Source organism: Lipophrys pholis (genome assembly GCF_963383615.2).
Source record: "Lipophrys pholis genome assembly, chromosome: 17".
NCBI classification, from domain to species: domain Eukaryota; kingdom Metazoa; phylum Chordata; class Actinopteri; order Blenniiformes; family Blenniidae; genus Lipophrys; species Lipophrys pholis.
In genome coordinates, this window is record NC_137643.1 from 11601982 (window position 1) to 11668533 (window position 66552).

The following is a 66552-nucleotide window of genomic DNA, read 5'->3' on the forward strand; positions in this document are numbered from 1 at the left end:
ACAGTTTTGCCTGTAGTACAAATAGATTGTTTTTGTTTTGCCCTGGACAGGGCAGATGAGCAGTTTTACGGGTAGAATTAAACACTTTTGACGCCCATCCTGTTCTTAAGCGTCATTGCAAAACGGTTGCAATAATTTCCCAAATGTATACACACATACGTTGGATCAAAGTTATGGAATCTATAAAGACAATTATTCAGATGTCAAGATTAGTGATTTTACTCACGCAAACAGGTTTTTGTGTAAATATTCCAATGAAAACTAAAAACAGACTGAAATAATCGTAGGGTGGAAAATACAATGATTTGAAAAGATTTTATAACTGTAATTTGGCTTCTTGCACACAAGCTTATATTGCTATAACAATGGTAATTTGACTTTACTTTTAACTGTATTTCTAAGAACTTTCAAGTTGCTTGCTACCATGATAAGAGATCCTGATTAGTCTGTGCACTGTTTAGGTCTTTGTTTTCTACTTATCTTTCGAACATTTTGTATGAATGCAGACGTCCACTCCTGCTACTGCACAACAAACCCACCTGAGGGTATAAAATCATCTTGACCTTAATTGGAAAATATATGCTCTGCATGTAAAGTTAATGGGAACTTGCAGCTATGTCTGTAGGCTTATGTTTCTGACATTTTGTGTAAATGTTTTGCACTTATGCAAGGAAGTGACAGTACACAAGGACACAGGCAATGATGTATGTATGGCAACAGGGTGTAGGCTGCTTTTAAAACATCTTTTGAAACTCTTACTGTAATCTTTACTGAGTCACACTCTCTTCATTGTTTTGAACCTGAATTTGGTTGCCATGGTAGTATCTGTCTGACTTCATTTGTCCCATTGCAACCCAAACTCTATAAAGTCTAAAAAAGTCAACCTGTTTTGGAAGATTTTGCAAGTTACCAGAACCCTATTTCAGTGGAAAGAGCAGTTTCAAAAGTTCTCAACCATTCAGTAAGTTTTGACTTATATATCGACTCTGTAAGTCACATTATTAGGTAACTTCCTCATTTATTCACATTCTTTTCAAAATGAATAAAACATTAAAGTTCAGATAAAAATGTACCTTGAGTTTGTGAAATTTATGAAAATATACTACACATCTGCTTCATCCTTCCCATAATAACTCTAACACTGTTGTGTTTGGCCCCTTTACTTTGTCTAAGCATTTCAAACTTACTTTAAGAAAAGTAATTGTTACAAAATTAATCATTATGCACAATGGGCTGTTAAATGAAGGCAATATGCATATTTCGCATGTACTGTTTTACCAATAACACATTACAAAAATTAACTGAAATATCCTACTAGTTGTAATATTTAACCTATCACGACTTACTAACAAGTTCAACAGAGCGTGACTTTATATATTTACATGTTGTACAGTAATTTTGAAACATGTAATGTGAACTAAGTGTGATTGTTACACTTTTACACAACTGAGTTCGTGTGATTATTGCATGCATTGGTTTATTTATATGGTATTGTTGTAGTTAGCTTGGTGGATGGTTTGTTGTACATATTTGAAATGTATTCAAGTAAAAACAAATCTTTAAAACCCTAGATGAGTGGGGTATGCACCCTAAAAAGATCAATAAAACGGACACCATTCATTAGTTTTTACAGCGTCAACACCAAACGGAAGTTCCAACATCGATTTTCTATCCTATAATAGGACATTTTTTTCCCCTCTGGGATGAAACGGGTCGGATGGAAAGTGTGTTCAGACAGTCATGGTCTTTATACGAGGCCGCGAGTATAGATTACATGTTTGCAAAAAACCTTTATTTGTTTGTCGAGAGCCCGGAAATCTTTAAAAGTTGCCCACTGCCTGCCTGACTCACGCGCCTCTGTCTGACTCCGATCGCCCTGGCAACTGGGGCTCTGACGTCACCCGTCCCGGCGCGACCCTGCTGCGGAGCGTGTGATTGGAGGGAAACCCCGTGGAAGAGCGGGAGAGCGAACATCAGCTGGAACGAGTCGCCCCGACGAGACTCACTCCGCGCTCCGTCACGCCTCTTTTGTCAGCAGGTACCGACGCCGCGGTCCGCCACATACCGACACGCCGCCTGCGAGCGCTTCGAGGACGCCTCAGAACCCAGCAAACCGCCGCCGCGTCTGCAACAGTAAGTGCAACAAGAACAAAAATCACTGACGCTCCGCCGCTCAGCCAGTCATTGTTCTGCGCTGCGCGGATGGCTGAGCTGCGACTCTGCTTCTGTTTAAAAACCCGTTTCCTCCTCCCTCCTCTCGTTATCCGCTTTTTTTTTTTCTTTTTCTTTTTTTGCAAGACACAATCGCGGGCCTACCACATAAAGGCGACTAAAATCGAATTATCGCAAACCCCTCCACTCAGGTTCAATTTTTTTTTGTTTCCGGGGAAGCATAAAAAAGGGCGTTCACTGCCCATCGTAGTAAGCCAGGCTCCGATTACTCTCTTACATAATTATGTACCTGCAGCGGCTTTTTCCTCCTAAAATCAGCAACATCAGCCACAGTTAACGTCACATTTTTGCCTCGTTATGAGAGGTTTTTCGCATGGCTTTGCCCTGCTCGCTACACTGGGTGGGCAGGTGTGTCCCCGGTGACGTGAACTGGGTGGCCGACATTCCTCAGATGGGTGCAGGTGCTGGGAAATCACGCTCGCTGCTCGTGAGATTTTTCCTCCGCAACACCGGATTCAGGCGTGTTTCTCAGTTCTCCACTCAGGTCAGTCAGAAATCTGCTCATTTATAGCCATTATTTCGAGTGCATTGCGACAACTTTGTCAGTTATAACCTGACCTGAATGAAATCCTCCGCTTAGAAAGTGACTGGAAGTTGCACATAAAAATGACAATATAAGTATCACAAGTAATCTTACTTCTATTTCTTCTCAAACCTTTTAGACATTTGGTTTGTATAAGACAAGATGCTATCACCGTATACAAATTGAATATGGTCCCTTTAATTCAATTGAGCATATTCATAGTGACTAGTAGTGGCAACTCTAGACAAACATTTACCTTTCCGCTTTCTATAACCTATTATAATGTGTAACTCGAAATTGAGACCGGTTTTAATGAGGGTTCATTTTTAGTTTGTCTATACAGTTTCTTTTTTTTTGTGCCAAACCATTAAACGTCATTGCGTGGACCCTTTGCTGGAAGTGCTTTTGCACACTTCTGCTTTCCAGAAAATTCTCTTCATACAGCCTTTGTACATGTAGAAGCACTTTGTTTTGTATTTCTCGTGAATGCCTGTACCTGACGAAGAGTAATATTCCAAAGTCAGTTGCAAAAGGTGGTGTACCCACCCAAATCTGTGAACAGATATGATCAGTCAAGTAGTAGTAATCTGATTACCTGTATCTTTTTTTTTCTTCTTTTATAGTTGTGTTAAGAAGACGCCATATGATAAGAAATAGCTTTTCTTTTTTAAACTTTTTTTGTCATCGGAAGGATTTAGAAATTACTGAAAGTTTTAGAGAGTTTGTGTTTCATTGCATACCTGAGGTCAGGTTTTACAGGAACAGCGGCACTGTACTTCTCATTCATTCACGCTAAATGAGCAAATCTCTTGGACCTCCGACTGGATTCACATTGTTCTTTTATTCACCCCCTCATCCAGTTCTCTCGTTCTCTTCTGCTCTTCCTCCCTCAGACCACACAGCAACCATGACCGACAGGAAGTCCTTGGTAATGCTGGGCCAGCTGCTCGAGGTGGCCGAGCGCTATAAGGATATGGTCAAAATCATGAAGGCGGTTGCAGAGTGCGCCTTCAAGGAGAAAAGTGAGCTCACCATTGATGAGCGCAACCTTCTGTCTGTTGCATACAAGAATGCGGTGGGCGAGCGGAGGTCCTCCCATAGGGCAATATGCAACTGGCTCCGTGACAATAAAGACAAAGGTGATTTACCAGAAATTAAGCAGGTCAAAGAGGACGTCGAGAAGGAGCTCAATGACATCTGCTCTGAAGTACTGGTAAGGAGCAAACGGGGCTGAAAGGAGTTGGTTGGGTGGGGAGGCAGGGGCAATGTTTGAATCTCATTTAGGTAGTAGTTAGACAAATGATGGAGCTATATAATGTTCAGATGGAGTTGAGGAGATGACCAACTCAAATGAGCAGACTTTAAAATGTTTTCCTGTTAAATGTTGGCAAAATCAAGTTCAAATCAATCAGAATCATTCATCAAGCGGTGGTTGAGTGGTTATCAATACAGTGTCTTGTAACCCCTGATCTCTTGACATAAGTGACACCTACTGGTGAACTCTGGCAACTGCTTAAACGTGGTTAGGATCTAATTAGGAAAGAGCAAAAACAGCTAATTGAAGGGGTCATGAGTTACTGGTAAAGTTGTCCTCTCAATATTACACAAAGTAAGCATTTTAAATGGATACAAGCATGAATGTTGAACTGTCCCTGTGATATTATATGAGCAACATCTTCCAATAGGAGTGTGCCCAGTTTTCATGAGATGAAATCGAAATGATTTAGAACTAGGATGTAACCAGGATTCAAACCTGGGGATTCCACACTCAAAATTGACGCTAGTCATCCTACCAGATAGTTCACTTGCTAATTGAGAGGAAAAAAGATGCTGAATGTATACAACAGCTGCTGTGGCCATGTTTTCATTGCAGGAGCTGCTGGTGCCGTGGCCTATCGGAGCATTTAATTTGTCCATATGTGTGCTTGAAAATATCTCCCATATCTGTACATCACTTGACGGAGCCTGACACGTTAATACAAAGCAACATGAATCAATGCTTTGTTGCATTTAAACCCAAACATACAAAAGTTGCACCATCCATTGGACACATATAACCATGTTTTAAAAAAAAAAAAAAAAAAAGAGGAAGAAGAATCTGTGAAGTCAGTTTCCATTGTCACCCTCAGTTCTGTTTTTTAGCTGAGGTTTTCTGTTCTCCGGGACCAGGACTGTCCTCTGCAAGTTCCAAATTAATCCAATATAGAGCGTCTCATTGCGATCAGGATTGTTGCAACAGGCAGAGACCAAAACCTGGAGGACAGGGAAGCTCGAGTTAGACCACTGCTAGTCCATCTTCTTCAAAGTTTGAGTTGTACATCCTGAAATGCCTTGATTGCTACGAAGATTTATCCGCGCTAATGCTTGTGTCATATTCAACCAGCCAGACCATTCGGTACAGTTTTCCACAAAGCATCTACGCCCCGAGATGTGCAGCATTTTCAGACCATTCTTTGTAAACACTGGGGATGGTTGTGTTAGAATCCCAGCACGCTAGTTTGTTAAAGGCCAGTCTGTCTCCTGACGACAACTACAACACTGTTCGAAGTCATGAATAACAACTCTTTTCTCTATTTTGATGGTTGATTTGAACTTACAGTTGTCTTGACCACATCTGTATGCTCAAAAGCACTGGATTGCTGCAATGCAACTGACTGATTATGAGGGTTTTTTTTTTAAGGAAAACTTGAAAGAAATTGGTATAATCAGAAGAAGAATCGTACAACATAAGGCCAGGAAAATGGAGTTTAGTCTTAAAGCTGGATGTAGATACATTTTTCACAGAATTATAGCTCCACTGTTGCCTAAATTCTCATACAATCAAATGAGCAGACTTGTTCATCTTCATACTGTTGTGTTCTCTTCCATGTATTTCACTGTTAAAATTTCATGCTGTCGCTTGCAGGAGCTGCTTGATAAGAATCTGATCGTTCACGCGGCTACACCCGAAAGCAAAGTCTTCTACATGAAGATGAAGGGAGACTATTTCCGCTACCGGGCTGAGGTGGCCGGCGACGATAAACGAGATGGTAAACAAGCCCCATATGTTGCAGATAAACAGTTTTTGGTACAAATCAGAGAAGAGAGCCCGTTGGTACAAGTGGACCGGGTCCTTACCGTTTGCTGCTTGGCTTCCTGTTAGGGTTTCTTCTGTGACTGAAACTTCCTGACGGTGATGCGTTCAAGTCAGAGTTCTGTCAATGTTTTATTAGCAGCATGATACTTTGAAAAATTTTCTAAGCACTCATTTAAAAAAAAAAAGAAAAAAAAAAAAGAGTGTGACATGACCAGTCATTGATTAGTATTCCTCCAATCTGTTGTATGTATATTGTGCATTATATTTTTCATTGACAGCTTGACCACAGTGTATTATCTCTTTGTGTCTGACCCACCTAAACCAATGCAACAAAGCATGAAATGATAATAAAACTACTGATAAATACCAGATTTCAGTTTTAGTATTTTAAATCATTCAAGATTTGAATGATTTTAGAAATCAAACTGAAATTGCTGTTAGTCGTTCTCATCAAGCTGAGCTCGGGCAGACTGGATGTCATAATTTTATGGCTTGAAAATGCCGTTTGGTAGAGTACAGTTTTTACTGTTTGGAAGGTGGTTATGAAGGTCAGTGACATGTCTGAATCAGAGGGGTTAGTTGAAATATCTACTCACCGATCTGCCTGCTTTCCTTTCATGAAGAGATCATCTCGATGTCGGAGTGTGCTTACAAGGAAGCCCTCGAAGTCAGCACGAAAGAAATGCCGACCACACATCCCATCCGCCTCGGCCTCGCTCTCAACTTTTCGGTCTTCTACTACGAGATCAAGAATTCACCCACTGAGGCTCACGACCTGGCCAAGAAGGTAAAAACACTTGCATACTAATTACTGTATTTAGAATAAATCGCCAAGTTCTCAGCAGCCTGGAAGCTAAACCACGGTCACGAGCTCAAGCAGTTGCTTCAGATGGCGAGCAAGCCGAGTACAACCTGGAATCTAGAGGGTCAGGTTTTCTCAGCAGCATGGGTATAGTGGTATAAAACAGCAGTGCCCCCTCTCCCCCCGAAGGGTTAAAAACATTAACCCAGCCATGATGGATTGCCTTGTGAGCAGGAAACAATAGATATAACTTGATGATAACCCCTAACAATTAAAGGAGAAACAAATCTAAATGAATGCTGAACAACAAAAGAGAAATCAAAACGGGATTAGATAAATTTGGCCATTGAGCTGCAAAATGTTCAGAAAGCTCAGTGAATCGACTGACCAGGTCAAAGTGGTGGGAGTCAAATACAGGAGATGACCAGACATCAGAATACAGAACATGGATACATTTTACCCATCTTTTACTCGTATGAAATCACTTGGGTTGAAGTTTATTTGAAAATAATAAGAATATTTTTTTACATCCATAAATGCTGAATAGCAGCAAATACTATGCAGAAGAACAATTTAACACAAGCGTAACTAAGAGAGGATTAACATCATGTTTACAATGCAACAGCTGGAGCCTGAATTCAAACTATCCAAAATCAAAACATTTTTACTGTCATGAAGTTCACTGTGATCGAAATCCTAGAGCCGGCTTACTGAAGAGCAGACTTATGGTTATAATGGAGAGAATGAAATATAATTAGAGCAGAATAAAGGAGGAGTTGCCTTGTATACATAGACAAAGTAATTAAATTAAAAGGATGTCACAAATTAGATGGCAACATTACATTCTCAATTATTATTTCACCTGTATTAAAGATTCAAACAACACAGTTATGTTTTTAGAACTGCAGGATCACGGATGGATTCATTCAGGGCGGAAACTGTCAGATGTATGATAACAATGTGGGAAAAGAACTTTAATATAGATTTCTTTAAGCCCACTTGATCGCAGTCTGAATTTATTAACTCGGTGTTCTGTAAAAGCTCTGGTCGTCACTAATCGGTTACATATGGAGTGGTAAAGATAAGCGGACTAATGAAGGACACCTGTTCATCTTCCCGTGGTTCCAGTTCTCCGGAGCTGTAACGAAACCAAGAGCAAACCTTATAAATACGACACATACAAAAATACAGTGTGACAAACTGATTACTACTGTAACCTACTGGGGATAAATGAAGCAACATGTGGAAGGTTTTAGTATCAAAGAGGAACTGGGAAAACATCTGCGATATTTTATAACCCACCAAAATTTGTTTTGATTTGGATGAATTTGATGATTTCTGGTGGTAGTCTAAACCTGACTACAGGAAGTAATAACTCTGAAGTATAGGGTAAAGGTGTTCATATAAAGTATCCATTGTTGTTGTTTTTTTAAAACAACACATGAAAGGGAATTTTCAACACGGACCAAAATTATACCAAGTGGTATAAGAGGATGTGTAGAGAAATCCTTCGAACACCAAGATGCAGGATGAGAGGGGTAGCACTTTCTATAAAGTCAATGATCATAGATGTGAAGTTCCACAAGGTTCTGTGTTGGGACCACTGTTATCCATCCACTACATCAATAATATGCGTGAGTCTCAAACGAGCTTATTTGCAGATGACACAGAAATAGTTTGCTGTGGGGATCATTTGGAACATTGTTTGGAGAGTGTGGACATCGATATTGTTCAAATAAATGAAACGGGACGGAAACCAGCAAGTATCAAATGTCAAATTTCTTTGAATAGTAACGAACCGTTAACCAAGTTGGAAGACGTAGATATCAATCAATTGCAATAATAAAGCTAAATCTTTAAACAGCATTAGTCCGACGTCTTTGGATTTGTTTTTTATATGTTGAGAGTTGTTAGAGGTATTATTGTGTGTAGTATGTATAACTTTACAATACATTAGTATATGTGGTAATCACAAACTAAATTATGAATAACTGATGTTAAAATATAGAGCCAATATATGAAATGTATAACATAGTAAATATTATTATTAAACCCCGTTTGTAATTATTTTATAATGTAGTTGAAAAAATAAGATTTCCACTTGATCTTCCACCTTATATTTACAGTGAATAAATGGACGCTCGATGTTTCTTGTTTTGTTTGTTTTCTATAAGTTAATTGCCCTGGTGTCATTTTGTTCACTGAAAATGTTTGAAATAAAATGTAGTTCCAATTGACCAAGGCTCCATTATCGAGTCTTTATAGAACTACAGCCTAATACAAGCCTGACGGAGGGTCCATGTCGGGCTGCTGGTGTTTAGTAATTGGTGATTTTGCTTTAAAGCTTGATGAGACTCATCGGGCCTGAGTGAGAATGAGTGCTTCATCATAACGGCTACTATTTAAATCCATCTGAGGCCATTATGTAATTATGGGCGGTAGCATTGACTGTATCCTGCGTCTCTTTCAGGCCTTTGACGAAGCCGTCTGTGACCTGGACAACACCAACCCCGAGTCTCAGAAAGACAGCACCTTGATCATGCAGCTCCTCCACGACAATCTGACAGTGAGCAATCTCGTCTTCACTTCATTCGTCAGACTTGACTGACGACCTCAGCTGTAAGGTTTTTCCTTGTGACCGTGACACTGACTCGTGCACCGTCTCCTCTTGTTGCAGCTGTGGACCCATTGTGACGGCGAGGGCGAGGGAGGGGAGCAGGCGGAGCAGCCGGAGCAGACAACCGAGAAGTGAACCTCGCCAAAACAATAATAAAGATAAACTTTTACAAAAAAAAAAAAAAACAAACAAAAAAAATACCTCTCACCAGCCTAAGTTGTGTGTACGTGTGTATGAAACCGTCTGGGTGTGCACAGTATGTTGACACTCCACTCACAATGTGTCCAGTGCAGTATAAATGTGCTGCTACGTCTCCACAGAGAACAATGAAAATATTTTTCTTTTAGACGTCACTCATTAATTATGTGAATCAGTGGATGTGTTAATTTTTTTTTTAGTCGGTCCACTTAAAATCACTCCTTTAGGTCAGAATGTGCCCCTTACTCCTGCCTCTCTAATCTGTAGCAGACTGCTGCTGTAGGAAAGTGCAGAGAAACCTCTAGCTGCAACTCGGATCATTTATCGTTACTTGAATTGAACTTTAACAAACTAGAAGCACACCACATGGAAACCGTCACAGGCATCAGACAGTATCGGCAGTCGTATTCTATTTTTACCTTTGTACGCGTCCATTTCCATCTTATTTGTATTTATTCCACCCTGTATGGATAGTACACGTGTCGCCTCTCGGTGGGTTTAATGTGCATCTTGGCGTAGCAAAGGTTTTCACTTATTAAAAACTATTTAAACTTTGGTAGATTTGTTGAGAGGGTCACATTCAATTTACATTCATCTTTTTACTGGTGAAGTGGGAAAACTACATCTACCTGCCATTTTGTTTTTGCATACGTTTGAGTTCAAGACGGCTGAAAATAATGAACAACTTAAAAATGGCTCAATACTGTAACTTCAGATTTGTTTTTGGTTTTTTTCTTGTCAGCAGCGCAAAGGATACTTCGCTTTTTAAGTGGCTTTCTACTCTTTATATTCACGTTTTGTAATTTCTTTTTGGGTGTTCTATTCCTTTTTGACTTCCCTTGAATGTATGCATTTCTAGTAGTGCGGTGTGAGGGGTTAGCGCTGCTCTGCAGCTGGCAGTTTTTCTGTGCTTAGGATTTAGCTCTAACCAGGTGGCGAAACACATTTACCACCCATTGAAAGTACGTCGTGTCAAAGCTAGGATGACGCGAAATAGAAACTCAATATTAAAAGTAAAATCGGTAGAAAGCTCAGTAGGGCCAGTTTCTTATACTGCCATGGTTTAATAAAGCTGGGATGCAAGATTCAAAGGGAGTACTTTGGCTATGTGCTATCATGTAAGAGGAATTAAAAAAAATCAAACTGCTCACGTTTGTTTTGCTTTCTTCACAGGTAAGCCGTATGTGTGTTTTAGAGTCAAACATCAAATTGTCACGTATCGTATATGTACACGAGGAACACAACCTGGTTAAATTATGAAGTGATTTTTAAGCCTAAAAAAAGAATGGTGGGTTTTTAAAATACCCCAGAAAGCAAAGATTTTCACAGAAGACACTGCCCTCTGCTGATGGTGGTGGCTTGTGAAAGGCCCTGTCTTGATGCATGGTGGTGTAGTGAATAGCACTCAATTCACTCTGCTGTCGTCACTGGTTGGAGTTAAGGGTTTTGTTTATAGAGTTGTTCTTGATTTGGGAGCATTTAGTGTCACGGCAGCAAACTATATAAATGCACTGTGTGGTATATTAAGAACAACTAAATTTAGAAAACAGTACAGCAGTGGAATGAGATTTTAAAACACAATGATTACTTATGCTAACAATGCATCTACATGTTTTTGATTTTGGAAATGGGGCCACAAAACAAAGAAACTAATACAAACGTAATAGAGAAACGCAAACAAAAAAAGTAACATAACTAAATAAATGATGGCCCAACATATCCGAAAAGGAGTGGGAAGAAGCAAAGCTTATTTAATCCTACCCCGTATTCACCTCAACCAACAGTTCCCCTGTATTTTATATATACATATACAGTATATATATATATACACACACGTATACATACACATTAACACATACACATACACCAACAAAGTATATTTTTTTACAAGAAAACAAAAACCAGTAAAAAGAAAAATAGATAAATCAAAGCACAATGAAAATACATGTTTTACTTTCACAGCAGTGTGTGAGGTAATTGGCCTGAGTCCTTGGTTGAAAACCGGTATATTTACCTCAGAAAGCCCTATATCAACCACAAACTTATAAACCATTCAGGAAACAAATGTAAATTGGGTTTGTAGATGTCAATTTGGGGATATTTATTTTTTTCACTTTATTTAGTTTCCATTGCAGTCAGTCGAGTGCATCAAGGTGGTGGAGGCAGGAAGATCAATCAAAATCTGAATTTAGAAAAAATATAGCCTTTTGTCTATGGTTTGCTATAAAAGCCAAGCATGATGTTGTGATACAGAAAACTGTGATACAGAAAACATTGTACAGCACTTTACTTTAAAGCTAATACTTTAATCAACTATTCCTAATATAAACATATTACCCTTTTTTAATTTGAAGCGGCTCATAGTATGTATTTGCTAATTATTCAGTCTGTATCCTTGTTATTGATTCCACTGTACACATTTATTACAACTGCATATGCTGTCACGGCAAAAGTGCAACCAATTCTCACTTAACAGCAGTTTGTGTTCCGTTTATGTGCTTTTTAGCCCGTTTTCATCTTGTTATTATGGTTATCCACAGTCTATTTATGCTCATGTAGCATCTCTTGTTTTTTGTATTTTAGTGGGAGTACTTTTTATAATCATTTACGATTTCAATAATAATGTTTACACAAAATATTTGCCTTTCCTGATGTTGTTTCTGATTTTTTTTTTGTCAAAATGTGCCTCTCTCCAGAGTTGTTTTGTGTCATACTGTTTTTAGGACACTCAGACTTTTGTTCTGTGGGGTTTTATGTTATTACTCAGGAGATCAACCATCAATTATAAAGCCCACTTCAGTATTTGTGTGAAAAAAAACGATCAACAGCAGCAGTCATCTTCATCCTGTCCCAAAACCTTTTACATGATTTCATCATGGCCTGGTAACCCCGCCCCGCCTTACTACAGTGAGCGTTGATTGGTCCGTGCTTGTGACGTAGATACTGGTATATATAGATTAGCCTCCCCTCACTTCCTCCCCCTCTTCCCGGCTGTCAGTGCTGTGTGAGTGCGTGTGTGCTCTGAGCTCGCTCGGCACACGTTAAAAAACAAAAAAACAAAAAAAAATTCAAAACTTAAAAAACCAAAAATATTTTTTTTCTTTTTGCAACACGTCGGTGAAGCTGGAGTTAAAACACTCAAGGACCGGACGGTAACGTACAAGAAGAAGAAGGAAGAAGATAACGGCTGCTTTAACGTGTTTTCCAGTCGACGTGAAGCGAGGCCAAGTACAGCTGCTTTCTGCTTTTATTTCCGCATGACACGTTAAACTAATACTTCACGTCAGTTTTTATATCGGTCTACGCGCTACATTCGACCCATAAAAAACACCGCAACTGTTCAATTCAACGGCTGTTCTAACCATCCGCATTTCGCCTCGGACTGACGCGACGTCCGCGGCCGTTGGATACTGTTCGTGAAGCCCTCACTTCAGGAAAACACAGTCAAGCCAGCCGCCGCTCGGTTTAGCAGTGCGCCCATACACCATGCATTACCGTGAGAGCATTCTCAAACGGATTTTTTATTTCCCAATAAAGAAAATAAACAAAAAAAAAAGATAAACCAAGACAAACAGAACAAAGAAGATACATTCCAGCGAATGAGAGCTCATTTTCATTAAGATAGTGAATACAACACTGCTAATGATAACACATAACAACAAACAGAATTAATGAAGGTGTCATTATTACAAACTATTAATAAAACTTACTACCCGCAGAAGCAAAAAGACCACGTTTTCAGTCAGTAATGTATTGTTACTATAATACTATCACTTCCTTCAAATCAAAAGCCCAGCAAAACAGCATATCTTGGCAAAATTGTGATTTATATTATATTGTATGGTATTGTATTATACCCCCCTCCCCCCTTCTGTTGCCATAAACCCATTTAACTTAACAGATTGATCGTAGGCCAGCAGGATGAGGATGCGGCCTATCAAAATAAGAGCCCTCTGCAATAACATCGCAGCGCCATTCCCTCTAATTTCAGATTGATATTAGAAGGACATTCCCTATTATCATAAATCCATTCCATGTCAGGCTGAGTGTAGGTCACCTAAGGATGTCACTCACAAAGCAGCGCCAGCTCAAAATAGAGCTCTCTAAAATGGCACGGGTACGCTTTTTTTGTTATAGATTTTAGACTGTTATTAGCAAGAATTCCTGTTATCATAAACCCATTCAATGTCAGACTGATAGTATAAAATAAGTGTTTGATGAATTTTCAAAGTGCTGTTATTTTTAAATGACAAATCGGAGTTCCTTAATATTAACTGAGTGATATCCTGGGATGGTCCACTACCACTGTGATGTGGAATGACTTTATGATAACTAGGAATTTTAGAGTTAATCTAACTTGGAATCAGGCGATATCATGTTAAGTGTTTGGTTATATTCCAATTTAGAAGCAAAAGTGGTTTTATTTTGAAATTACATAATTTGTAAGGTGACCTACTATCAGTCTGACATGGAATGGGTTTATAATAACAAGAAAATTCTTTTTAATATCAGTCTGAAGTTAGAAGAGTCCAGATGTGCTATTTCAGAGGGCTCTTATTTTGATGTGCCACATCAGATTGGGTTTGTACTTGGTGAGTGACATCCTGACTTGACCAACTATCAATCTGACAATGACTGGATTTATGATAACCGTGAAATTCCTTTTAATATCAGTCTGAATTTAGAGGGAAAGAATTCTTTATATGCTTTTTCAGAGGGGCAATATTTTGATATGTCACATCTTGAACTGGTCTACTATCAATCTGAAGTGAAATGGGTTTATATCAACAGATTTAATTTAATACTAATCAAAAATTTGCCAGAATATGCTGTTTTGTTGGGCTTTACATTTTGAAAGATGCCATCAGAATGGGAAGAGAATTTATTGTATTGTAGTAACATGAATACGCCACTGACGGAAACTAAGGTTTTGTTTATTTATTTTTTGCTTCTGCTGGCAGTTAAGTTATTCTTTGAATCCTAATGGTTATTGGAGTATTCATAATGCACTCATTTAATAGCTTTGTTGATGCTTATTATTATTAGCAGTAGTATTAATCTGCATTTTATTAACTGACTTACAGATCTCATTCACAGGAATGTCATTATTATTTTGGCATCCATTTGCGAATGCTCTCACAGTAATGCATGGTGTATGGGCGCACTGCGAAACAGAGCGGCGGCAGGCTTGAATGGGTTTTCCGAAAAGGGAGCTGGCTTGACACCGGTAGCCTTCCGACCATCATTGAAAACTTCTTTCCAGCCAAGTCCCAGTGCTCTGCCAGCTGCCCTCACAACCAACGAAGATGAACCCCAGCGCTCCCAGTTACCCAATGGCCTCCCTGTACGTCGGGGATCTGCATCAAGATGTAACCGAGGCGATGCTGTACGAGAAATTCAGCCCCACCGGATCCATCCTCTCGATCCGTGTCTGCAGGGACATGATGACCCGGCGTTCCCTTGGATACGCCTATGTCAACTTCCAGCAGCCGGCGGACGGTATGTGCTTTTTAACAGGGATACTAACAATGAGTACCCTCCGTTTCCCCACACGTGACAGAGCTGCCCTGTTTCCACTAGGCATCACTGCGACAGACATGTTGTCTGTAGTGGTCTCTCTCTCTCTCTCTCTCTCTCTCTCTCTCTCTCTCTCTCTCTCTCTCTCTCTCTCTCTCTCTCTCTCTCTCTCTCTCTCTCTCTCTCTCTCTCTCTCTCTCTCTCTCTCTCTCTCTCTCTCTCTCTCTCTCCTCCCCCCCCCCCCCCCCCCCCCCCCCTCAGTTGAACCTTCCAGCAGTGGTGTAGTGAAACAGCATCAAGTCCACCCTGCTCTGCCCAGCCCACCCTGTCATGTAGCATAGTGCTGCCATGCTATCTTTCTTTTGTCAGGACAACACCCCAACTGCCCATCCTAAAGTGCTGACACACTATTTTCCTTCAATCCTCTGTCACAATGCCCTCAGGTCTCTGTATTTGCATGGTTTTCCTTTTAACTGGATCTGTTAAGGGGGTGAATTATGTGTTAAGTTTCTAGAACTGTCACTAGAATTGTAGATCCCAAACACCATAGTTGTCAGATATTTCTCCACCACATTGTCTGCAGACTCTAGATACTGGCACTGACATTCTATTTTGACCTGTGTTTATACTCAGATAATGTTTATAACTATTTAATAATAAGATTATTGACACTGTGGAATCTTTTTGCAACACTTCCCCTTATGAGTACTTTGGAGTATATTCATCTATGAATTCATCCTTTTTTCCATCCCTACTTCATCCAAGTGTTGTTGAGGAGAGCTTTGGGTTTTCCCAGGCAAAACCAGGTGAAAGGTGAACGGTCACGCTTGTTACATGCATTTGTAATTGCTACAGTATTGACACGGTATTACTTAAAATCATGAAGATGTAAGTTTGGAAACCTTAGGTATGATGAATCAAATTCATATATTTTCAGTATGATTATTGAGTCAGGATACCCAGCCCTTTAAAAAAAATAACCAAATAATTTCCTCCTCCTGTGTTCCTCCCCTCAGCCGAGCGTGCACTGGACACCATGAACTTCGACGTGATCAAGGGCAGGCCCGTACGCATCATGTGGTCGCAGCGTGATCCGTCGCTGAGAAAAAGCGGAGTGGGAAACATCTTCATCAAGAATCTCGACAAATCGATCGACAACAAGGCTCTTTATGATACCTTTTCGGCTTTTGGCAACATCCTGTCATGCAAGGTAAAGTACTGGTTTACTAATGCAGGGAGTTGGCCAGCTGTAATTTATTATTCTATGCATGTGAGTGTTTTTAGAGTGATTTTAACTGTTTCGTATGAAACTCCCACCACACAATTAGAAGCAATTGTGGTGAAAGCAACATTCTCAAGTGTTTTATATTATCTTAGTCAGATGTCGATTCAGATTGTTACACTTTTGCATGCGTGTGTGGCTTAAAAGTGGCATGCTTTGTTTTTTTTATTTCTTGAAGGTGGTTTGTGACGAGAATGGCTCTAAAGGTTACGGCTTTGTGCATTTTGAGACTCAGGAGGCAGCTGAACGAGCCATTGAAAAAATGAATGGCATGCTGCTCAATGACCGAAAAGTGTAAGTGAATGTTTTGACTTGCTTTGAAGGAAGCGTGTGTGTTTCTGTGTGTGTGTGTGTGTGTGTGTGTGTGTGTGTGTGTGTGTGTGTGTGTGTGTGTGTGTGTGTGTGTGTGTGTGTGTGTGTGTGTGTGTGTGTGTGTGTGTGTGTGTGTGTGTGTGTGTGTGTGTGTGTGTGTGTGTGTGTGTGTGTGTGTGTGTGTGTGTGTGTGTTACTTTGATATTACAGTGTTACTGTGTGAATCACGCAGTTCCTACTGTTTTCAGGTGTATGTATTTTATATAAGTATAACAGATTTCATAGGTGTGTCTTGTTTACTTTTTTTTTCCCTGATGAAACTTTTCACTGCTTCTTCTCAACACAGATTTGTGGGCCGCTTCAAATCTCGGAAAGAGCGCGAGGTTGAGCAGGGTGCCCGGGCTCGAGAGTTCACTAATGTCTACATTAAAAACTTTGGTGAAGAAATGGATGAGGAGAAGCTGAGGGAGGTCTTCAGTAAATATGGTCAGTCAGGACTTCTACTGATGCACTCACAAATGACTTAACCTTTTTATAACGGTAAAAAAGAAAAACTATGCTTCATTGTATTTCTCTCTCTTTTTATTTGCTTAGGAAGTGCTATGAGTATCCGGGTCATGACTGATGCCAGTGGAAAGTCTCGAGGTTTTGGATTTGTCAGCTTCGAAAGGCATGAGGACGCGCAGAAGGTAAGTTTTGTCCTGACAGGTTTACTTTTGGGAATATTGAATAACTCAGTCTTAAAAGTGTGACTTTGTCATCTTGTTTTATTCAGGCAGTGGATGAGATGAACGGGAAGGAGCTGAACGGCAAGCTGATCTATGTCGGACGTGCCCAGAAGAAGGTGGAACGACAGACGGAGCTGAAGCGCAAATTTGAACAACTGAAACAAGATCGTATGACTCGTTACCAGGTCAGTTCTCACTATAGCTCAGTTACTGTAGCATCACCCATCTTTTGTCCGTTCAAGTGCAGCTTTGTCAAATTCAGTGCTCCTTTCTCGGTAGGACGCACTGGCCAAAATGGCTGCAACAGTAACTGCAGTTCATGGGCCCATGGTTCTTCACCATAGACCCAGGGGATAAACATGCACTGCAGACATGTCATGAAATAAACAGCTGGCTTATTGCTGTTTTAAAAGAGGAAATACATGTTTAACGTTTTTGTTTTTTAGGGTGTCAATTTGTATGTGAAGAACCTGGATGATGGAATTGATGATGATCGCCTGCGAAAAGAGTTTTTACCCTTCGGTACCATAACCAGTGCCAAGGTACGACCACATCTGTTTTTCTGTGTGCTGTCATAACAAAGATGGATAGGATTTAGCTTTTATTAGCTTTTATAATTGCTTTTTTAGCTGAATATTTTCAAAATGTTTACATTACATATGTAGTGCACATATAATGTGTCTCTCCTCCTCAGGTCATGACGGAGGGCGGGCGAAGCAAAGGCTTTGGATTTGTCTGCTTCTCGTCCCCAGAAGAGGCCACTAAAGCTGTGACAGAGATGAATGGACGCATCGTGGCCACCAAGCCTTTGTACGTGGCCCTGGCCCAGAGGAAAGATGAGCGTCAAGCCCACCTCACCAACCAGTACATGCAGCGGATGGCCAGCATGCGCGCGGTGCCAAATCCAGTCATCAACCCCTATCAGCCTGCCCCGCCCACCGGCTACTTCATGGCAGCCATCCCTCAGGCCCAGAATCGTGCTGCCTATTACCCAGCTGCTGGTCAGATGGCTCAGCTTCGCCCGAGTCCACGTTGGACCGCGCAAGGTGTCCGGCCACAGCGTCAGTATTAGTCCTAATGTCATACTATGGTTACTTTAATAAACAGAACTATTATAATTGAACATTATCATAACTATGTTTTTTGTGTGTGTTTGTAGACTTCCAGAACATGCCCGGTGCCATGCGTCCATCAGCTCCTCGCCCCCAGGCCTTTGGTGCGATGCGGCCTGCTTCAGTGCCCCGTATGATGTCCACCCAGCGTGCTGGTCAGTCCATTTACACACTCAATATTCTTTCGACATGGTGTAATCCAGTTGTTTGGCAGCGTATCTAAGTTTTTCTGCTTGTTTAACTCCAGCCACCTCACCTGCTGCATTGAACGCGCCTTTACGTGGAGTAGCTCAGTACAAGTACTCAGCAGGAGTCCGCAACCCTCAGCAGCACCTGTCCACCCAGCCACAAGTCAACATGCAGCAGGTAGGAACTCCTCTATACTTCAACCACTGGCCCCCTGGCTTATATCTGAGAAGGACTTAGACATGAATTTTAAAAATGCCTGTGTTGACCCTCCTCACAGCCGGCAGTCCACGTTCAGGGTCAGGAGCCTCTGACTGCTTCCATGCTGGCCGCCGCTCCTCCACAAGAACAGAAGCAGATGCTGGGTAAGGCTCACTAACTCGTTGGTTTTATTATCAGTTTTGTCAGGCCATTTTTTTTCCCTATTTCTGTTAATTAATCATTCCTGTCTGTCACTTCTGCAGGTGAACGCCTCTTCCCACTGATCCAGAACATGCACTCCAGTCTGGCAGGCAAGATCACTGGCATGCTGCTCGAGATAGACAACTCAGAGCTGCTCCACATGCTGGAGTCCCCAGAGTCTCTGCGCTCAAAGGTTGGTGCTTTAGTTTATTATTGACTTTTCATTAATTCTACCAAGATCTCCCCAGGTCTCAACGTTGGAATAAAGTACAGAGTCACTGGTCTAAACACAAAATGTCGGGGGAAACATTCTTCCTTTAATGGTTGCAAACAAACAAAGGAGTGCGAAATAACAAATTTTAAGGGAAGCCTTGTGTCTTAAAATGTATCTAGTGGAATTGAGGCAGTAATGAAATCTCAGCCTGATGTTTCCAATCTCAATCAACATGGTCTGTGTGTGTGTAGGTGGACGAGGCTGTGGCTGTGCTGCAGGCCCACCAGGCCAAAGATACTGCCCAGAAGACAGTGACAACCTCAACGGTCACTCCAAGTGTCTGAACCCAAGGTACAGTTCCTTTTCAGATTATTTTCACTTGCTCATTGTGCAGCAACAGATTTGTTCGAAAAACTTCAGTTTTGATCAAATGAGTACATTTCTAGATAGAGGGTGTGAGTCCATCATCGTTATGATTGTCATCATGTGTTTCACAGGGTTGGGGAACCTTGAGACCAGCTTCACCGATGGAGAAGAGAATTTCACAGTGAAAAAGTTAAAAATACAAAAAACAAAGTAAAACTAAATGCTATACATTGCTGTAAAAAAGTATTTGCCCCCTTCTCGAGTTCAAATTTTTGGTAATATTTCCCCCACGTAAATGTTTTAAGACCATAAAGCAAATCTTTATATTAGACAAAGATAAAATATTCTACAGAGATGTGAAAGACTCATTGCGAGCTCTAGAAAAAGCTTGATTCCAGTTGTCCAACCAGTTATTAGGTTTAGGGGGCATTACTATGTCACTCAGGGCCAGGTAACTTTGTATAGTTTATTTCATTAATAAATAAAATTCATCATTTAAAAACAGCTTTTTTTGTTCAGTCGGGTCATCTTTGTCAGATATTCACATTTGTTCAATGATATTAAACATTAAAATAGTCGAAATCTGAAGGGGATGCCAATACTTTTAAACAGCACTGTATGAAAAATAACAATAAAAACAAGTTTCCGGCCAGGCCTCACATCAGACCGTCAACAGAAACAGCAGGCCTGCTTTGTTGAGTAAAAAAGGTAAAACACCAAAAAAAAATGGAAAAGCTCAAAATGAAAAAATTGATAGTTCCTGAGGGGATTCAGAGGATCACCCTGTGACAAAATAAGGGTGAAAGTAATTGTTTTTGCCATGTTCGTCCTTTTAAATAAAAAAATGTTTGAGCTGGGTGAACCATTATTGTCAGTTCCCTTGACCTTTGCTTGCTTGAATAAAAGTTATGGTATAATTAGTGTCTGTCTGTTAAATGAAATACCGGTAATGGATTTTCAGGAATAATATTGATCTGATCTCTAACATGATACATTCAGATGTGCTGCTGTAGGTCAAATGTGGTGTAGTGATGAAAACAACCGTGATATTACCAAATGACACAAGTATGATTTCCACTTTTTTATTGTGCTTTGGGACAAAGATGATGAATGTCGATATTATAAAGCACTGAAAACACATCTGAGGCTCCCTTGAAAGGAAGACCAGCCCTCAGCAGCTTCTCTAGCTCAGTCCATTCCAGCTGATGTTTAGTTGCCAATGGCGCGGGCCTGCTCCGTCATCTGTCTGAGCAGCTCCTCCATCTTCTTCTGGAAGTTATCGATCATGGGCTGGATCTGGGTCTGCATGTTGTCGGCCATAGGTTTGATCTGCTCCTGAACGGAGCTGGCAGCAGCCTGGACCTGTTCCTGGAACTGACTGGCCATGGGCTCCAGCTGGGCTCTCTTATCCTGCAGGAAGGTGCTGCAGAGTAGAAAGAAAACGCCAGTCACAATCAGAAATGTAGTTGTCTGGGATTGTGGATGATAGCTCGGGTTTTCACAAACTGACCTTTGTGTTAATGCCATTTCAATCAAAAAATAGCTGGCTTCATAAGCCTTTCTGCATTACTTTGGTTTAGGAATAGCAGCTACTTTCCATTAAGAAAATGCCAAATAAAGTCTTCTTAATGATCTGGATTGGACCCACTGGCAGGTCAAGTTTTGGCCCACGAGTTCTTTGTTTGAAGCCCCAAACCCCAAAAAACCAATGAGGCACAGCGACGGAGTGTCACCTAAGTTATACTGCCACATTAAAGCACGCTGTAAGTACAGAATACTGCTGAACACTAAGCATAGTATGAGCTACAAACATGATATAAATTGCACCATTTCTAACACTATTGGCATTACATGATCATGACAGAGTTGGTGTGTGGCGGTGAAGATTCACCAGTGACTTACTTGGCCTGGTTGGCCAGGTCCTGGTTGTTGAGCAGTGTGGTGAGCTCCTCAGTCATTTTGTTCTTCACCTCCTCAAAGTACTTGGTGATCTTGTCCTGCACGCTGTCATCTTGGGCAAAGGCACCTGTTGGTTCGCCCAAAGAAAGAAAATCAAGTAAGACGTTTCACTCCGACACCCGGGGCTATAACTGTATAAAGCTTCCAGCCTGTCGTTCATACCCTGTGCCAGAGCGAGCACGACCACAGCTGCGATGAGGGAGAATTTCATGGTTGCTGACTGGATGAGACCTAATAACAAAACAAAGATTATTTCATGACAACATTGGGTGACTGGAAACAAGGAGAGCTTCACGAAAACAACAGGATATGTACTCTTCCTCTCTAGTCATTTGCCCTGAATGTACAAACCATCAAGGCTACAGGGGGTTGTTGGTATTACGTCATCTGATGAGTCACCAATGAAACCAGACTCATCATGAGTAAACAAACTCATCAACTCCCACACATTATGTTTGTCAACAGGTGATGTGGCAGCTTGAGTATCAGTGGTGATTTGTTTATGTTCTTTAGATTTTTCAGTGAATATGATAAGCAATAATATTCCTTTTGTAAATCATATCAATATTTGCTTACTCATGATAAGAAAACAGTATTTATTGTTGGAAATAATTGTTGGAAAGACGACTATAATATTCATGATATTTTACCTCAGGAAGTGGGACAAAATATGATTATTATATTACATTTTGCAGCATTTCTTAAGCTTTATTTTTCCAGCTTAATTTGGTACTATTGTAACTTTTTAAAGCTGATGCACAGTTAAAGGTACTATCATTACCTGATTTGGTCCTATTTCTTTTTGAAATATACATTTTTAACAGCAATTTCTTGCATTGTAAAAGTACTTAGAATTTAGATTTTTATGCTTTCTTGCCATCATTAATTAGTTTATTTTATAAGGCTTTTTAAGCGAAATGTACACACTGACCATTTTATTAAGTACAATTGTACATTCTAGTGTAATCCATGTATAAAATCTGCCTTTACAAATATACGCCAAGTTGTTCTTGAGAGTTTGAAAGCGAGGTGATGTCCTTGAGGTTAAAGACGCCCACTGCTCCTGATATGTATAGTCAAGGGATATCCTACGGATAGGATGAGTTCAAGCCTGTGAAATCATTTTCCCAGGAGGATCAGTAAAGAATCCGAAATGTAAACCGTTAAAGTTAAACTGAGTTTCTAATACTTTAGTCTTATAGTACAGAATATCCGCAAATAAATACACCGGGATTGAAGGTATGGTAAAGCAATTCTTTAAAACAAAAGTAAAGAATTAGCAGTAAATTTAAAATAAATAAATAAATCAACTAAACGCCAAGGTGATTGTTGAGTCTCAATCGGTTGTAGTTGAATAAATGAGGCTCACCTGTTCTGCAGGAGAATGTGGACCGGATGGTGCCTTCCTGTTCGTCTCCGTCCCTTCTTATAGTCCGCTGTAGTGATGCAGCCCCGCCGTCCCCGGGCTGTGATTGGCTGTGGACGTGGACTGGACCGTGTTTGTGCTGGATTGGGGGAATTACAGCGATGACCCTTGCTGCTCCTTCTGCCACCTGGATAAACTAAAGCAAAGTCCAACAGTCCCTGTGCTGACTGTCCAACATCCCATATGAGCGAGCGTCTTATCACACAGATTAAATAAAATGAATCATCAGGAACAGTATCATCAACACCGCGCTGACAGACGACTTTTGGCATCGTCAGCTCCCATAGATATGATAACACGCAGCAGATACATTGCCCTGCTGCTTCTGCACATTCATTTATCATTAGATGATGTAAAGTGCGGACAAAGCATTTACTTCCTAATGCTATTAAATGTAATTGTGAATGTGAGAGGAAACCTTGAATGCTCAGATACTGATCAGCTCTGGTGGATTGCTTTATTGACGTGTTGTTTTCCGTTTTGTTTTTGCATTAGACAACAACTGTGTCGTTTGGCTGATTCGCATTTCCCGCCCAGAAACACTGCAGCACACAAAGTTTTCCAGAGAGACCCTTAAACATATTGAAAGTTAGAAGAGTTGGAAGAGGCTTTGGCTCATGTTTTAGCCTTGTCTTCTAATCTCAAGTTTGGTGGTTCGATACCCCATATCACCCGATGTGGCTGATTTTGTAAAATGATTCGAGAAGCATTTCTGAGTGGAGCGTGCATGTTTCTCTTCCCGCCCTGTAACCCCACCATTCAGATAGGTTTTTTAGGTTAATCCCCTGACTTGTCCTCAAGCATGTTCGCGAGTGATTATCTGTCTTGCCTTTTGCCTCATGTTAACTGGCTCTGACACCATAACTTAGATAAAGCTCCCATTGAACAAGAACACACTTATCATTTATCAAGTATTTTGAGAGATTGTGGGGACCTTTGGTACAATCATTTCTGAGAACCTCAGGGTGGCATTTATTCACTTTCAAAAGCAATACACGATTATATTTTTATCACTTTGTGCCAAAACTAATAAACTTTATAGATAGTAAGAGAATACATTTTCAAAAAGGATCAACACCAAATGTTACCAACCATGTTGGATTATACTTAGTTGAGTTCCATCATCACGAGTATTATACATATTATCATGGTAGCAGCAGCAGTAGAAGCAGCAGGAGCTGTAATAATACTAATAGAAGTAGTGGATGTGTCACAGAACAAGTATTTGTCATCAGTCGAGCGACAAGGCTTTCTGGAGCAGCTCTGTATGAAGATTCCTGCAGTGTGACACTCATTCATGTGGATGTAAACCTTCCACCTTTGGCTTCCATCCAGCAGGGTGTTTCTGCTCCCACACTATCTTTATGGCTGCGATGTAGTCATTAATACTCAACGCACTTCACCCCATCAGTGATAAACAACTCGGCGCGTGTTTTCTGCTGAACTATGTGAGTAGCGAGCATAAACAACACAAGCTTGTTTAATAAGCTGTGAATGACAATCCTGTGAGTCTCTGTTCATCTGCTGGGGGAAAACCCCTGAGCTGGAGTTTCGAACATTAGATTTTTTCTTCACCCCCCCCCCCCCCCCCCTTTTTTTTCACTGTTAGCTAAATGAAAGCCAGATGTGGGAATGTGAACTGTGCTTTGTTCGCTGCTGGACTGGACCCCCCTGCTGGAAACGAGCTTGTTTGTGTGTCTGAGACTCCCAACGAAAAGTGCTTCAAAAATTTCAATACAACACAAATGCATTTTAAAAAAAACAAAAAAACAAAAAACGCAGTGCATACATTGAGACTCTTTACCTGAAAAGATCCATTAAAAAGTTATTTATCACTTTTTAAAGACTAACGTACTGATATTCTTCTAATTGATGAACGAAGCATTATTATCCTACTAATTATGAGGAGAAAAGTTAATATCCTTCAAATCTACACAAGTAGTAACTGTCAGTATCCCTGTGGTCCTTCTGTCCTGAAATAGACATTTTACAATTATATTTATGCTCGTACATCTAAACATGAATACATGAATTTGATTTACTTGAATAGTGTATTTTACGTCTCAAAGGACTTTAGCTGATTACGTAAAGTTTATTTTGCTTTCCTCTGAAATAAGATTAAGCTTCAGTGAGAAATGGAGCTTTGCTCTGAGAGCATCGCTTCAGAAGACCTCAGTTTAGGTCAAAGTCCGGCCTCATGTGTTACATTGCTTTCTGATGAGCTCACGCAACTTCAACCATTTGAAGAAACCAATGACCTTGAACCATTTAAGTTCACATAGCCTATTTTTAAATTTTAAAATCAATTGACTGAATACGACCCACATATTTAGGTTGATGTAACGTTGATAAATAAAGTGAAAAATACCAATTCCATGTTGTTAATTGCAGAAATGGGAACAAAGTGGATTTTTCATGTGTCTAAACTTTGCTTCATTATTTTATGACTTTAATCTTTTTTCTCTCTGGATTTTAATTGAAATACTAGAGCCGATTTTGGACGAGTAGCTCTGTTTAAGTAAAGAATGTAAATTGGCGAATTAGTTCTAGTTTTAAATACCCAATTTTGAATTCAATTCTAAATATTCATGAAATTAGTGGCTGTAATTCTGATATATCATCGTGATAAAAGACTTTGTCACCATTTGGCTCCCTTGTAGGATGATATTTTTGCAGTACCGACATGTATTGACAATAGACACATTGGGGGCGAATAAACACAATAAATATATTATAGGAATGTTACTCTGAAGACTGTATGAGATTTGTCAGACATATTTCATAACATATCACATGTAACATTTTACACTTTTAACTTGAAATATCCCTTTGAACGCCACTGGAGCTAAACGTTTGCACATACTACAAGTATTTCACTCAGTGCTCTATGAAGGGTTGACTCCAGTACTAGGAGTATTTGCAATTTGTCACTTCCTTCTCACATAAACAGGACCTGAATCTATTGTCATGGAATGAGAGCACGCCCTCAAGTGAGTCAAATACTCATTACAGCTGTTTTACATGGTTTGATTCCTCTCTCTCTGTTATGTGAGTCCCGGGAAGTAAACCTATTTTGGATTGTTTTACTTTGTTGCCATGGAATTATTTCGCACTATTACCTCTTAATAAACATACTATAAGCATCGATTGGAATGCTCTGTCATTCCACCTTTGGGCTTCACCCAAAACCACAGAAGGAATGAAAAAAAAAAATGGAGAAAAAAAATTACATGAGACCCAAAAAGTCCTGAAAAAACATTTGAAATACACAAGATGAGGTCTCATTTCCTGTGAGCACCCAAGCTGGTGGTCCTGGAGCTCAGACTGGAGGGGCCAGGTTCTTCATCCTTGTGCTTCATGTTTCACAGTCCGAGAGCAGGATGTGATCAGTTCTTCTGCCTCCAAGTTTTTAATGGCATGCTGCTGCTGCAGCAGAGACATGCTGGAGTTGCTCTCTGCTGGTTTGGTTTGAGAGCAGAACAGAAGAGCTCAGATTTCCTGGCAGTGAGATTCCAGTGACTTTTCCCCTGCTGCATTCAGGAGCCAGACAAAGTGTTGGAAACATCACAACGATCACAGACAAGGGAGGGAAATAAACACTGTGGAGCAGGTATGGGCAACTTTAATCATTTCTAGGGCAAACATGTCTCTATTGCTTGGTAATTATAATAATGTCAATATGTGCTTGGTTTGAATTAGCTTGGATACTTATGAAACCAATAATTTATTAAATATTGTGATTGGGTTTACAGAGTGTGGAGAGAGGGTCTGTTTGCTGTATTTGTAGACCAAAAATCTTTTTTTCTTCCCGCTTCTAAACCTCCGCTTTCTGCACTCATGTAATCAATAAAAAATGTTCCAATGGACTAATCCAACACTGATGATAATATTTCAATCAGTTTGTGTTTTGTCTAAATAAGCCATTTTTGTTCAGTTCAATTAATTTGATTCAAAAAGCCTTATTTATTTAAGTAGACGCCATGTGCAAATAGAGCAGGCAATGCAACAATGATATAAAAAATGTAGTGAAACACAGCACAGTTATGCCTAAAACAGACAATAAATTAAAAATTTGAATAACAGTAACAATGGATGAAAGATAAGCACAGGATTATGAACAGAATAATAAAAGGTGGGCTTACATAGCATATCTTCCACTATCTTTCCTTTTCGTTTCCACTTATCTTTCAAATCTGATAAAAGCAGAGAACAGTTTTTTTTAATAATACGTCCTAGGGTCATAGGTACTTGTCTTTTCTTGCATTAAACTCTATAATACCTCAGCATTTTGACATATGTTCTAAACAAAATTATTTCAAAGCACAGACCATTAATACAACTGATGTGTGAAGAACGTAAAGTATAACATCTACCAGGAAATATTACGAGGGACTGCTTATCTGGTCTTGTTCACATTACTGTCAGGACCAACATTAACACGGCACTTGCATTGAGTAATCATAATATTTCATCATCTAACATTCTTTAATGTCCTTCGTTACTTTGTGCAAAGTGGAGTTACTGTGGTGACTGAATTCCCTCTTGAGGGATAAATAAAGTGTTATTGTATTGTGTGCTCAGTCTAGGTATTAGAAGTTAATGTATATTGCATGTTTAATATTTATAAAGAAGCTGAATTGCATGTATAAATATTCAATTCATGAATATAATCAGAGTAAATATGATACTAAAAAAACCAAATAATAAGCATATACATTAACCAAATTATGTTGGATATCTGGGAGGGTGATGATTGACTGGCAATATTTCAAGTTGCTTTCAGAAACCAATCAATGACAAGTTTTGTTAAATGACAATATATCAAATGAGAATAAAACCAACTTTATTGTTTCTCGCAAAGGGAACATAGAAGTTGATTAATAAAATGTTTTCTTATTGGTACAATTACTAAAGAAACCCATTCATCCTCTACAACATAGATCAACAGTAAACCACATGACAAACGCAGAGAGACCGTCATACAGTTTACAACAATTACAAATATCACAACGCTTGTTTTTGTGGTATTTGAGTGGAAACTGGAGACAACCTGAGCATATAGAGAACATTCAAACTCCAGACAGGAAGCTGCCAAAACTCAGACTAGTACTGAGGATTGTATTGCTCTGAAGCAAGGGGAAAAAAATTAAATGCTTCCCTAAATATCACTCGTGATGATCAATATTACATTTGTATTTTTATATAAATTACAAATAAACCGGCATGCAAAAACACAGCTTGTATTGCAGATTTTTATATTTGCAAATATGCTTCTTTATGGTGGTTCTGGTGTTTAATGTAGTACGGTAGAACGTGCAAACGTGCAATATGTAGATGAAATTTCAATATATTTGATCACTTCTTTCTCTGTGCTGTGTGTGCATGTCGTAGATTATTTTGCTCCTGGAAGCTGGAGCCGTAGAATCCGGCGGTCCGGGGGTCCGTGAAGGCATCACTGTAATGACCCTCCTGCAGCCTGATCCTCCTTCACCCAGTCAGAAGATGCACAGCGCCGCTGTTTGCCGTCGAATCACGGCTGGATAACTTCTTCTTTCTGCGGTGACGGTCTCATACCTCCACACACTTCGTCCGCTCGGCCTCTGAAGCCCTCTCCCTCCCCCCGCTGAGGACGTCGGGTTGGCGGCTGCAGCTTCGCTCGGGAGCCGGACGCTCGCAGACGTTACGTCGGGACAATGGAATCCAACGTCCTCCCGGACAGTATCCGCCCTCCGAGGCTGCAGCCGGGGATCGGCTTCGGCTCCGGACCGACCGGCACCCTCCGCTCGTCGCTCCGGCCCGGGGTGACGGTCCCCATCGCTCCGCTGCTGTCCTCCCCGGCCTCTCTGGCCGCTTCGTCCGGGCCTCCTCCTCCTCCGCCGCCGCTGCAGCTCCACAGCCTGTACGGCGGGATGATGGGAGCCGGGCCCGGGCTGGGGCCGGCCGCCGGCGGCCACGGGAACCCGGCGGTGCTGAAGGAGGCGGTGGAGGCGGTGGTCCGCAGCTTCGCCAAACACACGCAAGGTTACGGCCGAGGTACCAACACCCAGCCCGGGGAACAGATTTCTCTAATGTGCAGATAGAAGATGTTTGTGGAGGAGAGTTTTACAGAGTTACTCCACTTGTTTGGGAAGAACGAACTCCACATAAAATCCGAATTAATTCAAACTAAAGTCAGATTCACAACACAACCGGGGAGATTTGACGTCGTTCAACATCTCAGCAAGTTTTCTTCCAAAATTCCAAAAGTTTGTCTCTTGATATTTCAGGCTTCAGTCACCCCGGGATTAACAAGCACGGCTCAAGAGGATTACACTGACCAACAATAAGCTATTATTCTTTACAAATTGACCTTTACATGTTCAGTGGACACGGTAAATGGCTCATAATTGGTTAAAAGGTTCATAACATTGAGAGACAAAACACCTTTGTTGACTGTATAAAGCCTGCAGACTCCTTAAAGCTCCATCAATTAGTTTTTACCCACAAATCTTTATAAATGTGCATGTTTCTGGCACAAGTATTCATCTTCTGCTCAAAGCTAAATCTGTGTTTTGGTTGTGAACAAATCAGGATATTTTTACTTAAACTTTATGAAACACTAGTCAGCATTTACAAGACCAGATATTTCTTATATTAATTGGTTTAATCATAGAAAAAAAAACAGCTCAAGAAAACCTATTGAAAAGTGATAAACAAGTCTTGGTTTTGTCATTTAGTGACTGATTGATTAGTAAATTAGTTGAGTTACATGCTTGACATAGTTTAAACTATCACTGCACAGATGTAAGAGACATGGCCAAAAACCACCGTCAGACCAAAACACTTAAATCAAGTTGGCATTTGGAGTTAATACAAGTGTTCAAGTCCTGTGCTAATAGGATTTATTTCCCAAAGATTGTCCCCGCATGCTCTGACTAACGGCCATCCCATTTAAGGCCGCTTAACACTGTCAGTACTGGCAGCTCCATGAAGACTGCTTTAGTATTAAACCTGGTGGAAATTACAGAAAAAACCCTCATCTTATAATGTAAGTGAGCCTTTCAAAACAAATGCATTGACGTAATAATTATCATTCAAACTTTATGGAATTATATTTCCATATTAAACACATTGCCCACCACAGGCTTTATCTCACTGCATGTATTAATTTTTGATTGAATGCTAGACTTGCTGATGTTTTTCACATTATTATATCATTTTGTAAACATCGTCTGGGATCTTTATTAAATAAAACATATTACTCTCCTGCTGGTTTAATATTTTAATTTGAAATGTCTAGTCGTAAAATCTCGTGACTTCTAAATAAGGCCTTTTAATGATTCTCTATTACACTTAAAATGCGGTCAGCGTAAAATAAAAAGTGTGTTTTAATAAAGTAATTAATGGGTTCATCACTCGCATTCTTTTGCTGGGAAAAGGCATCACCACAACCCTTCCATTTTCCCTGCTGAAGCTTTCCAGACCACCTCCCACTTTTAAAACTTCATTCAAGATTAAAGTCAAGTGGTTTGCATTCAGATCTGCTACCAAGGTTTGCTTGTGCTCCTTCACCGTCCCTCACGTTTTCCTGTCTCTGTCCACGTTTATCGTCAAGGAAATCCTGAAAAACCCATGAAAACAGACCCCAAAAAAGCATAACCTTATCACCACCGATATCCACTTTACGACTAAAAATACTTTCTTATGAGTTGTTTCTTTAGAACTGCATTTTTCTAGTGTTCAAATTCACATCTAGATACAAACTCGGCTCTATGACTGCAACGTTGCTCCCACGAAGCAGCAAAAAGCATCTTTCTGACCAACTATCGTCAGTTGAAAACATATTTCTGTTTTTTTATTTAGGCCGTCTCGTTATAAAATCCCTGACTTCCCCCGATGTTGAGTTTGTAGCTCTGCCGGACCAACGCCGTCCTCGACGCTGTTAAGGATAACAAAGCGAAACATCTCAAGTGTGCAGCGCTTGTTAAATACGTTGAGCGTGTTTTCCGATGGCACATAAATGATCACTTCACGCCTGAACAACAACAAAAGAACAGTGTGTGCTGGCAGCGTTTGAGGAGCATGGACAGTGAATTGGATTCCAGTTCGGGGGGATTTATGTCTCCGACATGAGAACTGGCCTTGCTCATAGCTGCGGCCAGGAAAACGGGTTACTGATCGAGCTCCAGACGGGTTTCAAACAGCAAGCGCTCGGCAGGACGGAGCTGAGCAGTAACTGGAGTCAAAGAGCTCCACATAATGTTGGCTCCGCTCTCATCTCCCTGCGGTTTTCAAACCCAGATAATTATTTATGACTCAGTTGCAGATTTTTACCGCTTTCCTTTTGTTGCCGTTTCCTACAGGATGGCAGGGGCTTAATATTCTCCCATGAAACGTGGAGCCGGGTGTGTTTTTCTTGAAGCAGCTCCTTCGAGGTGATGCAGAGTTTCCTCTAAATCTATTCAGGAAAAACCTCGGGCATCCTGGAGACACCCCCCTCCCCATCACCACCACCACCACCCTCTCCTTATTTGTGTTTAGTGAGGATGTAGATAATACTAACGGTAACAGAGGTTTTCGTCTGTGTTTCCTGCAGTGAATGTGGTGGAGGCTTTACAGGAGTTTTGGCAGATGAAGCTGACCCGGGGGGCCGACCTGCGCAACGGAGCCCTGGTTGTTTATGAAATGGTCCCGTCCAACAGCCCCCCGTACGTGTGCTACGTCAGCCTTCCAGGCGGCAGCTGCTTCGGAAGTTTCCAGGTAACGTATGAGCCTTTAGACGACAATACACTTTTCACCGTAGGAAAAACCAAATACGCACCCTTGTGTAACCTCACTCTGCGTAAACACTGGCTGCCGTGTTCCCTTCACTGTATATCCATTTGTATTTGACTGTTAATCCGTGTTCCCTTCTTTGTTTGACAGTTCTGCCCCACTAAAGCAGAGGCCAGGCGCAGCGCCGCCAAGATCGCCCTGATGAATTCTGTTTTCAACGAGCACCCCTCCCGTCGGATCACAGACGACTTCATCGAGAAGAGCGTGAGCGAGGCGCTGGCCTCCTTCAACGTGAGTTATGACATGTCCACTCGGTAAAGGCGGTAGATTTTCATCTGCATTCCAAAAATATGACAGGAAATACGTTCCTGAACGGATTCTTTGCAGCCGTTGGCAGCGAGTGTTCGTTTTTTAATGAGCTGAAGTGGATGTTTTACAGTCTGCACGGTACACTGGGCTGATGTAGATCCAAGTGTGTGTCAACATACGACATCAACATATTTCCCCGTCCCGACTTCAGTGATTGAAGCTATTTTACAAGCAAAAAGGACAAAACACCATCAAATAAATGTGTTTTTTTTGTTTTGTTTGTTTAAATCAAAGTAACACTGTGCTGCCAGCACTCAGTAGTGAAACTCACAGGATTTACTCCAAACTCAAATACACCGCACACTTTGTCTCATGTTACTTTGGTATTTCTGGCTGAATGATGGACTTAGAGGATAAAAGGGACTGCGGAAAGTCTTTCTGCAGGTTTCTACGGTCGAATGTCAGTCACATCTTCATATAAGTTGCTGCAACAGCAGCTTGGTATTAGAACATTTCTTCTCCAATGCATTTAAGAAATAACACTTTTACACTTGTTCTCTTTTCTGGTGGTTTCATCCTTAAAATCACAAAGATCATCGGACAATGAGGCATGTTGGGAAGGCCTCCGTCAACCCCACAAATCGCAAGTCTGTGTGAGTCAGGGAGTGGCTGAATGACGTTAATAATCTGTGGCCGTTTGCAGGGAAACAGAGAAGAAGCCGACAACCCCAACACAGGGATCGGTGCCTTTCGCTTCATGCTGGAATCCAACAAAGGGAAGTCCATGCTGGAGTTTCAGGTGCATATGAATCAGAGATTTCATTCCAAAGTCTGACTCCAGACTCGTTGAAATGTTTTGTGCGTGTTCAGTACGGACGCGTAGTAAACTGTGAGTATGGCTCGATTTGCCCGCGGAGTTGGCAGCCATGTCCTGCTCCTCTCAGTGTGGCTCTCCTTCTGCCTGATAATTGTATTAGACCGTATGAAACACAGCTGAAACTATTAAAAAAGAAACATGTTTATGTTTAGATGTGCACCTTTCTTCACGTAAAACTTTACAAAACGCATGCGTTGTGTATGCGTACGCATAATTATCAACTAAAGCTCTACAGGGCAAAAATGTGTGTATATATTGAAAGATATACAAAGTATGAAGTCACATTTATATAAACTAAACAGAATCACTCACATTTCAGCTTTTCTAGTCACAGAATTCTGTGAATGTGTAAATCTCCCTCCCTTAAAGGTTGCCTCGGCATAACGTCTAAACTAAGAAAAGCTTTAAAGATTTATGTCGCCTTAAAAATTGATGTGGCCACTTTAGGTATTTTTCAGTTTTAGATGCAGATTTCAGGCAAAGTTTTCTTTTTTAAATCCGTTTTTTTTTTTTTTTTTTAATTCAAGTGAAGATAGTATGTGCTGGTGATAAACATGCTGCATGTTTGTGTCCCAGGAGCTGATGACGGTGTTCCAGCTGCTGCACTGGAACGGCAGCCTCAAAGCCATGAGAGAACGACAGTGTTCCCGACAGGTAAACATATGAACGTTAAAGTCAGGTCATTGTTTTCTCTCTTTATCCCAACATTTCCTGTCGACTGAATGGCTTCCAGTTTGTTACGGGTGTGTTATTCCTTATGAAAGAATTACTGGGATAAAGACGGTGTGGTGTGGTGTAAGTCATTGTCCTGCATTCCAGTCCATTCATGTTCTGAGTCCTCCCGTCATGCCGGGAAATCAAAATGATTAGGAAAATGACACACAACCCTTCATTGATTAAATACTACACGCAGGATCAGAGCTTATCTAGAGGAAAAAAAAGAGTTATCTGCGAGTCTGTCCACATGAAATTCAACAGTTTATTTACTTCACCCGCAGTTTGTGTGTAATTTTCGTGAAAGCCACAGGGAGCCTCTGCAGCAAGGCTGAGGAGCTTCATGTGGCTCGGTGGCTGCAGGTTGGAGACATCTGATCCGTACAGACATAATAAGAAAACTCTCAGTGAAATCTTAAAGGGGAAACTTGAATCATAATTATGTGCAGTTTGTGCGGGAGTTTATTCTTGTTTCACACGTGACTCGAGCCTAAGAGAGAAGTCTCTCAGGTTTGAGCTCCAGTGAATATCCCGAAAAATGGATGTTTTCGATGTGAAGCACTGACGCTGCGACTCTCCCATCCGACCGAACTCGCAGGAGGTGCTGGCTCACTATTCCCATCGGGCTCTGGACGACGACATGCGCACCCAGATGGCGGCCGACTGGGTGAACCGGGAGCAGAGCGTGGCGGGCACCATCGCGCAGGAGCTGGCCTCCACGGAGCGGGAGCTGGAGGACGCCAGGCTGGCGGGCCGAGAACTGCGTTTTTACAAAGAGAAGAAAGACATCCTGATGCTCGCCGTGGGTCAGCTGAACGCCGCCAACACCGCCACTCTGCCGTCACACTAAAAACCCGGGAGGAGCAAACCTGCCCCGGTAAACGGCATCGACCCGTCTGAACTGGTGTTACGAGGACCAGGTAATCGGGCTTTTACTCACGGTGTGCACATCAGTCCGTCAAGTAAACACACACCTCTTTGTGCCTCATGATCACAGTCTTAACCCTTTTTATTTTTTAAGATAAACTACATAACTGAGGGTCCACGCGTGTCCTTTTTTCCCCATTTATTTCATGCTGCGTTTACGCAAAGTAAACCAACTCGAACAAAGCCTTTGTTTTTATCAGTGAATGTACAATGAGATAACCGCTCGAACCAAACAACAATGACGTATTGTGTATTTCTTTGACTGTGGGTCTCTCAGTGTTAGCTTGCTTTTAAATAGTAAAAAAAAAAGAAAAGTGTGAATCTCAAATTGTATCTTAAGTAACCTGCCCGTTTCATAAACTACATTTTTCTAAGTCAAACGGAAAAATATCTTTATTAGAGTTTCAAGTGCACATTTAAACCGGTATAATGGGAATATAATGTAAGCAGGTGAAAAGCCGCCTCCTCGGATCGTGAGACCAACTTCCACAAAGCATCAAGACGTACTTTTCGGGTACTTCACACATCAAAATGTCAGCAGATGACTGGCAGCTCAGACAGCAGCTCAGGTTTTTGACGACACCGACGCATGTTGTCCTGTTTTCTTCGCGAAGGCTTCCTGTTTGACCACACGACACTCGCCGAATGTATATTTCCAGTGTGCTTATCCAGTGACGGCCCCTGCAGAGCAGCGCTGTCAAGGTGTAGAGTTACTCTTGTGATAGATATTGTGGGTTTGTCACGTGCTTCGACTGGAGGAGTTGAAATCAGTGGGTGCAGCGGGTGGGACTGTAGTACAAACATGAAGGCCTGAAAGAGAGCTGATTCATTTAGTGTGAGTCACTGTAAGTCAACACAAAACAGATCCTGCTTTGTGTGTCTTTGTTTAGAGATACCCCAAGCAGAAAATGTGTATTGGCAGTGCTGGTAAAAAAAACAAAAACAAACAAACATGTAACGTAACTCGCACTTATTTGCCTGACTTTTTTCATACTGTAAATGTGATATCTTTATATGGTCTGTATATCTAAAAAAAAGAAAAGAAAAAAAAGTATTTTGATACACCATAAGAATGAAGGCATTTCTTTGAGTAGCCTTTTAAAGATCCTTTTGGGAAGAGGTGAGAGTTTAATTGATGAAGTGAGGCTTTCAGGAGGAAAATGTGGCCACAAGTGGTGTAAGTGTCGCAGCGGGAGAGCTCGGTCTCGCCGCTGAAAGCCGGCTTGTAAACAGCAGAAAGCGATTACGCGTAATTTTAGGTGACGGCAGATTTAGAAAACAATAAGAGTGAATTGAGGATGATTAAAGACAGACCAGTTTTATTACTCTGTTGCTTTGCCGGATCTCTTTTCTGAGATCATTGTGCCTTTTTTTTGAGTAAAGAATTAGACTGTTTCCCCTCTGCTGGCAGGGTCTTTAAAAGGTAAATGTTTCTGTTGTTTTTGTCTTTTTATGTAAATGTAATGTCAGATATTCTGGTTCTAATTACAGTCTAGCGATGTTTTGGTATTTTGGAGAAAAGTTGGGTCAGAGAATTAAAGATTGACATCTTGGAAAGCCATGGCTCAGTTCGCCTGCCCAGAGGGAACGAAATCTACCTGTCACTCACACGTCAGACAGCACACTCCGTTTTGGTAAAGGTGTTCTTAAGCTTTGGTGTCGCGTATCCAATAACAGTTTTATAGAGGTTTATATGATTTGTTTTGTTTGTTTGTCAGGACCCGTTTCAGGAGTTTTCTCAAGCCTGATTTTCAGAGTAGCAACAAGTGAGTTGAGCCCATTCAGCTCTGATGTACGTCCTTTTATTATCATGTGATTGTGTATTAACCTGGATATGAAGCACCTTTCACTCCATGAGTTTCTGTAGAGCGATATGCGTTCAATCAGCCACATTTTATCTGTATGTTTTCACAGGTTTTAGTGGGTTAATATATCAGTTGTCGGGAAATGATGACACATCCTTTTTAACCTCATAAATTACTGGATGTGTTCAGCACAACAAGCATGAAAACTTTAAGCGTTTTTTTTGTCTGGTAAGTAAAACATGTAAACCCTTTAACTTCACAAATGTGCTCTGCCACTCACTTCCTATTTGTCGGCCACATTTTCTCTCCTTACTGAAATAAGCCTTTAAAATTGTACAACAAATGAGAAAAAAAAATATTGTTACGTTTGTATGAGGCTGAGGATTTTTAACAGTTTCTTTTTTTATTTTTGGGGGGCTTGTTTTTTTCTAGATTCACAGTATTTGTTCTTTCTGACCACAAGCCAGCTCTCTGTTTCCTCGTACAAATACAGTACCTTTAAACTTTGTTTGTGATTATTATCAATGAAGGCTTTTATCAAAACAAATTTTTTTTGATATTCATTTTATAAAGAAGTTTTTATGTCTTGGCTCTGATGCATGATGTTTTGTTCTGTTTTTATACGTTTCATTTTCTAAACAATTTTGTTTTATATAAGTGTTTCCTGAATCCCTTATTGTATGTATTTTCTATAAGTATTTTGTATGACATGTTTATACTTTTAGTAGATTTATATGTATATGTAATAAATTTGCTGACCCGAGTGTTGAAATATTTTTCTTTGTCTTGTTTTTATTAAAATGCAGCTTTACCGAATATCCATATCAATGAAAAGAGTACAGTTGTTTATTAACAATAAAGTAGAAATGACAATGATATATATAAAAAATGAGTAATACATCAGATGTGAAGGTAAGAAAAATGGTATTTTCATTCAGTGACTTTCTTTAAAGTTTCCATTTATTTCGCCTCAGTTGTATTAGGACAGTGCCAGTTGAAAAACTGTTGTTTTAAGACATGTAACATTACAGGGTAAAAGTTGTCAAATATATAAAGCATCTGTTCTTTCACTTTTTCCTGTTAGAACACAGATATTACAGATGGTATGCCTTAAACACTGATACTATGTGTCTTGAAGTTATTACAGTGATTTTTTATTTAAAAAAAAAAAAAAAGTGATGTGAATTTTCTCTTCGAGTTAAAAAGGTTTTACAGAATTTTTCACTTTCTAATTTTGGTTTTACTCAACAGTTGAATTCTACATTTCAAATAAATCAAAATTTATTGGTAAAAAGTATTTCTCACCTTTGTACAACTTTAAAATATTAATTTAATATAATTAAATTTTACTTGATTTTATTTAATCTAGTTTTATTCATTCATTTAATTTACTTAATTTTTACTTATTTTTTTATTTATTTATTGTGTTTTTTGAATGAATTTTATTTCATTCTATCTTATTTTACGCACGACCGGAAGAGGCGGGACTTCCAGTGAGCGCTACGTCGCTCCCGTGCGTTGGTCATTCAACATGGCGGCGGGGCCAATTTCAGAAAGAAACCAAGGTAATAATTGTATTAAACTTCACGTTTTAACGTTTCATTTAGCTCTTTTCGTCTGCCTTCTCTTACTTTACACGTTAAGCTAACCGAAAGATTGTACCAAGAGTCTCGGGCGACCGGATTCGTCTTTAGTTTGAATGAAACAGTGAGTCAGTCGGTCACATGGAAGTCTGCAGCTTTTAGCTTAGCTTGTAGCCATTCATTTAAAACCAGTTTACGTTCTTTATAGTTTCTTTATTTAGACAATGCCCCGTTACCACCTACGTGTATCGTTTGGATTTACTCTATTTAAAGCTTATATAGGCTGTTTGTAAGCTCTCCCTGTTCATTAGCAGCGACAGTTAGCATAGCAAGCTAAATGCTATCCTGTATGTCAAAACTCAAAGATTTGAATACAGTTGTGTATTTCAGGCTGTGTGTCAACATTTTGTCTTTTCAGGTACTTTTGTTTGTTTGAAAGATTGGGCAAGGGTGTATTTTTTTCCATTGTAAATATTTGAGGTACCATCTTTGTCAATCGTTCAGTCATTTAGCTCATTGAATATCGTGATTTTGTTTAAACTCCAGTTCATCCAGTGAGAAGATGCACATCAAACTCAAATGTTATTTATTCAACTGCAACTTATCAAAAGGTTGTGTGAATATTGTATGAACGCAAACGTAGTCCTCTAAACAATTTTATTGCAATATCAACAGCATTCAGTGGGTGATTTTGAAAAAGTGGTACTCGGGTATCAAATACCAAGACAACCTGTATTTTAAAAAAAAATCTAATTTGTGTATCTCTCTGGAGTATCTGGTTTTATAAATGAACTCTTCTTATTTCCAGATGCCACTGTTTATGTTGGCGGCTTGGATGAGAAAGTGTCCGAGCCTTTGCTATGGGAGCTCTTCCTGCAGGCTGGTCCTGTGGTCAACACACACATGCCCAAAGACAGGGTCACAGGCCAACATCAAGGTGAGAATCAACTATCATATTTGTGAATTGAGGGGAATAATACTCTGAAAATATGTGTAATGATAAACGTAATTAATAAACACCACAAACTTTGACTTCTTTCCTCAGGTTATGGCTTTGTGGAGTTCCTCAGCGAAGAGGATGCCGACTACGCCATCAAAATCATGAATATGATAAAGCTCTATGGCAAACCAATTAGAGTGAATAAAGCGTCTGCACACAATAAAAACCTGGACGTCGGTGCCAACATCTTCATCGGAAACCTGGATCCAGAAATTGATGAAAAACTGCTGTACGACACGTTCAGTGCCTTTGGTGTGATCCTGCAGACGCCAAAGATAATGCGGGATCCCGACACGGGCAACTCCAAGGGTTACGCTTTCATCAACTTCGCCAGCTTTGACGCCTCTGACGCCGCCATCGAGGCCATGAACGGCCAGTACCTCTGCAACAGGCCCATCACAGTGTCGTACGCCTTCAAGAAAGACTCCAAAGGAGAACGTCACGGCTCGGCTGCAGAGCGACTCCTGGCTGCGCAGAATCCTCTCTCCCAGGCGGACAGGCCCCATCAGCTGTTTGCAGATGCTCCTCCGCCACCCTCCATCCCCACACCGGTCCTCACCACACTGGGAGCTGGGATGGCGATGGCAGGTACGACTGAAAGACGCCCACCGTACCAAATAATTCACAGATCATGCCCTAAGCTTTTAGATCTTAGTTTTTCACTCAGAATTGGAATTTCAAAGCAGTTTCCAGATAAAGTGTCACAGGATTCCATTGACATTTATGTTTACAAGCTCTCCTGACAAATACTGTGTTACAGACTGTGTGTGTATATAAATGAGGACAACATGCAACAGACAAGCTCCCTTTGGGCTCTGCAGGCACCATGTTGGCTGGTTTAATGCACAAGCTAAATAGCAAGCCACCTCTGCCAGTCATGTCTTCTAAGAAAGTGTTTTGGCTGTCGTTCCTGTCTGGCAGACCCGATGAACTCCTAATCACTCCCACATACACACAGCATGAGAGCTCAAGAGAGTCTGAGCATAAATATGACAAAAGTGGTGTTTTTAGCTTCAGATCTCCTGAAATACCGTCTGTTGGGTTTGTGCTCTAAATTACAGTGGCTGTTGTGCTCCGAGTTCTGCCAAAATGCTGGTCAACTCCATTGAATACTGTCATTAAATGCATTCTGAAACAGGCAGCACTGACTCTGCTGCTCCGGTCGACTTACAGTTCACTCACATCGGACTCTTGTCAGCTAAATCTATTTACTCTCAAAGAGATTTATTCACTCCTGTGGTGGTGGATAATCTGGGATGTAGGTAGAGATTCAGGCAATTAACAAAAGAGGAGCTGCTGCTCCGCTTATGCTGAACTAAATGAGAGCAACATGTTTGACTCTACAGACGGTTATCACATCCGTTCATTTGACTAATAATTAGTTTCAAAGATTTATATTTACCTCCGTCACCAGCCTGCTTCACTTTTTGCACCGACTATATACAAAATGTGCCCTGTGTGTGTGTGTGCAGGCATGCCGCCTCCTGCAGCTTTCCCTCCTGTTCCTCCACCCGGATCAATGCCTCCAAACATGCCCCCTTCTATGGGCATGCCACCATCAGCGGGGAACCAAGGCCCTCAGGGAGGCGGGGTACCTCCACCCGGACCTCCACCCTTCCCTGCCAGCATGCATCCAGGTAAGACTTTTTGATGTTTCACTACAGCAGAAATTGAAAGCACAATACATTTTTCCAAATGAATGGATAATTTAACAAACTGTTGTGCACACGGCGTGCTGTGATCATTATAAAAGACACAGTATCATAGTTCACTGGGTTAATTAGCTTTCCCTTTGGACGTGTAATTACTTGATGTGTCAAGATTGTTGGTTTGTGCAGCCACAGCTGCAAGTGGAACGCATCGCATGAATAAATTAGTAAACAGTTGACATTTGTAGCCGAGCGTTCATCCTCAAATCGTCTCTGCTGATTATTCTGCACTCTACGTAAAGGAGAAGTATCCAGGTGGCGTGAAGAGTTTAAGAAAGTGTTCACGTGTTTGGAATGGAGTCAGCTTTAAGAAGTACATTTTGATATTTGAACATTACCAACTGGAGTTTTATTAGTGATAAATGTCACTCTTACAGCTTGTTCTAACAATTTAACTGGACTAGTTTTAGTTTCCCGTTAATATTGAACTCTTGAGTTTTGTTTGTGTGTCACAGGGATGCCTCAGATGCCGATGCCTCCTCCCGCTCCTCCTGGCATGGTGCCTCCGCCTCCTGCCCCACCAGGATCAAACCAAAGGGCGCCGCCTCCCCCCGGCATGCCCCCACCCCCACCCATGGGCATGCCTCCCAGAGCTCCTTATGGACCCCCCATGGGTAAACACCGTAGCCCCTCGTTGATTCTAACATCTCAAAATACGTTAATTGTCCAAGCCGAGCCGAAAGTGACAGTTGTTTTATTTTTATTGAATTTTATTTTGGTGGGGGTTCAAGCTACAAACATGACTCTTTCACAGAAAGACTCCATCCCTGCATCCTGTTTATGGCGGCCTTTATAATGCTAATGTCAAATGAAGATTTCTCTCAGTTTGTGACTCCTCTCTGTCTCCTTCAGGCCCCCCGGTGCCTCCAGGTATGAGAGGACCCCCTCCTCCCATGCCTCCGCCCGGATACGGAGCCGGACCCCCTCGTCCGCCTCCCTTTGGTTTCCAGAGAGGCCCTCCGATGCCTCCCAGGCCTCCAGGCGCCCCTCCCCGCGTCCCTCTGAGACCACCAATGCCCCCATAATCCACGTCCAGCAGCAGAAACCGTCTGCGCTTTTCCTTTTTTTAAACATGTTTAGATCTACTCAAGTCAGGATCTGTGAGAATAATTTAACCAGCTGTTTGTTTTTCCTTTTTTTCTTAAAGAATTGTACAGATGAACAACCTTCCATGAATAAACTTTTTTAGTACATTTGTTTTTGATTTCCTTTTTATTCCCACTAAATAAAGTTACATATTGGAGAATAATGATTTAGTCACAATTTAGCAGAAATTTAAGGAGGTTGGGGCTTCCTGTAAAGCAGTTGGATACAAGACTCACCAGTAATATGTTTACAGAAATGTTAAGTCCATGAGGTTCCTCGATGTGCTTGACATCCAATATATTTACATTTTAACATTTCATTGAGGAAGAAGTAATTACTGGAATAATTCTGTCAGACAACCTTCTAAACCTAAGTTATTTATACTTCTATAAAACAAATGGCTGAACATAATTATAAAACCTTAAAACACAAATGCTGTAAGACTGATGACGCAAAAATCAAGAAGACTTGAGGTTGGTGTGAAAGCTAGTACATTGAATTTTAATTTTTTTTAAAGGCAGCTCTACTTAGTCTGTCAGGAGATTCAGATCATGTCTAATCATTTTTTTCTGCACATTTGTTTTCAGATATCTTAACAGAATCGGCTCAGTGTTTGAATGAAATATTTATTACTGTTTAAACAATGAGATGATGTTTTTGGAATCTTGGAAGTGTTTCTATTATCTTCAAAAGGGAATCCCGTCGGTGCCATGTGAGGTGAGCCGTCGTTCATTTGGAAGTGTCTTTTTGGTCTTCCCATTGTCCTATAATTACCAGATGTAATTCTGTTCCATCTCTATTGATAAATGATAAGTGAGTCTAATTTCCTTCATGATCCAGATGAGTGATGACCTTCAAAAGACAGTTTTAGCCAAAGTGAAGCTGAACTCTCGCGGATCTACTCTCATGAACATGTCTAAGCAAGAGACATCTCTTTTTTTTTTTTACTGTTTGGGTGCACTGGGCTTTCTTTATATGATCTAGATTCTGCAAAGAGTCTTATTGTGACAAGAAAACTAATACATTGTGTTTTTGATGAACAGACTGTGGTGGGAAGTGAGTGGATGAACATAATCATCAACACTCAGACTTTCATTCTTCAGACTCGGTAACAATCAGCCTATTGATAGACCATTGTTGGAGGTATGTATATACAATGGAAGTACCATAGTCAATCTAAATACTGTTTGAGTCACTCTGAGCAGTATTCATTTGTATAAAGAGGATAATATGAAATAATAGAGAACAGGGATTTCATACCACACATTTCTTTTTCTATTTTTTAAATTATTCTAATAATCTGAATCGCAAAGCTAATTAAGACTAATCTGTTTAATGACTCCAGCACGTGCTTTTGTTCCAGCTCGCTCTGTGGTAAACATGTTGAATTAACCAACGTTGGTTGTGTCTATAGATGGATCATGTTTGAGAGCTAAAGGTTAATGACACATTGAAGAAGCCTCACGTGATCCTGATGCAGTCAAAGGGATGAAGAATATCTAAGTGGTTGGCATGGCAACAGGAGTCAGGTGCGCCCGCACGTGCGGGTGGTCTGTGCGCACAGTTTGATTTTCATGCGTGAAGACAATCGTTTGTGTCAGAAAATAAGCAGACGTGACGTGTGCACATATGAAACGCTCATATCTCGCGTGCGTAAGCGTCATGGATGCTGTGGTGGGGAAAATGGCGCAAAGTGTAGGAGGATAAAAAAAACAGCGCAACAGCGAATAAGTGGAGCTGGGAGTGAATGTGGGGGCAAGATTGCGTGCAGAAATGCGCCAAAAAAATGCCCTCTCCTCACACGTTTTAACGTGGCGGCGCGTGGGGGAGGGGACCCCTGCGCATGCATCACGCAGCCCGTGTGTGTGTGTGTGTGTGTGTGTGTGTGTGTGTGTGTGTGTGTGTGTGTGTGTGTGTGTGTGTGTGATGGATGGCGTGTGTGGGCTTCTCTCCTCCAAACCGCGCAGCATCATCATCATCATCACCACCACTCGGTTCACAGCAACAGCCTCGTACGCATCATCATCCTCATCCTCCTCCTCCTCTTCCTCCTCCTCCTCATCCTCACCGTCTCCGGGCTGAAGAGGGACGCTCGCGCCGCAGCGCTTAAGGTGAGATTAACGATTAAAAAAAAGAAAAAGAAACGCGCAGTAATAATTAGCTGTTATTGGGCGATGGCGTCTTGATGGAGCAGGAGATTTCTCTTTTTTCCCCCCTTCTTGTTGCATGAAGACATCCAGGGAAAGGAAACGATGGGCGTGTTCTCCAACCGTTTGCTTCACACTGCGATTAAGAATTGATTTTCTTTTCTTAATAGAGACGTTCCATAATTTAATCCAAGTCGTGACAGAGCGCTGGCACCGAGGCTTCCAGGAAACGAGCGCCCTTTCTCGGGATGCGACTGTTTGTTTCTGGCACATTTTGGTCCTTTAATACCGCAGGCTGGCTGTGTAAATTGGCCTGTTAGCGACTCCCCCCCCCCCATTTTACCCCTTTAAAAGCAATGCAAACCATTATGATCGCAGAAAGGTTTAATCATCACCAACATTACTGCGTAAAAACGCCGCCGCTGAGCTGCAATTCTACACTCCTCAAATTACAACAGGCCCAAATAATCAAGATATACGGGTGATTTTTTTTCATTTAAAATTGTATTTTAGGAGGGATTTCTCTGGCTGTCGTGGATGCGATGTTATCAAGTGTCCGATTATTCATCACGACACGTACATAAATAGATGGAAATCACACTCCGCTTTAATGAGCATGTGATGTGATGAGATCACTATCTGTCTTCCCTCGGCCCAGCCAACTGGTGCTGATTGATTTCTCAATGAGATGGTGGGGAAATAAGAAATAAATAAAAGCATTCAAGAGAGCGATGGATGGAAACCACCCTCCTCATCCTCAGGCCTTCCTCCTCACCCCCTCTTCTTCTTGTGGCTCGTGAGCTGTGGAGAGGCTGACAACTTGACAATAGGGAGGAAACGACAGAGCTGCATGTCGGTCATTAACCTGGAGTCTGTCCATCTATCTATCTATCTATCTATCTATCTATCTATCTATCTATCTATCTATCTATCTATCTATCTATCTATCTATCTATCTATCTATCTATCTATCTATCTATCTATCTATCTATCTATCTATCTATCTATCTATCTATCTATCTATCTATCTATCTATCTATCTATCTATCATGGCTTAAAAAACTGAATTTATTTAGGCTAAAATAAAAAGGCTTGAACATAATTGTTCATATATTGTTTATTAACATCTCCCAAATAATTTTTTTCTTCTTATTGTAGGCTCGTCTCCATCATTGACATGGACTATCCATACTTGAGTCATATTATATTATATATTATCATTATTAATGAACAAGTCTTTAAAATCCAGTTCATGCCTGTAAATTATATTCTCACAATCATTAGTAGGAAGACTTGGTCTGTCATGGCTTCCTCATATCAAATTGAGTTGTGTAATCTGAAAAGAGAAGGCCAACTGAGCTCCTGTGATCATTTTGTTTGGTAGAAATCTCGTGTTGCATAATTCTTTTGATGCGCGGTTTTTATTTGGAGTAATTACTCATTTTGGTTGAGTGCTTTTTAAAAAAAGTTTCTGCTCTCATTCAATGCTTGGCAGCCAAAGACGCTCTAATATTCATTAGAGTTTTTTTGGGGGGGGGGGGGGGAACAGATTGATTATTTTACATGCATTTATTAAGTTGAACTGATTATAAACTTGGTGCTTTCACCCTCTGTATTATGCAAAACTTTGCAGATGATGTTGGCTGGTTCACCATGTTTCCGTACGGTAGAAATAGTATTTGTTGTGACGCATGCTACCTCTCTGTCATGACTCAATCGCACACTTATTACTTACACATCAGAATAGAATGCACATTAATGGTCCTGCTGAGCCATTAGAAGAAAGCTGTGCAGCAGCTCCTCTGTTGTTTTGGTGTTTTCTTGGGGTTCCACACACCGCTGGTGCTGCTTGACTCAGACGAGATGCTCATCTTTTTCTATAAAGGACATGAGTGACGGGACTGTGAGTGCTACGGTGCAGGATATTATTAGGTTAGAGTCCTGGACGAGCAGGACTGGTCCGGCTCCTTTGATTCGTGCCAGTAAATCTGCTCACCACGTTGACATTGAAGGATGAGCTGCCTTATGACTGCAAATGTTTTCTCCTCAATGAAACGAAACAAAAACAAATCGTCACTGTATCAACACTGGAGACACTTGTTTACTGCATAGACTCAAGATAATATTAGAAGTTTGTCAACATTATAGCGTCCCCTGTTTGCTGCAGATAGTGAAGGAGACACAATCTACTATTCAAACAGCAGGACTGTAGTTTCAGTGAACTCACTTGTCATGACAAACAAACAGCTTTCTTTTCTTGTTATTTATGTTATAAATTCTGTATAATTGAAAGAACTTATAGAATCAGAACAGGTATGATGAAACCCTCCTGTCTTCTGTAACTGTGGACAAACACACACAGTTTGCTCAGTATGCACGTCTTTGGACAATCTCAAGTAATCAAATACCAAGATAGAATTCACACACACACACACACAGGGAGAACATGTAAACTCCCCACAGCCCAGAAGTGAACCAGGGAGGACCTTGCTGTGAGGTGAGAGTACTAAGCCCTCACACCACCTTGTGGCCCCATGATTACGTTTAGATTAAAAATGTGCACAATTATACTATTAAAATATACATTTTCTAGAGTCGTTTATTTTACTGTTTATTGTAAAAGTTGATAAGACTTAGTAATTCTTCAAAATTCCATCATGTGGGGAGATGACGACTACCAGAAATTCCGAATTATAACCTCACTGCATCATAAAACTGCGTCAGTGGCTCTGTTTTGCTGTATGCCTCTCGGACATTTGAAGCTGTGCCTGGCCCATTATTACCTGTCAGACCTTGTTGTTGAAGCAGGGCAGAAAGTGAACAGTGTTCTGACGTCTCATCATCGTGTGTCTCTGGTTTCACTGCATCACAAACTCAAAGTGACATGTTCTTTTATTACACCGTGACCGAAGGCACATTGCCACAATACCGAAACATATGGATGCAGGTATTTCCAATAAACTGAGCAGAATGTATTTCAAAAAGCACCTATAAAAAAAAAAGGGGGGGGGGGGGTACGTCAATTTTCCATGTTTTTCTATCAATTTTCACGCCTAATTGGCTTCTGCACAGAGCTTTTGTGATGCATTATGTTTCTTATCCGTATTATTATAGTACTGATATTTTTCCTCATAAACTCTTCAAGAAATTTCGTCTCCATCATATCGCAGTGTTTGCATAGTGAAGACCACACAGTGATTTTCTTTTTATTCCTCAACTGTGTATGATCCATTTGACTCGTGGTGACACGCTGTAGCTCTTCACCACGAACTGAAGCACCCCGGGCATTTCCGCCCCAAGAAATATCCATTAGACATCACTCACTGTTCAAGGCTTGATGTCTGGCCCTGTAATTACTGCGCGGGCCGGCTGTGACTCAGCACAGAGGCCGGCCTGATATGGAAAAGCAACAGGTGTAAACTGGAAGGACCCTATTAAAGGCGGCTAATGTGGTTTGGTCAGCTGATTGGAAAGCCCAAAATGGAGGCTTCAAAGAGATGAAAATATTACTGACCACCATGAGGCAAGATGGAACATAAATCCCTGGGAAAGACATGCAAGAATATTAAGGCCCTGATATTATTATATAAGTTTGAGAAAAGTATCAAAACCCTTGATGACAGGTACACGTACAAGTACATGTGCTGAATAATCATGTTTTCATTTTGTTTTTACACATTGAACCAGCATTTATCTTTTAAATTCAACCTTGCTTGGTCGACTGAAATGTTCATCACTTTGATTAATGTCAAATTTCTCCTTTCTTCTCAGACACACCTGTGTGTGCGTGTGCGTCTGCGTGTGTGCGAGCCGACCTTTTGACCCAGTGAGGTAGATCCTGAACAAACTGAAGCTCCAAGCACGTTGAGGTGGCCACTCGGCTCAACTCTTGATCTCCTCGGCGACTTGTGAATCTCCTCAGAATGGAGGACGGCTACCAAAACCGGACTGCCTTCATTAAAGGTGCCAAAGACATAGCCAAAGAAGTGAAGCGGCAAGCTTCCAAGAAGGTGGGCCGCTCGGTGGATCGGGTGAGCGACGAGTACAGCAAGCGCTCCTACAGCCGATTCGAAGAGGACGACGATGACGACTACCCCAGGCAGGGGAGCCAGGACGGCGGGTACTACCGCGGGGACAGCCAGGCGGCCAACGACGACGAGGGCGGCCACAGCGACTCCACCGAGGGGCACGACGAGGACGACGAGATCTACGAGGGCGAGTACCAAGGGATTCCCAGAGCCGACTCGGGCAAGGGCAGTCTAGCCGGCGGCCCGGAGTCGGTGCGAGCCGGGGCGCAGCAGTTCAGAGACGTGGGCGTGAGCGAGGCCGAGAGGAGGAAGGACCAAGAGGAGCTGGCACAGCAGTACGAGACCATTTTACAGGAATGTGGCCACGGGAAGTTCCAGTGGAGCCTCTACTTCGTGCTGGGGCTCGCACTCATGGCGGACGGCGTGGAGATCTTCGTGGTGGGCTTCGTTCTCCCCAGTGCAGAGAAGGACATGTGTCTGTCCGAACCCAACAAAAGCATGCTGGGTAAAACTCTTTTAAAAATCCCAGTCTGCACCTTTTGCTGCTTGTGCGATACAACAGATTTACTAAGTGTTCAAAGCACCCCATCCAAAACCTTCCGCAGCGTATTCCCCTGAGCCCGTAGACTTTAATTCTCATCCAATTACTATTTAAAAGGCAGTAAATGAGTCACCTTGTTGTTCTTGGCAAAGAGTTTCCTCGTTATAAACTTGAGTCAATCCCACACGACGTCGTGCCAAAACGTACTCGGTGGAGCCAGAGTCCACCTCGCCGAGGGTTTCAAACATGTCGGGGAAATAATTCAGGTGTTGATTTAAAAAAAATGAAATAAACTTTGCATATGGGAGGAAATCAGGGAATCATCTTTGCTGATTAAATTCACACACATCCTTAAAACAAAGTCAAGTTGAAAAGAGTCCCCAAAAAGCTGGAGTGTATTCAGCCATGCGTAGGTTTTTATGTATCTGCAAGTAAAAATGTAGAGTTTGAAATCACACAGCTGGTGCACAATGAGGACAAACAACAGGATAGACTCCCAAAGTTAGATACTGTCGAGTTAATATATCCCCCCTCCTTTACTCTCTCCGCAGGCCTGATCGTATATTTTGGGATGATGGTCGGGGCTTTTCTCTGGGGCGCTCTGGCCGACCGGATAGGCCGTCGACAGTCTCTTCTCATCTCTCTCTCCATCAACAGCATCTTCTCATTCTTCTCCTCCTTCGTCCAGGGTTACAGCACCTTCCTGTTCTGCCGCCTCCTCTCAGGTGTTGGGTAATGGAAACATTCTTCTGTATTTCATCCACTGTCATGCCGGTCAGTTTGGAGTTCAGTGTTTCCACTGATCATCCACTTTAAGATTATATGCTTCCCACATGCTGTAATTTTTAGCCGCATTGCATAACTTTAAGTTCCACCATGTAAAAAAAAAAGAAAAGAAAAAAGATGATTAATACCTTTTCGTTTGGCTCTTTTATTTTGTGACAAGAGAGTTTTTGAGCAGTTGCTCTGGTTAATGAGCTGTTAAATTAAAACCTTTCCTTCTGAGTCGGACTCTATTAGAGCTCCTCCTCAGTTCGTTTTGCATTTTGGTGGAGAGAGTGGTATATAATAGTATAATAGGGCTGTTATGACTAAACAAAGTAACTTGGGCGGTTTGTATAAAATTCATTTGAAGTATTTTGCATTCCCTGTGATACGCTGCTGTGTATTAGGACTTAAATGAGTCTCTACACACAAATAATGTAGTGAAAGAAACAGTTCTTGTTGGCACTCAGTGGGTTTTTTCTTTTTTTCTTTTGCAGAATCGGAGGCTCGATTCCCATCGTTTTCTCCTACTACTCTGAGTTTTTGGCCCAAGAGAAGCGCGGTGAGCACCTCAGCTGGCTCTGCATGTTCTGGATGATTGGGGGAATATACGCATCTGCCATGGCCTGGGCTATAATCCCCCACTACGGTGAGTACACTGATCCTATCCATGAAGGTACCAGGTTCTGTATTTATAAGTCTTTATTGTATTTTACAGAGTTTACCCATAGCCTATAGTATTTCTATAACTTTCAACCTTTAGTTTTTCTTAAATATCACCTGATAGCGTTCCCCACTGAACCAACTGTGTCTGCAAACCAAGACTACCACACAATAGTTATTTCTCTATAGCCAATAGTGTTTCTTCAACCCTAACCGTTAACCAACAGTTTTTTTTTATCAACCAAAACTCACAAAAGAATAGTGTTATACTCTGGTACATAAACTTCCCAAATTAAAGAGTCAAATTACTTGTAATAACGAACATTAAATCTTCTGGTGAATGGGTATTCTCAGCCACAAACTGGGGCCAGTCCAGTCTGCTATAAATATATAAAGGATATGTCTTTCCCTGTTTCACTATTTGACAGCGAGTATTTCCAGAAGCTTGAAACTATTTAATAAATCCTCAGCGATCACACACTTGGCAGGTTTACAGGTTGAAGCCTTTGTGCTAGAAAGTCTGTAAAGCAGAGACGCTGCACGAGGGTTCACCTCTGACTTCCCCCGAGGGGACAGAAATAAGAACATGGTTCATATCGTGTCACATTAAATTACTGTATTAAAAAAAAGGTTGAGCGGCTGACCTAATCTTTTATTGACTTGTCTTGGCACGGTGGAGGTTGCAGGGCAGTGATTGTACAGCTGTGGGAGCTCATTTCTTTGCGATGGATGGTGTTTTTCTCCCAGGATGGAGTTTCCAGATGGGCTCGGCGTATCAGTTCCACAGCTGGCGCGTCTTTGTGTTGGTGTGCGCGTTCCCCTCCGTCGCAGCCATCGCTGCCCTCAGCGCCATGCCGGAGAGCCCACGCTTCTACTTGGAGGTCGGCACACGCGGCTTGTGACAGATTCACTTACGTCAAACCCCATTCGGTCTTCAGCATTAAGACAGACGTTTTCTGTTTCCTCCGACAGAATGGCAAACATGACGAAGGCTGGATGATTCTCAAGCAAGTTCATGACACCAACATGCGGGCAAAGGGATACCCTGAGAGGGTGTTTTCTGTGAGTATCTGTGGAAACCGATGGTAGAAAGATCAAATGTAGGATGGAGATCACGAGTGACAATAAAACAAGAATCAGGCTTGAATTTGTCGCTGATGAATCATTATTTATGCCCAAATGATCCCTTCTACCCGTATTAATTTGAGAATTGAAGCTGCCGTCTTGTTTCTGTGTAACTCCGAGTGTCTCTTTGATGCAAGGTCACCACAATCAAGACTGTGAAGCAGATGGACGAGTTGGTGGACACTGGCACCGACACTCCAGTCTGGCAACGCTACAGGCTGAAGATTATGAGCCTCTCACGACAGGTGAGCGAAACTTTCGCTTCCTCCCTCATTTCTTCAACCTCCGACAGTCCGACTGCGTGAGCTCATGTCTGAATTTTGTTGTTTTGAGGCACTGCTCTCTCGCCAAATGCCGTAACCAAGCGCTGTTAACCGGGTCGTAAAAGCATGAAATATAAAGTGCCCAGAGGCCGCAGCTTCCAGTCATTATATGAGAGGATAAGAGCTGAGTTTTTTACAGCCGGCTGTGAGCTATAACACTCCTCGGTGCAGCTGGCGTTGGTAGAAACAATGTGGATGCACTCTTCAGGTGGCAGCTCCTTTAAGTGTAAATCAAATGGTCCTTATCTTCTCTTTTAATATTTGACCCGCCCCTACCAGAAATACTCAAACAGTCATTCTGCTTTTTTAAACTAACTTTTTTAATAATCACCAACCTCGGCATTTGCAATGGAAATAAATGATCGTATGGATTGTGTTTGAACTCATGTCTTCATTGTGTTGCACACTCTTCCAGCACCACTGCTTTGGGCTGGAAACTTTCCCAGCTCTGTGTGTGAATCCATTTTGCATTCAGCCTACGCTCCCGCCACAGGCACACGCCTACACCCTCCATCCCCCCATGAATCTGCCTCTTGTCTGCAACCTGCTTAATTCACTCCCAAACTAACTGGACAATAGAGTCGGTGTACTGTTTTCGACACTTCACGTGCATGCTGGGAACGGTCAATGCTGAGTGAGACGATGGCTTAGACGATAGAGGCGATAAACATTCCAATTGAACAAATTAGGAACAGCAATTATTTTTATTGAGAATTTCCAGTATTAAATCTTTTTTTATATTTTTTTCACTTTGTATGAAGCTCCTGCAATTCATATGTACAAATTGATTAAATCAGTTTTCCAAACTCATGCAGCTGAATTTCATGAGGAGTTTCTTGTCTGAAGATGTTTCTTTCTCCCTGTTCACGTGTTGCAGATCCGTAACAACATCGTCGCCTGCTTCAGCCCAGAATACAAGCGAACAACCTTCATGCTCATGGCGGTGTGGTTTTCCATGTCTTTCAGGTAAACTGGTGAATCAGAACCCTCTGTTGCGTGACATTAACATCTCCTAAATAACTCACTAACTTCTGATCTGGACTTCCCAGCTATTACGGGCTGACCGTGTGGTTCCCCGACATGATCAAGTACATCCAGAAGCAGGAATACGAGTCGCGCACCAAGACCTTCAGCAAGGAGCGAGTGGAGCACGTCACCTTCAACTTCACCCTGGAAAACCAAGTGCATCGCCAGGGACACTACTTCAATGACAAGTAGGTGCTTTGTTATTTTACCATTCTTAACACAGGACGCTCAACACATATTTTTTATGCAGTAAATCTTTGCAGTTAATGCATCATAATCACATTTAATTGCAATAAAAGTGAATGAATTGAGATGAAAAAAAGCTGATATATTCCATCAGGTCTCATCTTATGATTACAAATAGTTATCAAAGGCAGAGACGACGCATCGTGACCTGTGCGCCGTCTTCTCTGTAGGTTCCTCAACCTGAAGATGAAGTCGATGGTGTTTGAGGATTCGGTGTTTGAGGAGTGCTTTTTCGAGGATATCACCTCCACACACACCATCTTCAGGAACTGCACCTTCATTGCAAGTTTGTTTTATAACACAGGTGAGTGTGACATTTCAGTCGGGATGACAAATGAGCTTCGCCTGACCTGATTCAGTCTGATTCATACTTTTGAATCCACAGCTAAAAACCAAATGGAAATGTCTTTTTTTCACTCCCCAAAAGATGAAAGTTTGTACACGGGCTTTGCAACAATGATTTGTGCTGGTATAAGTGCAGTAAGATGCTTGTTGGCTGGATTTCTATCGGCGATAAACTGATCAGCAGTTTGAGAAATGTTCAGGGAAGTTGGAAAATCATTTGTTCTCCTCAGGGGTAAAACTTGTCTCAAGTTTCTCATTTGGAGAATAAATTCTCTTGTTGCCATTACACTTATTTAAATATATTAACTAAATTCAGCTGTGGGGCGAAATTTGTTTATCTCCGCCTTCAAAGTGCAAGGCAGCATTGATGGCTTTACAATTGTGGCGTTATTCTTTAGAGCTTTAATCAGTAAAATGTCATATGAAGTGAAAAACTCGCACCTCATCAAACAGAATAAATTGCACTCGAGCTTCAAGAGAAAATAAGTACTTGCTGTTTTTAATAAGTTAGGGTTAATTTTTACTGAACATAATTACAATTACTCACATTAGCTCAAAGCAACATAATAGATAAGCTGGAGTGTTTGGAGAGTCACCTCTGTAACTTTTAATCAATTCTTAAATCAAAACCTGAATAATTCTAATGACATATTTGTAGTTCATCCTGTAGTCTTGAAACAAAAACAAACCCTGACAGCCGCAAGTGGAATAATTAACTGGGACACATTCAGAAGTCTTCCCTTGTGTTCTGTAATGCAACACATCATCACACCTAAGAATAAATAATCTGCTTATTTTACATAAATCTGCCATCGTTACTGAGTCTGTCTCTCAGCTACCAGCAGAGAGAAAAGCCATTTGAGGTTACATATGAATTTTAAAGCACTTGATTTAAATCACAAGGTATAAATAGAGGAAAGATGCACTTGTGTTGAGCAGCGCGGCTACCATAGAAACGCTCTGCTGGTAACCCCGGGTTACGCTGCTGCAGAGCGGTTACCGTAGCGACGTAAACAAATCCAACCGCAGACTTTTTGCGAGGGGCGGAGAGATAAGATGTGAGTCGGAAAACAAAACAGATGTTTGAGAGTGTCAGAGGATTGTTGAGATACAAAGAGAGACCAAATCCTTTACAAAACCATATGAGATTTAGAATTTAGTTCCAACCGAGCTGCCGGTGGTTTTCCTCGCCGCTCGAGCTTTAAATCACCATGACAGAATCAGACCTGGGAAAACACATCTGAGAACTGAAGCCAAACGCTTTTTTGGAGCTGTAAATGATTTATTTTGGTTTAGTTTCCCGCAGCAGTAACAGCCTCTGTCCTCTCGTCCCTGAAGCCAGCAAAGCATTCTTTTATGTTTGTGTCATTTGTGCATCGAAAACTTTACGACCACTCAGCGCTTTAATGCCCGACTTCCCCTTAATAAAACTGTTATTGGCTTTTCGTATGAAAGCAATTTCAGCAGCCATCAGAAAATCTCATAGTCATTTTGTGCAGAAAAGGAAATCAGACACCAGAGTATCAGCTTGACCTCTCTTGACCCCCTTTTATTCCTTTACTCACATGTATTTTATGAAGTTTTCGGAGAATAAAATGTACTATAAGAGGCTGTTTAATGTTAAGTCCTTGCCTGAGAACAGTTTCTATTGGAAGCAGATGCATTTAAAGAAATGGTCGTGTGGCTTGGTTCTATTTGCAGGGAAATAATCTGATCTGTTTCTTCCTCTGTCATTTATGTACGCACACATGTTTGGTCTGGAAAAGAAAAGTTCTTTTTCAACAAAGCAAAAAACTGCACACTCATTGCCTCTCTATGCTTCCTTTGGTAAAAATGGTTAGAGGGTGTTTGTGAGTGATTCATATATTTGCACTGTAATAGACTTCACTTATACAGCACAGCCACTGCTTCAGCAGTCTCAAAGTGCTTTAGACTGTCGGTCATAACCACACATTCACACACTCGCACACTAATGGTGAAGGCTGCAATGCAATATGCTCCACCTCCACTGGCAGTGCTTTGGGGTTCAGTATCTTGTCTCATAGCAAGGCCATCGTGAAATCAATTTAACCACTAATATTGAGATTGGAGGACAACCCCCCTCGAGCAGCTGAGCCAGACCAATAGAAGTAGCCTTAGCTCAGTGGATGATGCCCAGATGTGAGTGGAGATGCTCATTCTATGAGATGAAAGTACTGACCTATAATGTAAAACCAAAGTAATTATCATGTGAAATTAGTAATGCACTTTATTGTTGTTGACGGTTACTATTTCACCAAACTCCTACTTATTATAGGAGCGTTAGTACTTGTGGTGCCTTAGTTTACCTTTCTGATCTCAGCTGCTTTTCTTAAATGAGGAGCTCCCTGGTGTGGGAGACAGTCAAAGTACAGCTGCTACTCCTCCAAATTAAAAGGATCCAGTCAAGCTTGTCCGCACAGCTGATTGAGATGCCCCCTAGTGGCCTGCTGTGGGAGGTGCACCAATTAAAGCCAAGTGGGAAGAGAGCCAGTGATCACCCAGAGATCTGGTTAGTCTGAGGTTTTTAGAGACGTCTGGGCTCTTTTACTCTATATTGTATTATTAGTCATAGATCAGTTCCTATAAAGAAGCAGCATCCATATTATGGAGCATTTCCTTCCAAATAGATTCAGCTGAACTTGAAGTGCTCACAGTTTCATACTGCTAAGCCCACGATGATAGCACAGGCCTCACTGAGAAACAGTAGGAATTCATCAAGTTATTAGTTTTCATTTTCAATCAGAACTGAAGTAACTCCACTATTATCCTAAAAGAATTAACCTGGTTACCAAGTGCTAATTTTCAATACTTGAACCAACAAAACAAAAATTATCTCCTTTCATAAGCAGTGATTTTGGCAAAGAATTTGTTTTCAAAAGGACACTGGGTTTTCCATTGCTTTATTTTTTTCATTATTTTGAGATGAATGTGAAATATTTAATTAGATTTAATTATTTAATTATTTGGTAAATATGCTGTGGAAGAGAAAGCAGTTATGATTGTCAGCCCCATTAAACCTTCACAATTCCAGCAGTGAGTTACTCAGCTTTTCATATTTCTGTGAATTCTTGAGTCAGTCCCACAGAGAAGCAACACTTTTTTTTTTCTTTCTCTCTTCCTTCAGATTTGTTCAAATACAGATTTGTCAACTGTAAGCTCCTCAACAGCACGTTTCTACACAACAAGGAGGGCTGCATGCTCGACTTCAGCGACGACTTCAACAATGCCTACATGATTTACTTTGTCAGTTTCCTCGGCACACTGGCCGTGTTGCCTGGCAACATCGTGTCGGCTCTTTTAATGGACAAAATTGGACGTTTAAGGATGCTGGGTAGGTAAACCTAATCAGGGCGGATGATTCACTTACGGCCCTCAGCAGCTCCTTAACTCTTGATCTAACTCTTCATCCTGTCACCGCACAGCGGGATCCAGCGTCATATCTTGTGTCAGCTGTTTCTTCCTGATGTTCGGCAACAGCGAGTCGGGGATGATCGCCCTCCTGTGTCTGTTTGGGGGCATCAGCATCGCCTCGTGGAATGCCCTGGACGTGATCACGGTGGAGCTGTACCCGTCAGATAAAAGGTAACCGGAGTGCGGGGCCAATGTCTTCCACCGTGGAAGATCACAGGATTTCTGTGGTGGATGTTTAAGTTTTTCTCTTGTGGGGTAATTGTTTTTCTATTTATCCTTATTAATTCGATTTCTATTTTGTGGAGATAAAAGATCGTCCTGCGTGTGCACCATCTTCACGCATGATTTGATCCTCAGGAGCAACCCTTTCCTTCTGGTTTAGGCTAAAACGGGCTTTTTGATTCTTTTAACAAATATATTATGGGTAGGCAATGGGTCTTATAATGAGATGTTGCAACACTATTGTTGAAGTAATAATAAAAAAAAATATTTTAAATTGTACAATTAATCTATTTATAGAAAGCTTTGATTGCTGGATTTAACCTTTAGCAAAAGTAGTAGTTAGATAAACATGTTCGCTTGTACATTATAGTCTCTTAATTTACAGATAGTAAGGTGAAATGTTAGTATTTGGTTATGACAGTGATTTCAACAAGATTGAGATTATCTTACATACTCTCTATTGTATGTCTCATGTTAGGTTTAGATATTTTTAAATTGTGAGTTTTATCATTTCGTAGAATTTAATTTGGAGTAATCCGATTCATCTAAAAAAAAAAAAAGAAAAAAAAAAGACTTGGATGAATTAATAATTCGATGCACAAGAACATTGAATTATATGAAGTATTAGTGCACAGTGATGTCTTGTGATGCTCTTGTTGGTTTGTGACTCGATGGATTTCATTTTCAACCGAACTCTTTAGATGGCTCTTCATGTGTTATTGTTAGAATTTATCGTAATGCATCAGAAAGAGAAAGCTTTTTGCTGATTCTACATCTAAAGACATGCACAAAAGTTTTTGCCTTATAAAATCCCTTTTCCCTATTCTAAGTATCTACAGCAGTAAACAACTGACAGTGCTAGTAAACACAGTTTTTTGACCTATATGCAGAAATCACAGGGGGTTGCTGCACTCCACCTCTCCATTATATAATGGTTTCCCTTCTCCTTCTCCATTTGTCAAAAACAAAAAAAAAATCTCAATATCATTGTTCAGATTTTGTTCAAATCCTCATGTCGATCAGCTGGTCTCACCTCCCTACTGAGATTGTATTCGTCCACGTTTCCTTTCCCTCAGGACCACAGCGTTCGGCTTCCTGAACGCTCTCTGTAAACTGGCTGCCGTGTTGGGTATCAGCATTTTCCAGTCGTTTGTCGGCATCACCAAGGCCGTGCCCATCATCTTCGCCGCCGGCGCACTCGCCGCCGGCAGCTTCCTCGCGACCAAGTTGCCGGAGACAAGAGGCCAAGTGCTGCAGTAAACGCCGTTAGGAGCGGTGGGCAGCGGCGTACAGCTGGAGCTTGTGTCTGACAACCAGAGCCCGAACATCCCAGAGTGTTTCAGCGCTGCCCTGAAACACACCAACAGAACAGACTGACATCCCCATTGTAAGCCCAGAATCCTTCGAAATGTGGATCGCATCATTCAGAGTCTTCACTGAGAAGAGCAAGCAGAAGGAGAAAAAGATCCCTGCATCACGGTAACATCTGTAATCCCTTTATTTCAGCTGCTCTGTCAGGTATTTAAAAAAAACAAACAAAACAAAAACAAATCTCGACTTTTGTGGCACAAGTGGAAATGTGCAGTTTTGAGAAAAAGCCCATCGATCCACAGTGAAAAGACAGAACGGCCAAATAAAGAGATGAGACTGGAGAGAAAAAAAAAGAAAAAAAAAGAAGCCATTTCTGTGGGAAGGAGAGGCGTGGTCAGTGTTTACATTCAGACGTTTTATTTTCCCGTCCGTCCTCGACCTCAGTGACTCTTGTTTCTCTCGCGGTAACCGTCGCGTCCACATTCAAACTGATGCTCGTGATTCAAGGAAAGTTGTTGCTTTAAAACAATTTCAGGGTGAATATTTTTCCTCCAAAAATAGCCGTGACCCTTGACCACTGCCCGAAAGTTCAAGCCAAGAGCCACTGATTCTCTACCACGTACTATTAAAGCATTCCATGTGAAGTTGGATTTGTTCAGAAACAAAAGAGTCCCGTGTGCTTTTCTTTTGTCTCTGAATCAAACCGCCCCGCTCCTCCCACCGGCAGCCTCACAACGCAGACGGGTGAAGATGCATTTCTTAGGATTCTCCGTTGCGAATGGGAATAGTTTGACCCAGTTCCTCTGTGTTCAGTGTAAAACTAATGTTTCCCCTCCCTGCTTGTGACGATGACGAGTGCAGCACAGGAGCATCTGTGGGATGGATTTTGGTCAAGTGCTAAATGTGAGCGCAGGTGCTGAGAGTGGTAGTTTTTAGATGTGTGTGATTGCATGTGAATGTGTGTGTGTGTGTGTTTGCCACGTGACTAAACTCTATTATTTCATACAAATGAGTGCGGCCAATCAGACTTTAGTTGATCCAACTGCAGAATATATGATTTTTTTAAATTCCATCTCAATGTAACTGTTGCAAAGTAGCTCAGGTGAGACAAAGGCATACACTCTCTACACAAAACCTCCATGCGAGATAGTACAGCTCCACCCAACATGCATACCTGCAGTAAACGGCTTCAATTCTTTTGTTGGGGAGTTTGCAGTCCTTATGAGAAGATGGTGTTTGCACAGTTGGGACTGAAAAGTCCTGGAGAAAATAAATAAATAAAAAATAGCAAGAACTGGGTTGGAACATGCAGACGGAAGCAGTTTTTCACTCCTTTCATTAAAGTTATGGCACAGTTTATTTAATTCATAAGCACAAATCAAATGGGACCAAAACAAAGCGGAACAAAAGGTGATTTAACCGGCAGAGTGGCACAAAAGTAAGTGAAATTTAGATTTTAAGGGCTCCTGGCCAGTTGTTCCTTAACAGTATCCATTCCCGCCAGAGGAGAGGAACTGCATATTAGTTTAGGGACACGTCGGTACTTACTGAACGCCAAAATGCTCGTCGAGACGTTAGTTTGAATCGGACTGAATCGCGTGTGGAGGATTATCGTTTATACATATCACTGTACTTTGGTATAATTTCTCCAAAGGTGAACATCAATACGTGTGCTGACAATCAGTGAGTGACTACATGCGAGTGTAGAGTTTTGACCTAAAATCCTCTCCTGGAATTGTGTGCTTGTGTGTCCATGTGCATGTTGTTTGTGCTGTTACTGATCCGCCCCTCCGAGTGATTCAAAACCTCTGTCCACGTCTGTCCTCAGTTTATATGCGGTGCCTTCCAGTTGTCTCAGAGCTCAGTCCAAGTCAGAGAGCATCATGGTCGATGCGGTTTCAGTAAAGCTGTTCATACCTGTAACTAACGTGTTGGTGGAGCTGTGAGTACAAGTTATGACCTAGTGAAGAATTACTTCTAAAAATACCTTTTACGCCATCATGTGGCTCAGCTTTCACCTGTACTGGAATCTCAACCGTTAGTCCTCGAATTCGGATCTAAAGGAGCCTGGGCTTTTAGCTTTTTACTACAAAACCAACTAGGAATTCCGACTTCTGAGAACAACTGGAACGCACTATTAAATCCTGGGGGGCAGATCTCTATTCAACCGTTCCATCCTGTTTGTGTGGCGAAAGCCTGTGAGAAAAGGTGTGTGCGTGTGTAAGCCGACTAAATTGTCCGTCGCATATTTTTCTACTCCGTTCTGTTGCAAAGTTTTCATCCCCACGGTGAATACAGCTCAGTTGGGGACCACGGATTATATTTACACTAAGAGAAGGAGGGAAGGAAAAAAATCCCCGAACACAATATATGCAGTGTAGAATACGACTTTCTGTTCTTCATAATGGACTTGTGTGCTCTTTTGCTGATGAATCTTCAGTCTTTCAAACAAATCCTATGAAAGATAGTCGCTCTCCGAGATAACATGCTCCTCTGTTTGAAAACCCCGGGGGGGAAAAAAAAATAAATAAAAAAAAAAGTAGGATCACATCTCAAGTTAAGGGAGAAAACCTTCTCCGCCTCCCCCTCCTCCGTTTGTATTCAACCGATCGTGACGCATGTTTGTATTGTATTGTCTGACTTCTTGGACGTCCTGTATGCCAGCTGTTTTTGTCCAAAGCAAGAACTAGTGTTCTCATTGTCGTATGAAGACATAGATTTGTTGCTTGCAGTGATTGTTCTTGATCAAAGTGGGGTTTAAAATTGGTGAAACTTGAGTATGTGTTCTGGAAGTAAGTTAGTGGTGACCGTGCTCTCCTTGTTTACCTCGGACCCAGGTAACTTTTTATACACAAATAAATCTATATATATATATATACATATATAAATATACAGATATATGCCTGATCCTCTGAGGAGGATGCTTGTAATCATGCAGTTCATCTTGTCACAGACGTGCAAGATACGTTTGGCCGGAAAAGGGCAATATACTTGAGCAAAAGGGAGCCAAAAATGTACAATTTGACATGAACGTGTTTGTTTACATACGTAAAAGGGGGAAGTGTAGGCGATACAGAGGATGCTTTAACCCCAAGTGAGCAAACCGAAAGTCGGCTCCGAATCTGAAAGGACCCGCGGTTCATCTCGCCAATAGAGCGCCCTCTGTCAAATTGAAGCTCCTGTCCAAACTGTAAAAGTTTACTCTCAATGTTACTGTGTGTGGACTCATTCTATAAATATACACGTATAAACTTTCACAAAAAGGTTGCTGGTTTGAGTTTCTGTCCGTGATACTGGCCGTGAAAAACCAAGCAAGGCAAACACCAGCTCAAAGAGACTTCCCCTAGTTAAAGGTGTGCAGGACTTTTTTTTTTTTGTTAACGGCATGATTTCTGTCTATTCAACTCCTGAGAGCACACAGATCAGTCCTGAGCGTTTCCTGAAACACGGACCAAGCCTCGCCAGAGAACAAACTCCTTCAACTGCGAGAACCCCGAATGACTTTCTGTTTGTTGTTTTCTTCAGTTTCACTCCGACCTGTTTATTAACTGACAGAACGTTCTACTCTTAATGTGAGTGCAATTCAAAATAATTCAATGTACTGTGTGTAGAAAACTGTAGATGTTTGTGTGTGCAAGTATGGAGTTTGTGCAACAGAAAAAAAACCAACTAAACAAAACAAGGGAAACTGTTCCAAAAAAAAAAAAAAAAAAAAAAAAAGTTCAATATGACACAAAAAAAAAAAAAACTATTGTGTGTTGTCCTTGTGTTTTGTAAATGAAGACTGAAAATCTTGGTAAATTCAGTATTTATTACTTCTGGATATTGAGAATATTTTAGTGATGCTGAAAAGGTGCTGTATTTATTTTACGTGAGAGTTGTTCATTATGCTGGGATTTGCACGCTCGTGCCATTTCTCCAGTTCTATGAAGAAAATGATAAATCATAAATAAAACTTGAACAAAAACCAATGTCATGGATTGCATTGCACTTCACAGGGGATTTTTCCATGTATGAGACTCTCCAAGGTGAAATCTTCCTCATTGTCATAACATCCAATACTGTTTTATCCAAGCATAAATGTTTTAATCTGCATCGAGATCAAGACAATGATCCTCATTTTGCACAAAAGCATTTTGATCCATTACAATAAATTTAGTTAATGTATAAATTTTACAGTGTACATTTCTTTATGCTGGGAAAATTCACTCCTCTGCCCCGAAGCTTTTTCTTGCAGCCTAAAGGAGAAGCCCACGCCGTGTTATGACAACCACCATGACTTTTTATACAATCTTAACATTAAGTTCAGTCTAAAGTCTTCTGTTGGCTTGAGGCATTTTATACATTCACATCTCAAAGTTGGAATATCATGGAGAAAGTGAAACCCAAAGAATCACAAAATTAATATTTCAAGCCTTTATTTCCTCAACATTTGTGGCTCACAGAAAATGAAAAGCCAAAATTCAATCACAGAAATGTCAGGCTTCTGAAAAGTTTGTTCACGTCTATGCTTTTAGTGGTTGTTTGGGACTCATATTGAATGACTTACTGCCTGTGGCACTGCTCAGCTGTAATGAAAGCCCAGGTTGCCTTGCTGGGTCTGGGGTCTCTGATCAGGCCAGTTTGCCGGACGCTGAACCACAGTAGCACAACGGTCACCAAACCAGCTTTTGGTTCCTTTGGCAGCGTGGAAAATTAAGTCAGTACCTCCATAAAGTGCTCAAACGTCCTGCTAGATGGCAGCGTGCCAACACCTGGTGATGACATTGAACATCTGTAGATAACCTTTCTACAAACTTCAGCTGGACTAGAAGTGGGGAGCTAGTGCAATCCCAGCAAAAGATAGAATCCAATTAGAACAAGTCACATGACTTAAAAAAATTGTCCTGCAACAACACAACCAGTGAGAACAAGGAGTGGCTTGATTGAGGATCCAAATTCAGGTAAAATGTTCAGATTGAGGCACAAAACTGGATTAAACAACCGGACAGGAGTGAAAATGTTCAGCAAATCATCCCATCAAGAGACATTTGGCAATAAAAAGGACATGTTACGTAATAAACTTTATTTAAAGGTTGACTTTCTAAATTAAATTACTCTGATCACATGACAGGAAAACAAGAATAAAGGCCAATGCCACACTGGCTTCGCTTGTTCCGGGCCATTTTGATGTAACCTTTGTCTCCGTACTTCACGCCCCAGCTATGGAAAAAAGAAAAAAACTAAAGTTAAATCAGAACAAATGCTCAACGCAAACATTTGTCATTGAAACATTTGGCTGACCTGTTTTTAACCAGCCAGTAGTCTTGTCCTCCTTCAGTGCCGTAGCCCACAACCAGCACGCCATGGTTGACATTGTGAGTACACGTGCGGTCCCGGTACACACCTGTTGGCCAACATCAGGTAAGTAAAGTTCACTCCTCACACTTTTAAAAAAAAAAAAAAAAAAAAAAAAAAAAAGTATTAAAACCATCGCCTCACCGCTGCGGTAGAAGAGAAATTTTGGCCTGGAAGCGTCAATAGCAACAGAGATGGGTCCAACTGAAGCCAGAGCCATTTTTAAAGCATCCTCGTCCCCTTTCGGTAAGAAGTTATACCCCGAGCAGTTGGCAGCCCGATACTTGGGGGTGTACTTGCAGTGACCGCGCTGAAATGAGGTCAAAGCTTAAGCTTCATTTTTTAGTCCAATCGATTCGCCACAAATCCAATACAACAACCCACCTTCCCATCATACGGGTAAGCTGCGTCCGAGTCGATGCCTTCGTTTTTCATGACGTATTTAAAAGCGCTGGACATGAAACCACCGTTGCACCCGTTGTTGCCGAACTTGGTGGCGCAGTCCACTAGATTCTGGGGGCTGAGGGACATCAAGTATCCTGTAGCCTTCTTCAGCTGTCCCTCGAGAGCGCCAACGGCGCTGAAAGCCCAACAAGCGCCACAAGTCCCCTGCACGAGGAGGGCCACCGTCAGAACACAATGCAAGGCGACGTTCCAGACTACGCTGATCTACTGGGACCATACCTGCGTCTTGACTGGAGTCACCAGGCCTTCGTCCCTCCAGTCCAGCGATTCCGGCAGGGAGACGTTTTTCATGACAAAACTCGTATCAATGTTGAGGTCAGCTGGTACTCTGGTGCTCGTCAGACTGCCAGTGATCTCCTCGTAGGTCTGCGCACAAACAGCGTCAAGGTACACGCAGCGTTTACTCACAGGTTTCGATCCGCGTTCGGCAAAACTACTCACCAGGTCGCCCAAGTGGTTCATGGACAAATCAAAAGAGTGCAAACCCAGCGAGGTCTCCAGGTTATGGACATCAATCATTTCCAAGTTCTCCTCCCATATCCGTCTGCGGCCCGACTCCTCAATCTGGAACAAAGACAGTCTCACAATTATGGAAAAGGGGAACGTGAGGATTACAATACATTAACTCCAGGCCTTTTGGTATTTATACCTACAATCAAAAACAACATTAGTGACCAGTCCAAACAGGTCTAAAGCCAGTGATTTCACCTGATGAGAATAAGCTTTGTTGTGGATTTTCTTCCACAACTCCCAGTGATGATCCCTTTCTGAACTGCTGACGGCCGTTGCTAATCCACACATGATAGCGAGAAGCAGGCTCCGAAACATTTCAGCTTCTCTGGTGAAAGCAGTCAGATTACACACATTCTCCGATTGCACATCTACAGAAGCAATCAAAGGCCACATGGCAACTGAAAATCCTTTAACTTTGAGTATTATTCAGTATCTTTAACAGCATGGTATTTAGAGGGTATGGGAATAATGTGCAGACATTTGAAAGAAAAGCCACGACAGGTACAAGAAGTCACTCTCACCTTGATTACTGGGACCAAGAAACACAGCCGACCTCAGAGAGCTGAACCTGAGAGAACAACCCATCAACATCTATTTATCCCTCGTCTCTGAGCACACCTGGGAATCATTACGACGTAATTTCTGCCACTAGGTGGCAGCACAAACAAGCCATCACATCACTGACAACACAACTGCAGAGCAACTCTTCTGCTGTTCAGTCTGTTGACTATTTTTAGATTTGTGTCCCTAAGACTCTTGAAGGGACTTTAAGCTGTTTGATGTCCAACCCAACCTCTACTGTTTGGTGCTGAGCAGGTAAGATGGTTTCAAAACATTTAGTCAGGAAACTTCGAATTAAGATGAATTAATATTGTGTTTCCATATTATGAAACAGTCAGTTTGAGCCTGATATTGAAGTTCCACTGGTTTGTCCTGCTTGTTGCCTCAGATAAAGTTCTGGCTTTAATGGTTTGATCATAGTTTACTGAATAACTAATGCTTTTCCATGTGTTGCTTTCATTAGGGTCCGAGCACTGACAGTGCATAGGAGAATTGCAAAATTGGAGAAAGGTAGCCCCAGAATCACGTTTCACCGAGAGCTATGAAAATCGGCACACATATGTAACAGCCCAAGACGAACCAAAAACTCTCTGACAGCAATACTGTGAACGCAACAGGAAGTCCGATATATGGAGGAAAATGGTGGAAATTGGTGAATCTTTGCCCAAATTTACAAAATTTCAAGAGCAAACTCGTCCCAGGGGGAAAGTCCAATGTACCTCAACTTGGGCTCTTCTGATTGAAAAGGGGTTGAAGAGCAAAAGTTATCAAAATCTCTCACAGAAGGTTTTAGGGCGTGGCCGTGACCACTCCACGAAGTTTGTTTTGCCATGAAACAGGAAGTGCAGTGTAAATCGGCTGGACAAACCTGTATGGACAGATCGGCCTTAAATTTAATACGTTGCATCAGCCTGACACTGATCACAACCATACGATGACTCTCAGTCGTAACGCCATTTGAAGGCGTGGCAGTGGTCAAGAACGCCATAGCGTTAGGCTCAATGGCACCACCTGCCAAATTTGAAAAAGGTGCATGCACTCCTTGTTGGTTGTCGCTGTGTGCTCTCCGTTTCCTCCGTAAAATACTGCAACGGTGGGCGGTGTTGTAATTGACGTGGTGGGTTTAATCGGAAGCTCCTGTACAAGTTCCTTTGTGTGACAATCTGCAAAGATTTCAACTGATGGTGCTCGTTCAGGCAGTCCTGCATGCAGACCGTTCAGTGGCGTCACAGGCTCTGATGTGTGGTTCTGCCGTGACATGACATCCAAGGAATGAAAGGCGAGGTTGTCATGAGTAAGCCTACATGGGTTGATGTTTCCATGGTAACGGGTAGTATGGCAACTGCAAAATAATTTTTTCTTTTTCTGTATTCTGACATGAAATGAAATCAGTCATATGTACAGCAAATGCAACTTGTTATACGTTGTACTTCCGTCTTTTAGAAATGACTGAGAGGTCAAAAAGGGACATACCCTGTCAGTCGCAGCGCCACATGGGGGGACATGCTTGCAATCTCTGACTAGCAGGGATGCGAGGACCTGTCCAGCGCTGCTTGCAGCTTTAATTGGCTGTTTTGCTTCGACATGATCTATCGGTGTACACTGAATAGATTACTAATTCATCCAAGGGATTATTTCTGTACAATTAAAATAAAAATAAAAAGAAGATACTTTTATTATTGCTGCTGCTTCCTGTAACACTGGCTTTAGTTTCCTATTTTACTCTTGCATGATTTTCTGTTCCCTGTTTACTTTGTTTAGTCAAATTATTGACATTGAAAGCTGC

The 66552-nt window shown here is 41.3% G+C and overlaps 7 protein-coding genes across 8 annotated transcripts; 5 read left to right on the forward strand and 2 right to left on the reverse strand.

The window, feature by feature from the left end:
- The first annotated feature begins 1705 nt into the window (after positions 1–1705).
- Positions 1706–9466, forward strand: LOC308122563 (14-3-3 protein beta/alpha-like). Of its 2 annotated transcripts, none has more exons than XM_080484428.1 (6): positions 1706–2133; positions 3649–3968; positions 5661–5784; positions 6455–6618; positions 9104–9199; positions 9311–9466. In XM_080484428.1, exons 2-6 carry the CDS (start codon positions 3663–3665, stop codon positions 9383–9385), a joined length of 765 nt encoding a protein of 254 aa, XP_080340554.1. In that variant the 5' UTR covers positions 1706–2133; positions 3649–3662; the 3' UTR covers positions 9386–9466. The 2 variants fall into 2 exon arrangements, with proteins under 2 accessions (XP_080340554.1, XP_080340555.1); XM_080484429.1 differs by having other exon boundaries at positions 2064–2716.
- A 2959-nt stretch (positions 9467–12425) lies between these two features.
- Positions 12426–20488, forward strand: LOC308122977 (polyadenylate-binding protein 1A-like). The gene is made up of 15 exons (XM_080485160.1): positions 12426–12676; positions 14712–14947; positions 15982–16175; positions 16426–16541; positions 16906–17045; positions 17154–17248; positions 17335–17472; positions 17734–17829; positions 17982–18348; positions 18447–18554; positions 18647–18765; positions 18866–18950; positions 19050–19180; positions 19453–19552; positions 19699–20488. Exons 2-14 carry the CDS (start codon positions 14755–14757, stop codon positions 19543–19545), a joined length of 1875 nt encoding a protein of 624 aa, XP_080341286.1. The 5' UTR covers positions 12426–12676; positions 14712–14754; the 3' UTR covers positions 19546–19552; positions 19699–20488.
- Positions 20489–20635: 147 nt separating this feature from the next.
- Positions 20636–23135, reverse strand: LOC308122978 (type-4 ice-structuring protein-like). Its single transcript, XM_080485161.1, has 4 exons — positions 22896–23135; positions 21689–21757; positions 21470–21593; positions 20636–20990 (listed from the first exon to the last, which is right to left on the reverse strand). Exons 2-4 carry the CDS (start codon positions 21735–21737, stop codon positions 20777–20779), a joined length of 387 nt encoding a protein of 128 aa, XP_080341287.1. The 5' UTR covers positions 21738–21757; positions 22896–23135; the 3' UTR covers positions 20636–20776.
- A 3228-nt stretch (positions 23136–26363) lies between these two features.
- Positions 26364–35562, forward strand: lix1l (limb and CNS expressed 1 like). The gene is made up of 7 exons (XM_080485328.1): positions 26364–26562; positions 28344–28985; positions 31528–31691; positions 31857–31997; positions 32719–32814; positions 33469–33546; positions 34205–35562. Exons 2-7 carry the CDS (start codon positions 28646–28648, stop codon positions 34454–34456), a joined length of 1071 nt encoding a protein of 356 aa, XP_080341454.1. The 5' UTR covers positions 26364–26562; positions 28344–28645; the 3' UTR covers positions 34457–35562.
- Positions 35563–37812: 2250 nt separating this feature from the next.
- sf3b4 (splicing factor 3b, subunit 4) lies at positions 37813–41828 on the forward strand. Its single transcript, XM_080484643.1, has 6 exons — positions 37813–37903; positions 38730–38858; positions 38967–39509; positions 40394–40558; positions 41086–41244; positions 41483–41828. Exons 1-6 carry the CDS (start codon positions 37870–37872, stop codon positions 41653–41655), a joined length of 1203 nt encoding a protein of 400 aa, XP_080340769.1. The 5' UTR covers positions 37813–37869; the 3' UTR covers positions 41656–41828.
- Positions 41829–43579: 1751 nt separating this feature from the next.
- On the forward strand, positions 43580–60405 carry LOC308123356 (synaptic vesicle glycoprotein 2A-like). The gene is made up of 13 exons (XM_080485794.1): positions 43580–43827; positions 47635–48396; positions 48984–49164; positions 49695–49846; positions 50608–50741; positions 50833–50922; positions 51123–51230; positions 52186–52274; positions 52358–52522; positions 52751–52884; positions 56071–56277; positions 56369–56528; positions 57656–60405. Exons 2-13 carry the CDS (start codon positions 47787–47789, stop codon positions 57837–57839), a joined length of 2214 nt encoding a protein of 737 aa, XP_080341920.1. The 5' UTR covers positions 43580–43827; positions 47635–47786; the 3' UTR covers positions 57840–60405.
- Positions 60406–62992: 2587 nt separating this feature from the next.
- LOC308122951 (cathepsin S-like) lies at positions 62993–64493 on the reverse strand (the record flags this gene model as incomplete). The annotated part of the gene is made up of 7 exons (XM_080485134.1): positions 62993–63092; positions 63174–63276; positions 63372–63537; positions 63612–63836; positions 63912–64058; positions 64134–64256; positions 64401–64493. 7 exons carry the CDS (start codon positions 64491–64493, stop codon positions 62993–62995), a joined length of 957 nt encoding a protein of 318 aa, XP_080341260.1.
- Between the last annotated feature and the right edge of the window lie 2059 nt (positions 64494–66552).

Excerpts from the sequence above, each read along its gene's own strand:
- lix1l (XM_080485328.1), top strand. The coding sequence starts at position 28,646 with ATGGAATCCAACGTCCTCCCGGACAGTATCCGCCCTCCGAGGCTGCAG. Across the intron at positions 31,692-31,856 it reads GCTGCTTCGGAAGTTTCCAG|TTCTGCCCCACTAAAGCAGA; the intron begins GTAACGTATGAG and ends TTTGTTTGACAG. Across the intron at positions 33,547-34,204 it reads AACGACAGTGTTCCCGACAG|GAGGTGCTGGCTCACTATTC; the intron begins GTAAACATATGA and ends CCGAACTCGCAG.
- LOC308122977 (XM_080485160.1), top strand. The coding sequence starts at position 14,755 with ATGAACCCCAGCGCTCCCAGTTACCCAATGGCCTCCCTGTACGTCGGG. Across the intron at positions 16,542-16,905 it reads CTGCTCAATGACCGAAAAGT|ATTTGTGGGCCGCTTCAAAT; the intron begins GTAAGTGAATGT and ends TTCTCAACACAG. Across the intron at positions 17,473-17,733 it reads ATCGTATGACTCGTTACCAG|GGTGTCAATTTGTATGTGAA; the intron begins GTCAGTTCTCAC and ends TTTGTTTTTTAG.
- LOC308123356 (XM_080485794.1), top strand. The coding sequence starts at position 47,787 with ATGGAGGACGGCTACCAAAACCGGACTGCCTTCATTAAAGGTGCCAAA. Across the intron at positions 48,397-48,983 it reads ACCCAACAAAAGCATGCTGG|GCCTGATCGTATATTTTGGG; the intron begins GTAAAACTCTTT and ends CTCTCTCCGCAG. Across the intron at positions 49,847-50,607 it reads GGCTATAATCCCCCACTACG|GATGGAGTTTCCAGATGGGC; the intron begins GTGAGTACACTG and ends TTTTTCTCCCAG.
- LOC308122563 (XM_080484428.1), top strand. The coding sequence starts at position 3,663 with ATGACCGACAGGAAGTCCTTGGTAATGCTGGGCCAGCTGCTCGAGGTG. Across the intron at positions 3,969-5,660 it reads ACATCTGCTCTGAAGTACTG|GAGCTGCTTGATAAGAATCT; the intron begins GTAAGGAGCAAA and ends TGTCGCTTGCAG. Across the intron at positions 5,785-6,454 it reads CGGCGACGATAAACGAGATG|AGATCATCTCGATGTCGGAG; the intron begins GTAAACAAGCCC and ends CCTTTCATGAAG.
- LOC308122978 (XM_080485161.1), bottom strand. The coding sequence starts at position 21,737 with ATGAAATTCTCCCTCATCGCAGCTGTGGTCGTGCTCGCTCTGGCACAG. Across the intron at positions 21,594-21,688 it reads CGTGCTCGCTCTGGCACAGG|GTGCCTTTGCCCAAGATGAC; the intron begins GTATGAACGACA and ends GCGAACCAACAG. Across the intron at positions 20,991-21,469 it reads GACCTGGCCAACCAGGCCAA|CACCTTCCTGCAGGATAAGA; the intron begins GTAAGTCACTGG and ends TCTACTCTGCAG.
- sf3b4 (XM_080484643.1), top strand. The coding sequence starts at position 37,870 with ATGGCGGCGGGGCCAATTTCAGAAAGAAACCAAG. Across the intron at positions 39,510-40,393 it reads AGCTGGGATGGCGATGGCAG|GCATGCCGCCTCCTGCAGCT; the intron begins GTACGACTGAAA and ends GTGTGTGTGCAG. Across the intron at positions 40,559-41,085 it reads CCCTGCCAGCATGCATCCAG|GGATGCCTCAGATGCCGATG; the intron begins GTAAGACTTTTT and ends TGTGTGTCACAG.